The 57,111-nt window shown below is 42.8% G+C and overlaps 1 protein-coding gene across 2 annotated transcripts; it reads right to left on the bottom strand.

The window, feature by feature from the left end:
- Window positions 1-471: 471 nt before the first annotated feature.
- On the bottom strand, window positions 472-50,466 carry LOC115150536 (sodium-coupled neutral amino acid transporter 3). Of its 2 annotated transcripts, XM_029693943.1 has the most exons (16): window positions 50,183-50,466; window positions 49,394-49,426; window positions 49,075-49,159; window positions 48,818-48,933; window positions 38,799-38,872; window positions 36,529-36,621; window positions 35,501-35,582; window positions 25,256-25,338; window positions 24,166-24,224; window positions 17,652-17,789; window positions 14,586-14,665; window positions 14,012-14,112; window positions 10,480-10,604; window positions 8,675-8,819; window positions 7,655-7,758; window positions 472-3,487 (listed from the first exon to the last, which is right to left on the bottom strand). In XM_029693943.1, the coding sequence occupies exons 1-16, from the start codon at window positions 50,338-50,340 to the stop codon at window positions 3,383-3,385; spliced, it is 1,581 nt and encodes a 526-aa protein (XP_029549803.1). In that variant the 5' UTR covers window positions 50,341-50,466; the 3' UTR covers window positions 472-3,382. The 2 variants fall into 2 exon arrangements, with proteins under 2 accessions (XP_029549803.1, XP_029549804.1); XM_029693944.1 differs by lacking the exon at window positions 49,394-49,426.
- Window positions 50,467-57,111: the final 6,645 nt, after the last annotated feature.

The following is a 57,111-nucleotide window of genomic DNA, read 5'->3' as shown; positions in this document are numbered from 1 at the left end:
GAGAGCCTTTTTACCACAGAGAGCCTTTCATTCTATCTGTTATTCTCTACCTTTCCTGGCTGGCAAAGTACCAGAGAACTGAATTTGGAAACATAATCTGAATGGGGCTCCCGAGTGGCACAGCGGTCTAAGGCACTGCATCTCAGTGCTAGAGGCGTCACTACGGACCCTAGCTCGATTCCAGGCTGTATCACAACCGCCCGTGATTGGCAGTCCCATAGGGTGGCTCACAATTGGCCCAGCGTCATTAGGGTTAGCAATCAGCCTGACAGTGGTAAATTGCACTGCTTAAAATAGAGATGATGGGATAGAATGTGTGTGTCTGTTTGATGAACAACTAGGAAATGATTGGCATGCACAGTATGAAACAATATGTGTATTATACCTTTTTTTGTACATAGTGCCATAGTCAGGGACAGATTTGGTGTAATAGGACGGATTTAGAAGTTCCAAAATCATGATGATGAAAAATCAAAAAATAATGTTATTTTATTGTTTTTATTGCAACATTGTTTACAGTACAATAAATGCCAGCAATGTATTCAAATATATTGAGAATCAATAAAATAAAGACATCAATTGAAGGGCAAATAGTTTAAAAGCACTTTAAAAATGATTACATTTCTCTTTTTAATGATCAGACTAAAACTACAGTACTTGCTTTTTACATTATACAAACTAGATATGCATATTGAATATAAAGGGTTTACATTTATATACATTATTTAGAAATGCTGGTTGAAGTCGATATTTCATGAACTATACCAATTTCATTAAATCACACAAGGAAATGAGAGAAGTGTATAAGGAGCATTACCAGACAGTCAGATATCATGTCAGACACTTTCACAATGTCTCCCCCTGGTGGTACACATGGTATGTGTAAGGGCTGATCTGTCAGAGAATAACATACCAGGTGTATATGAAATCAGAATAACACAAACATGTTGTTAAAATATAACTTTAAACATTGATCTTTATTTAAATAAAAACAAATGAATCCATTAAACTATTAAATAAATGAGTAATAGATAGAGAGAGCAGAGCTGGCTGATCCTGATGTACTGTATACTGGCTCATGCAGACTGGGTATTCTCTAAGGAAACATGTATTAATGATTGATTGAGAGAGGAGTTTGTTGCGCTTTACAACCAAGTTTGACAGAACAATGATACAATACTCATATACAAAATTACAGCACTCACTGTAGTGTGGAATCTGTAACTTCATCACAAGGAAAACAACAGAGAGAGACAGGGGACATTCCATCTGACTACTGTATCAAACCTGCTTAATACCTGCAAGAGTTGGCAGACAGTCCCCAAAAGCAGCTACAGGGATGTTTAGAAACTGACCAGAAATACTATTCCACTCATACCTGACAGCAGAGTAGTCTGAGATTATGAAAGGTTCATAGTCAGGCTTTTAAATCGTATTTGACTAATTTGGTAAGAGTCAATGGGATTCATAAGCCTACGATTTACACATTACACTTATGGTTCATGTATCCATTGATCGTTTCACAATACAATAGTGTATAAGTAAGTACCACAATTAAAATACAGTAGAGCCATGTTTCATTTCAACAACACAGACACACTAACAATCCTTACAGTACAGCCACTGTACATAATTGTGTTCGCTCCATACTGGAGCAGACAAACAGACTCACAGCATGATCACACACCATGTACACACCATGTTCACACACCATGTACACACCATGTTCACACACCATGTTCACACTTAAATCACTGCAGGGCTGCTAAACACTATGCAGACACAGAACAGGAGAGAAAGAGCTTCAAGTAGTTGGAGGAAACGTCTTTGTACCATGTTAGACCTTAAATACATATTGTTTTGTAATGTGACATACATAGGATTATACAATTTACTTAGGATTTAGACTTTCAGATTTTTCAGAGATTGTAATTTGTATTATAAAGGGTTGTCCCTTAAAATCATATCTATAAAACGTATGAGTATCTTACAAATAAATTGTTTGCATATCAATTGATTAATGGCTATAGGAAGAAGTTGTACATATCAGCTGAAAGTGCAATAACTAACCACCTACTTTGCAGGGATGTTAGAGAGGCATTGATTCCACATGGTGTGCTTATCATGGCACCATGTCACTAGACTGAACTTTAGTTAGGGAAAAAACAAGCTTGTCCTGGAAATAACCATATTTACACACATCATCCTTGATTCTCCACGTAATGAATTGACACCGTGAGCTTTCTTTATATTTTTGGGTTATCTCTGATTACGTTCAGTAAATGTTCAGAAACAACACAACAACAAGCCCAGGTAGAGAGCATCCTCTGCCACTAAGGACACTGGTCCTGTGAGTGCTCAAATGATCAAAACATGACAATGCAGAGATATACACCCCCACCGATCCAGGACCAAGTTAATGATCACCTCCACCTCTAAAATAGACCCTCATACTGAGTGGACAGATTATAGCCAGGCATTCCTTCAATTTTAGACATCAGAGTTGCTCCTCGAACCATGAAAAAGCTATTCTGATATGGTTCAGAGCACGTATCAAAGAGACACACCAATGTGATATGATAGCCTTGATACTGTTGCTGAGGATAGACTCAAAAGGTCCATATTATACCCTTTATCAAATAAAAATGATAAAAAAATAAATCTCTCTGTATATATATATCATACTGTATTGTAATGGTAGAGTCAACCTACTCTATACACACTGTATACACTGTACAGTTGCATATCAGTTGTATGGTTCCACCCTCTGATATCTGTGAGGACTGAAGCCGAGCGTCTAGAAGGACGACACCTGGCCACCAGGGTGACAACAGCAGCACGGGTCACTGGATGATGCCACTGTCCAATAGCTTTTAATGCCACATTTCCTCAGCTGTTGCACAGAATCTTGCCATTACCTAATTTCATGAATAACTTAATACAGTAGACTTTGGCTACAAATATAAAATAACTGTCCAGCCCCCAACAATCTGTTGTGCCTTCTTCTCCCCTACTGTTGAAGAAAGCTACGTGGTTATCTAGACTAAAGTGTGGCAGTTAGATTCTTGCTGTGATTCACAGAGTACAGGTTTATAGGGTAATGGGTTATGGGTCTGGTCTGGTCTGGGGGCAGGGCTGGAATGGGAGGTGGTGGCAGATTCAGTGAGCCAGCTTGACTTTACATTTGTTTCGAATGCACTATCTTCTTCCAGCGGGGAGCAGAAACCTCCAGAAGACTGAACTCCCCATCTCTAGACATAGGCCCACTCTTTCTGGAGGAAGAGATAGTACATCCTCTACAAAATATGATCCATGAAAACACAGAGAAAATACCATACAGGTCTAGATTTACAATATAAAAACTGAAGACGGTAGAAGCAGTCTAGTGACCGCTGCTGGCTTTGCTACTCCCCGACGTCCAATCAATGAGGATAAAGCTCAGGCTCATTATCATAAACAGGAAGCCTATTCCAGCGAAGCAGGCAGCCTGCGAGAGAGAGGTAGATGAGAGGGAGAGAGAGAGAGGGAGAAAGAGGGAGGGAGAGAAAGAGAGAAAGAGAGAGAGGGGGGAGAGAGGGAGAGAGAGAGAGTAGAGGAGAGAGAGTGAGGAAGGATGTGAGAGGTAATGCACACAGTTGATGATTCTGACACTGAGTTTCAGCCTTAATGCACTCAAAGCTATTAAATCATTATTATTGTAGTCTAGGGCTTGTGTATACATTTCTGAATTGTAATTATGATATTAGAGTGGCATGACATTAAAACTGCATTTCTCACTCAGCAAATATATCGAAAGGATTGTGAATGGATGAGTGAATAAAATGAATCTGCTCTGCATCGTCTACATTTAGCAATTCAAACATTGTTTCAGCAGATAATCTCCAGGCACACTCTCTGTAGTTATTCTAATCTAATTGAAAGCTCAAAGTCAAATTCCGATTATGTTATATTCTATTATGTTATATTATGTTATATTCCAGTATGTTATATTTTAGTATGTTATAATCTATTATGTTATATTCTATTCTATTATGTTATATTCTATTATGTTATATTCTAGTATATTATAATCTATTATGTTATATTCTATTATATTCTATTATCTTATGTTATATTCTATTATGTTATATTCCATTATGTTATATTATGTTATATTCTAGTATGTTATATTATGTTATATTTTATTCTATTATGTTATATTCTATTCTATTATGTTATATTCTATTGTTATATTCTATTATGTTGTATTATGTTATATTCTATTATGTTATATTCTAGTATGTTATAATCTATTCTATTATATTATATTCTATTATATTATGTTATATTCTATTATGTTATATTCTATTATATTCTATTATATTATATTATGGTATATTCTCTTAAGTTATATTCTATTATATTCTATTATGTTATATTCCAGTATGTTATATTCTAGTATGTTATAATCTATTATGTTATATTCTAGTATGTTATAATCTATTCTATTATATTCTATTCTATTATATTATGTTATATTCTATTATGTTATATTATGTTATATTCTATTATGTTATATTATGGTATATTCTATTAAGTTATATTCTATTATATTCTATTATGTTATATTCCAGTATGTTATATTCTAGTATGTTATAATCTATTATGTTATATTCTATAATATTATATTCTATTATGTTATATTATATTATGTTATGTATTATTCTATTATGTTATATTATGTTATATTCTATTATGTTATATTCTAGTATGTTATAATCTATTCTATTATATTCTATTCTATTATATTATGTTATATTCTATTATGTTATATTATGTTATATTCTATTATGTTATATTATGGTATATTCTATTAAGTTATATTCTATTATATTCTATTATGTTATATTCCAGTATGTTATATTCTAGTATGTTATAATCTATTATGTTATATTCTATAATATTATATTCTATTATGTTATATTATATTATGTTATGTATTATTCTATTATGTTATATTATGTTATATTCTATTATGTTATATTCTAGTATGTTATAATCTATGATGTTATATTCTATTATGTTATATTCTATTATATTCTATTATGTTATATTATATTATGTTATCCTGTTTAGGATAGGGGGCAGTATTTTCACGGCTGGATAAAAAACGTACCCGATTTAATCTGGTTATTACTCCTGCCCAGAAACTAGAATATGCATATAATTGTTTGATTTGGATACAAAACACCCTAAAGTTTCTAAAACTGTTTGAATGGTGTCTGTGAGTATAACACAACTCATATGGCAGGCCAAAACCTGAGAAGATTCTAAACTGGAAGTGCCCTCTCTGACCATTTCTTGGCCTTCTATAGCCTCTTTATCGAAAACAGAGGATCTCTGCTGTAACGTGACATTTTCTAAGACTCCCATAGGCTCTCAGAAGGCGCCAGAACATTGAATGATGACTCTGCAGTCCCTGGCTGAAAAACAGTAGCGCATTTGGATAGTGGTCGATCTGAGAACAATGAGACGGGGTGCGCGCGTGCACGTGAAGAGTCCATTTTACATTTTCAGTCTTTGAACGAAAACAATGTCACCCGGTCGGAATATTATCGCTATTTTACGAGAAAAATCGCACAAAAATTGATTTTAAACAGCGTTTGACATGCTTCGAAGTACGGTAATGGAATATTTTGACATTTTTTGTCACGATACACGCCGGAGCGTCACCCTTCAGATAGTGTCTTGAACGCAAGAACAAACGCAGCTATTTGGATATAACTATGGATTATTTGGAACCAAACCAACATTTGTTGTTGAAGTAGAAGTCCTGGGAGTGCATTCTGACGAAGAACAGCAAAGGTAATCCAATTTTTCTTATAGTAAATCTGAGTTTGGTGAGTGCCAAACTTGGTGGGTGTCAAAATAGCTAGCCATGATGGCCGGGCTATCTACTCAGAATATTGCAAAATGTGCTTTCACCGAAAAGCTATTTTAAAATCGGACATAGCGATTGCATAAAGGAGTTCTGTATCTCTAATTCTTAAAATAATTGTTGTGTTTTTTGTGAACGTTTATCGTGAGTAATTTAGTAAATTCACCGGAAGTTTCGGTGGGTATGCTAGTTCTGAACGTCACATGCTAATGTAAAAAGCTGGTTTTTGATATAAATATGAACAAAACATGCATGTATTGTATAACATAATGTCCTAGGAGTGTCATCTGATGAAGATCATCAAAGGTTAGTGCTGCATTTAGCTGTGGTTTTGGTTTTTGTGACATTATATGCTAGCTTGAAAAATGGGTGTGTGATTATTTCTGGCTGGGTACTCTCCTGACATAATCTAATGTTTTGCTTTCGTTGTAAAGCCTTTTTGAAATCGGACAGTGTGGTTAGATAAAGGAGAGTCTTGTCTTTAAAATGGTGTAAAATAGTCATATGTTTGAAAAATTGAAGTTTTTGGATTTTTGAGGAGTTTGTAATTCGCGCCACGCCCTATCATTGGATATTGGAGCGATGTTCTGCTAGCGGAACATCTAGATGTAAGAGGTTATATTATATTATGTTATATTATGTCATATTCTATTATGTTATATTCTATTATGTTATATTCTATTGTTATATTCTATTATGTTATATTGTATTGTTATATTGTATTATGTTATATTCTATTATGTTATATTGTATTGTTATATTCTATTCTATTATGTTAAATTCTATTATGTTATATTCTATTATGTTATATTCTATTGTTATATTCTATTATGTTATATTCTATTATGTTATATTATGTTATATTACATTATGTTATATTCTATTACGTTATATTCTATTATGTTATATTCTATTGTTATATTCTATTGTTATATTCTATTATGTTATATTCTATTATGTTATATTCTGTTGTTATATTCTATTATGTTATATTATATTGTTATATTCTATTATGTTATATTCTATTATGTTATATTCCATTATATTATATTATATTATGTTATATTCTATTATGTTATATTATGTTATATTATATTATGTTATATTATGTTATATTCTATTACGTTATATTCTATTATGTTATATTCTATTGTTATATTCTATTGTTATATTCTATTATGTTATATTCTATTATGTTATATTCTATTATGTTATATTCTATTATGTTATATTCTATTGTTATATTCTATTATGTTATATTCCATTATATTATATTCTATTGTTATATTCTATTATTCTATTCTATTATGTTATGTTATATTCCCATGTGTTATATTCTATTATGTGCACTTATGCTTAATTGTTTACATGCCCATACTAAACAGACCCGGAGAAATATATGTCATGTAGGTTCCGGAGTGATGCAGCAGTCTGAGGCACTGCATCTCAGTGCTAAAGGCATCACTACAGACCCTGGTTCGATTCCAGGCTGTATCACAACAGGCCGTGATTGGGAGTCCCATAGGGCGGCACACAATTGGCCCAGCATCGTTAGGGATTGGCCGGGGTAGGCTGTCATTGTAAATAAGAATTTGTTCTTAACTGACTTGCCTAGTTAAATAAAATGTGTGTAAAAAATACATTATCTTTAAAAACCAACAGTTAACAGTAATGAGTTCCAGTAAGACATGACAGTAGTCTTTAGCACTGTAGGGGGCGCTAGGGGACATCGCTCACCAGGATTTTGGGGGTGGAGCGCATGGGCTCCTCCTCTTCGGGTACGATGCGGATGTAGAAAACAGCAGGGAAGATGAAGATGAGGCAGGGGGCAGATGTGGCACCTGAGCGAGGAGAGGACAAAGACACTCTTTAGCCATCGTGTCAAACAATGAGCTCCACAGAACTGTCGAATAACAAGAGCGCAATTTAACAGCGAGGAGGTAGCCTAGCGATGTCACGAAAGTCCCCAAAAAGTGTCCTTTGTCTCCCTGACTGTCAGAATGACACCAGCAGAAACTAAATAAATACAATTCAAAAGGCTTTATTGGCATGGAAAGTCTTAAACTTAGTGTTAAACACAACTGATTACTGTTCACTCAAAAATACGAATGAAAGTACTCAGAGTGGGGATAATAAGATGCTAAAACTAAGGCATTATAATCCTTGAGGAAATGATTGAACGTTTCAGTTGCATAACGATCACAATACTTTGATTAAGGTTTATAGTATGCATTCCTGAGGTGATTTAAGAGCTTTCCCCTTAAATGTCTCCAAATCCGTCATTGAGGATTTAATGCATAGGGGATCAAAGGGTCTGAAATGAAAGATGCTATGATCATTAAACTGTGAGGGCACTTGGTTTACTGTAAAGTAGCTGAGAGCAACTAGATCTCTGTCTGTCTGTACAATTACATTTCCTCTTAGTAAAGTCATGACGACAGTGCAGAAGATTAGACTGCTTTATTCCAAAAGGGTCTGAATTAAAAAGTATATTCCTGAAGTACTACTAATTGTTTTACATTTTGGCACAAATTTAAATTATGCATACTACTGTATATTATATAAATCAATGTCTTACCTCGACAAATCACAAATCCTTAGTACCAAACGTTTACATTTTTTACAAATCATCTTCATTCATTCCTAAGCTTTCGCTCATAGGCAGTTGTGCCCTTTTCTATCCAACGAGGTCCAATTTCAGGTAGCCTTGCGTCGAAAGAAATAGTTTCTAGAGATGTGCATTTTTTAAATTCCTACCAATGATGCCGAAGATGCCCAGGATGTTAGGTGCGAAGATGACCAGCATGTTGATGAGAGTGAGCAGGGTGAAAGCAATGGCAATGTGGCGGGGCCAGTAGAATGTCTTGTTGGGGAAAAACAACTGCTGGATGGCTCTCCTTACCTGACGAGAACATGAGAAAAGCACAGTCACAACACTATTCTTATTCACAGACACACCCTTTCATCAAAGAGGAGCAGAAAGCCACTGCTTTAATATAATAATATGCCCTTTTAACAGATGTGTTTACCAAAAGTGACAGTCAGTGCATACATTTTAAGTAAACATAATATACAGTGCATTCGGAAGGTATCCAGGCCCCATCCCCTTTTACACATTTTGTTAAGTTACAGCCTTATTCTAAAATTGATTAAATTAATTTGTTTCCTCATCAAAGTACACACAGTATCCCATAATGACAAAGTGAAAACAGGTTTTTAGACATTTAGCAAATATGTTACAAATAAAAACAGAAATACCTTATTTACATAAGTATTCAGACCTATGAGACTCGAAATTGAGCTCAGTTGCATCCTGTTTCCAATGATCCTCCTTGAGATGTTTCTACAACTTGATTGGCTTCCACCTGTGGTAAATTCAATTGGTTGGACATGATTAGGAAAGGCACACACCTGTCTATATGAGGTCCGACAGTTGATAGTGCATTTCAGAACAAAAACCAAGTCATGAGGTCGAAGGAATTGTCCGTAGAGCTCTGAGACAGGATTGTGTCGAGGCACAGATCTGGGGAAGGGTACCAAAACATTTCTGCAGAATTGAAAGTCCCCAAGAACACAGTGGCCTCCATCATTCTTAAATTGACGAAGTTTGGAACCACCAAGACTCTTCTTAGAGCTGGCCGCCCGACCAAACTGAGCAATCGGGGGAGAAGGGCCTTGGTCAGGGAGGCGACCAAGAACCCAATGGTCACTCTGATAGAGCTCCAGATTTCCTCTGTAGAGATGGGAGAACCTTCCAGAAGGACAACCATCTCTGCAGCACTCCACCAATCAGGCCTTTATGGTAGAGTGGCCAGACAGAAGCTACCCCTCAGTAAAAAGTACATGATTTTTTTTCAGTGGCAGGGACTGGGAGACAAGTCATGATCAAGAGAAAGATTAACGGAGCAAAGTACAAGCGATCCTTGATGAAAACCTGCTCCAGAGTGTTCAGGACCTCAGACTGGGACGAAGGTTCTCCGTCCAACAGGACAACGACCCTAAGCACACAGCCGAGACAACGCAGGAGTGGCTTTGAGACAAGTCTCTGAATGTCCTTGAGTGGCCCAGCCAGAGCCTGGACTTGAACCCGATCGAACATCTCTGGAGAGATCTGAAAATAGCTGTGCAGCGACGCTCCCCATCCACCCTGATAGAGATTGAGAGGATCTGCAGAGAAGAATGGGAAAAACTCCCCAAATACAGGTGTGCCAATTGTCCATCATACCTAAGAAGACTCAAGGCTGTAAATGCTGCCAAAGGTGCTTCAACAAAGTAATGAGTAAAGAGTCTGAATACTTATGTAAATGTGATATATATGTTCGTTTTTTTATAAATTTGCAACAATTTCTAAAAAACTGTTTTTGCTTTGTCATTATAGGGTATTGTGAGTAGATTGATGAGGAAATATATCTTTTTTCAATCCATTTTAGAATAAGGCTGTGATGTAAAAAATGTGGAAAAAGACAAGGGGTCTGGATACTTTCTGAATTCACTGTACATCTTTACTTACACAGTTTCATTGAGCCAGACACCATTAGTGCTGAGGTAACTAGGCTACTCACAGGGAAGAGCACTATGGGGACGGTGAGTGTGACAGCGGTGAGCACGGCCAGACGGACACACAGGATCAGGGTGTCGTACGGGTCCAGACGGCTGTAGGTGTGCAGCAGCTCGGACTCCACCTCACCTATAGGGGGCAGACACACAGGAGGAGGGCTTAGAGAAGCATCAATAACCACCAACTCCAGTAAGAGCAGAAAATGAAGTACAAATTATATGCAAACATATCATTCACAACAATGTTTTTTCCATCAGAAGGCATACAGAATCTGTCTTACATGTTAGATGCTGCTCATCATTTTGCTCAGAGCCTTATACTGAGATACAGGTATCTGCCAAAATAAAGGAAACACCAGCATAAAGTGTCTTTATAGGGCGCTGGACCACCGTCAGCCAGAACGGCTTCAATGCACCTCGGCATAGATTCTACAAGTGTCTGGAACTCTATTGGAGGGATGCGACACCATTCTTCCACAAGAAATTCCATAATTTGGTGTTTTGTTGATGGTGGTGGAAGACATTGAGATCTGGAGATCATTTTCATGCTCATCAAACCATTCAGTGACCACTCGTGCCCTTTGGATGGGGGCATTGTCATACTATGGCAGCATAGCCATGGTAGCCAAAATAATGACCTGCCCAGCATTTTACACATGACCCTAAGCATGAAAGGATGTTAATTGTTTAATTAACTCAGGAACCACACCTGTGTGGAAGCACCTGCTGTCAGTATACTTTGTATCCCTCATTTACTCAAGTGTTCCATTATTTTGGCAGTTATCTGTATATACTACAGTAATATACTGCTCTGACTGTGCTTATAACAATGTCATAGAGTAGAATCACTGGGCTATTACAAACCGGTCAGACATGAACAATGGCCACTAGGAGGAGTAGTTACTTCATTATGTTTCTCTACCACTATTTAATCTTCTGAAGCCACATGACATGACCCATCTTCTCATCTGAGACTAACTAACTGATTTTATAACAGCCTCTGAAGCCTAAAAGTGTGTGTCCATGCAGATTAATGGCAAACATGAGAAGCGGCTTTGCTGTTAGCGAACTGAACCAGCCTGAAACTCATGTAAAATGGGCCTGAGAAAAAGTATGAGATTCAGCAGCAGGATGAGCAGCAGTGAAAAGAGAGAGAGAGAGAGAGAGAGAGAGAGAGAGAGGGAGAGAAAGAGAGAGAAAAGGAAGGGGGAGAGAGAAAACAGGGGGAGAGAGAGAGAGAGAACAGGGGAGAGGGAGAACAGGGGAGTGGGAGCGAGAGAGAGATAGAGATAGAGAACACGGGAGAGAGAGAGCGCAAGAGAACAGGGGAGAGAGAGAGTGTGAGAGACAGGGGAGAGAGAGCAAGAGAACAGGGGAGAGAGAGAGTGTGAGAGACAGGGGAGAGAGAGAGAGAGAGAGAACAGGGGAGAGAGAGAGAGCAAGAGAACAGGGGAGAGAGAGAGTGAGAGACAGGGGAGAGAGAGAGAGAGAACAGGGGGGAGAGAGAGTGTGAGAGACAGGGGAGAGAGAGAGAGAGAACAGGGAGAGAGAGTGTGAGAGACAGGGAGAGAGAGAGAGCGAGAGAACAGGGGAGAGAGAGAGAGCGAGAGAACCGGGGAGAGAGAGAGTGTGAGAGAACAGGGGAGAGAGAGAGAGAGAACAGGGGAGAGAGAGAGTGTGAGAGACAGGGGAGAGAGAGAGAGAACAGGGGAGAGAGAGAGAGAGAGAACAGGGGGGAGAGAGAGTGTGAGAGAACAGGGGAGAGAGAGAGAACAGGGGAGAGAGAGAGAGCAAGAGAACAGGGGAGAGAGAGAGTGAGAGACAGGGGAGAGAGAGAGAGAGAGAACAGGGGGGAGAGAGAGTGTGAGAGACAGGGGAGAGAGAGAGAGAGAACAGGGGAGAGAGAGTGTGAGAGACAGGGGAGAGAGAGAGAGAGAGCGAGAGAACAGGGGAGAGAGAGAGAGCGAGAGAACCGGGGAGAGAGAGAGTGTGAGAGAACAGGGGAGAGAGAGAGAGAGAGAACAGGGGAGAGAGAGAGTGCGAGAGACAGGGGAGAGAGAGAGAGAACAGGGGAGAGAGAGAGAGAGAACAGGGGGGAGAGAGAGTGTGAGAGACAGGGGAGAGAGAGAGAACAGGGGAGAGAGAGAGAGCAAGAGAACAGGGGAGAGAGAGAGTGTGAGAGACAGGGGAGAGAGAGAGAGAGAGAGAGAGAACAGGGGGGAGAGAGAGTGTGAGAGACAGGGGAGAGAGAGTGTGTGAGAGACGGGAGAGAGAGTGTGTGAGAGACAGGGGAGAGAGAGAGTGTGAGAGACAGGGGAGAGAGAGAGAGAGAGCGAGAGAACAGGGGAGAGAGAGAGAGCGAGAGAACCGGGGAGAGAGAGAGTGTGAGAGAACAGGGGAGAGAGAGAGAGAACAGGGGAGAGAGAGAGTGTGAGAGACAGGGGAGAGAGAGAGTGTGAGAGACAGGGGAGAGAGAGAGTGTGAGAGACAGGGGAGAGAGAGAGCAAGAGAACAGGGGAGAGAGAGAGAGCGAGAGACAGGGGAGAGAGCAAGAGAACAGGGAGAGAGAGAGTGTGAGAGACAGGGGAGAGAGAGAGTGTGAGAGACAGGGGAGAGAGAGAGTGTGAGAGACAGGGGAGAGAGAGAGTGTGAGAGACAGGGGAGAGAGAGAGCAAGAGAACAGGGGAGAGAGAGAGTGTGAGAGACAGGGGAGAGAGAGAGCGAGAGAACAGGGGAGAGAGAGAGTGTGAGAGACAGGGGAGAGAGCAAACAGGGGAGAGAAAGAGTGTGAGAGACAGGGGAGAGAGAGAGTATGAGAGACAGGGGAGAGGGAGAGAGAGAGAGATAACAGGAGAGAGAGAGAACAGGGGAGAGAGAGAGAGAACAGGGGAGAGAGAGAGTGTGAGAGACAGGGGAGAGAGAGAGAGCGAGAGACAGGGGAGAGAGCAAGAGAACAGGGGAGAGAGAGAGTGAGAGAACAGGGGAGAGAGAGAGTGTGAGAGACAGGGGAGAGAGAGAGCGAGAGAACAGGGGAGAGAGAGAGTGTGAGAGACAGAGGAGAGAGAGAGTGTGAGAGACAGGGGAGAGAGAGAGCGAGAGAACAGGGGAGAGAGAGAGTGTGAGAGACAGGGGAGAGAGAGAGCGAGAGAACAGGGGAGAGAGAGAGTGTGAGAGACAGGGGAGAGAGTGAATAGGGGAGAGAAAGAGTGTGAGAGACAGGGGAGAGAGAGAGTATGAGAGACAGGGGAGAGGGAGAGAGAGAGAGATAACAGGAGAGAGAGAGAGAGAACAGGGGAGAGAGAGAGAGAACAGGGGAGAGAGAGAGAGAACAGGGGAGAATGAGAGTGTGAGAGACAGGGGAGAAAGAGAGAGCGAGAACAGGGGAGAGAAAGAGGTCAGGGGAGACAGAGCGAGAGAGAGAGAACGAGGGAGAGGGAGAACAGGAGAGAGAGAGTGAGAGAGAGAGAGAGAGAGAGAGAGAACAGGGGAGCGGGAGAGAAAGAGCATCGTAATGACATGGAGGTGAGCGTGCCTCACCATAGAAGGTCAGGTATCCAAACAGAGCAGCCAGGAAGTACATGGTGTACATGACTACAATGGAGATGTTGGACACATGCTGCATCCTTTGCTTGGTGGGGCTGAAATCAGAGAATATTGCATGATGTGATGTCACACACACTTACACACACCATACACACAGACACACACACACACACACACCAACACACCCACAAAGACACAAACAAAAAAGGCCAGTTTTAGCTTTTGTAATCATACTGTACTTTGACTAGGATTGTTTCAGAAGTTACATAAGATCCAATACTCAAAGGAATGTGATATTGTGGCTGAACACATCAGATGAATCTAAAGAGACCAATGTTATAGTGGGTTCAACAAGGCAGCAGGATGATTATTATGACCAGGCTAGCCATGCGTATTTACACATGACATTACTGAGAATGCAAGGCAGTGTGCTAGATGGCACAGGCATATGAGTAGCCAAGCACAAAGCTGACATAATGATTTCCTATCTGCAGGGTGACTGAACTGAATTCAGGGTCCAATAGTAAACAGCAACAGCGCTTCATCCTGTTGCAAGTGGGGCACCTACTTTTTGAGCTCGGTGTAGATGGGCAGGACCTCAGGGTGGCACACAAAGGCAAATGCCAGGATCGGGATGGTGTAGGCCGTCTGGAAAAAATAGAACACTGTGAGGTATTTTTTGGCATTTTATTAGGATCCCCATTAGCTGTTGCAAAAGCAGCAGCTACTCTTCCTGGGGTCCACACAGAACATGAAACATAATACAGAATGACATAATACAGAACATCATTAGACAAGAACAGCTCAAGGACAGAACTACATACATTTTTGAAAAGGCACACATAGCCTACATATCAATGTATGCACACAAACTATCTACGTCAAATAGGGGAGAGGCGTTGTGCCGTGAGGTGTTGCTGCATCTGTTTTTTGAAACCATGCATGCAATAAGGGCTCTATATAATACTGTACACTTTCTTGAATTTGTTCTGGATTTGGGGACTGTGAAAAGACCCCTGGTGGCATGTATGGTGGGGTATGTGTGTCTGTCAGAGCTGTGTGTCAGTTGACTATGCAAACAATTTTGGGATTTTCAACACTTTAATGTTTCTTATAAAAAGAAGAAGTGATGCAGTCAGTCTCTCCTCAACTCTTAGCCAAGAGAGACTGGCATGCATAGTATTTATATCAGCCCTCTGATTACAATAAAGAGCAAAACGTGCCACTCTATTCTGGGCCAGTTGCAGCTTAACTAGGTCTTTCCTTGCAGCACTGGACCACACGACTGGACAATAATCAAGATTAGATAAAACTAGAGCCTGCAGGACTTGCTTTGTGGAGTGTGGTGTCAAAACAGCAGAGCATCTCTTTATTACAGACAGAACTCTCCCCAACTTTACAACCATTGAATCTATATGTTGTGACCATGACAGTTTACAATCTAAGGTAACACCAAGTAATTTAGTCTCCTCAACTTGTTCAACAGCCACATTATTCATTACCAGATACAGCTGAGGTCTAGAGCTTAAGAAATGATTTGTACCAAATACAATGCTCTTAGTTTTAGAGATGTTCAGGTCCAGTTTATTACTGGCCACCCACACAGTCACCATGGATAAGGCTGCACCAGCCCCAGCCGTCTTACCACCAACCCATCGTTTTACTAGCCATTAGGGCCTTGACGCACACATCACACAGAGCTAATTGTTTCCCTGTGATTAACTTGGACCTGGCTACTGACCAGCTTTAGCCGGCTTACCGATGCCTGGGCGGTAAGCTGATCAGCAGGAGGGATTGGTCTAACTAGCCTGGGTGACTAAGGAAGTCTCACACATCTTTAAGGGATGCTAATAATAGGATTATATATATATATACTAGTCAATACTCTACCGCTAATTCTTCAGTGTATGACTGACTACAAAGGACTACAACTATACTGTTACTATTAGTACTGCATAATATGTATATCATATATATTGGCAATTGATGTATTTAACCACTTCAATAGCCCTAGAGTAGACTAGGTGTAGACATTGCCATAGTCAGACAACATGAGTCCCAGAAATGCCAGGCCTTTCCCATCAGGGCCATTTGCCTAGAGTTAACCCACAGAGAGAGGACTGTTACTGTGTCTGATAACCCTAACCCAGAGTTAACCCACAGAGAGAGGACTGTTACTGTGTCTGATAACCCTAACCCAGAGTTAACCCACAGAGAGAGGACTGTTACTGTGTCTGATAACCCTAACCCAGAGTTAACCCACAGAGAGAGGACTGTTACTGTGTCTGATAACCCTAACCCAGAGTTAACCCACAGAGAGAGGACTGTTATGTGTCTGATAACCCTAACCCAGAGTTAACCCACAGAGAGAGGACTGTTACTGTGTCTGATAACCCTAACCCAGAGTTGGCCCACAGAGAGTGGACTGTTACTGTGTCTGATATCCCTAACCCAAAGTTGGCCCACAGAGAGTGGACTGTTACTGTGTCTGATAACCCTAACCCAGAGTTAACCCACAGAGAGAGGACTATTACTTTGTCTGATAACCCTAACCGAGAGAGGACTGTTACTGTGTCTGATAACCCTAACCCAGAGTTGGCCCACAGAGAGTGGACTGTTACTGTGTCTGATAACCCTAACCCAGAGTTAACCCACAGAGAGAGGACTGTTACTGTGTCTGATAACCCTAACCCAGAGGTAACCCACAGAGAGAGGACTGTTACTGTGTCTGATAACCCTAACCCAGAGTTAACCCACAGAGAGAGGACTGTTACTGTGTCTGATAACCCTAACCCAGAGTTAACCCACAGAGAGAGGACTGTTACTGTGTCTGATAACCCTAACCCTAACCAAGAGTTGGCCCAAAGAGAGAGGACTGTTACTGGGTCTGATACAGCCCCAGAGAATGACGTGAGTCCCTGTGGTTCTACTCTCTAGTCAGACGGGAGCTGGCATTTCAGTCTGGTAACACAGAGAATAAATCAATGAAATGTATTTATAAATCAATTTTTACATCAGTAGATGTCACAAAGTGCTGATACAGAAAAGCAGAAGCACGGTGGCCAAGAAAAACTCCCTAGAAAGGCAGGAACCTAGGAAGAAACATAGAGAGGAACCAGGCTCTTAGGGGTTAGTCCTCTTCTGGCCTTGCACATTGGAGATTATAAGAGTACATGGCCATTAAGGCCAGATTGTTCTTCAAGATGTTCAAACTTTCATAGTTTAATAATAATCAGAGTGGTTATTGGGAGTGCAACACGTCAGCACCTCAGGAGTAACTGTCAGCTGGCTTTTCATAGCCAAGCATTCAGAGGTCGAGACAGCAGGTGCGAGAGAGAGAGAGAGAGAGAGAGAGAGAGAGAGAGAGAGAGAGAGAGAGCATTGAGAGGCTGAACCCTAACCTTCACATGATGGGTGATCCTATTGCATCCTATTCAGACCTGCATTACTCTTTCTGGAGCACAAGGGTCTGATGAATGCAGTGTGATTCAACACAGTGGGATTGTTCTTAGTGCAAACAGGTTAGTGTAAATTATAGATTTTTTCCCACTGTCATTAGCCACATGCTACATTTTTACTTGAATAACAGAGCTGGAATAGATGGACTGATGGAGCTGACTATACAGAAACCCACCTGTGAGTTGAGGTTGACCATTTTCGGAATGCAGGCTGGGTTGTAACCAGTGTCATTGGTAACAGCAGTCACACTGGCTGTGCGGTTAAAGGTAAAGTCCAAAAAGGGACAGGGGGTGTGGAACTTCTTATAAATGACCTGTGGAGAGGAAAGAGGAGTTGGCTGGATGAGAGGAGGAGCCTGGAGGAAATGGGCCTGCAGACATAATACTAGTCTACACAGAAAGGCTGGAAATATGTTAGGGCCCAGCCAGAGACAGAGAGCAGTGGGCATGTATTACAGCACAGCACACAGAACTAAAACTAGGTCAGAGAAACACACACTCACACACACACATATGAACACACTCACACACACACATATGGACACACACACACACACACACACACACACACTAATGCCGTTTGAAACTGCAGGTTACACAACTTGTCCACAAAAATCTGAGAGGAGAGCGGAATATTAAAGAGGTTGAACCTCTGATCAAATCAAATCAAATGTTATTTGTCACATACACGTGTTTAGCAGATGTTATTGCGGGAGTAGCAAAATGCTTGTGTTTCTAGCACAAACAGTGATGTAATATCTAACAGTAATATCTAACAATTTCACAACAATACACACAAATATAAATTAAAGGAAGGGAATTAAGAATATATAAATATATGGACGAGCAATGTCAGAGCAGCATAGACTAAGATACAATAGAATAGTATAGAATACAGTATATACATATGAGATGAGTAATGAAACATATGTAAACATTATTAAAGTGACTAGTGTTCCATTATTAAAGATCACTGACTGATAGTGAGACTACAGAAAGCCCAGCACAGTGAATTTATTTGCTTTTCCTGCAAGTATCCCAAAACATGACGATTACTGCAGATATGAAAAATATATTTTAGTTGACACCTGTTGGGACCCATCATTCAGGGCTGTTTTGAGCCCCACATTTGTAGCATTTTTTGGGCTTGCCTGTTTTGCATGTTATTTTTGCATTAATACGTGTCACATATCAGTTTGCAAACGATAGGAAAAAATATATATATAATTGAGTTAATAAAGCCGCATACAAACATGGTCTCTTTTTTGCTTTCTTGAGTAAGGCAGCTCCAAAATGCAGGTGTTTCAGCCTAGATCAGTGCTTTCTGTGGTGGTGGGGCAAGCCAGCAGGAAATACGGAGCGTTGCACCGTGATTGGTTCAGTGTTCTGCCACTCATGGGGACACCACGTCACCGCCAAGTCTAAGTGTAGAGCTCTAAAATTCTAGCCCCTTGGGTTCTGTCATAGAGTTACATTAGAAGTTCCCATCCAAGAAGGCTCAAGGTCATTGGTCACAGTTAAAATGACGTCAAACCACTTTATATCTACAGTAGCATCGATTGGACTGATCATGTCAACATCATACTTTCAAAATCTTAGCTAGCAGTCATCATCATGAATCAAGTCGACAATCTACTGGCAAATCCTTTTTAATCCTTGTCATATGAAGTTAAATAATGAAGAGAAATTATAGATAAAAAGCATCAGTGCCCATCGGTTTAATGGTCTCTTTTCCTAGTTTAAAATTAATGAAGCATGAAGCATGATTTGTGCCGCGCTCAAAACAACTGTTAACTCGGAACTGCAAAATCTGACTTCAATGAGTTCAAGACAACTGTGATCTCTGGAAATACGACTGGGAAAATACGTTTTGAACTTTCAACCAACTCGGAATTGTAAATCGGGAACTCTGGCCTCTTTCTAGAGCTACGACCTGAAGATCACTGATGTCATCATGATTCAACTTTTTTTTCCCGAGTTCCCAGTTGTCTTGAAAGCACCATAAATCGAGAGAATTCCAGACTTTGATGAAAAAGTTTCATGACAAATTTGCCCATGAAGGACTGCTGTGCCACCTTCCTGTGCTAGTCAAATAAAATCAAATGTTATTGGTCACATACACATGGTTAGCAGATGTTATTGCGAGTGTATCAAAATGCTTATGCTTCTAGATCCGACGGTGCAGCAGTATCTAACAGGTAATATCTGACAATTCCACAACAAAACCTAATATCTAACAAATTCCATAACAAAACCTAATACACACAATCTAGTAAAGGAATGGGATAAGAATATATAAGTATAAAATATATGGATGAGCCGTGACAGAGCGGCTAAGATGCAATAGATAATAAAGAATAGATAGTAAAGGATACAGTATACAGTATATACATATGAGATGAGTAATGCGAGATATGTAAACATCCTTAAAGTGGCATTATTAAAGTGACTAGTGTTCCATTTATTAAAGTGGCCAATGATGTCAAGTCTGTATGTAGGCAGCCACCTCTCTGTGCTAGTGATGGCTGTCGAACAATCTGATGGCCTTGAGATAGAAGTTGTTTTTCAATCTCTCTGTCCCAGCTTTGATGCACCTGTACTGACCTCGCCTTCTGGATGGAAGCGGGGTGAACAGGCAGTGGCTCGGGTGGTTGTTGTCCTTGATGATCTTTTTGGCCTTCCTGTGACATCGGGTGCTGTAGGTCTCATGGAAGGCAGGTAGCTTGCCCAGAGGGTGGTGCAGACCCTCTGGAGAGCCTTGCAGTTGTGGGCGGTGCAGTTGCTGTATCAGGTGATGATACAGCCCAACAGGATGCTCTCAATTTTGCACCTGTAAAAGTTAATGAGGGTTTTTGGTGAGCCTCCTGAGGTTGAAGAGGCGCTGTTGTGCCTTCTTCACCACATAGTCTATGTGCATGGACCATTTCAATTTGTCGGTGATATGAACATCGAGGAACTTAAAACTTTCCACCTTCTCCACTGCTGTCCTGTTGATGTGGATAGGGGGGTGCTCCCTTTGCTGTTTCCTGAAGTCCACAATCATATATTTTGTTTTGCTGACATTGAGTGAGAGGTTATTCTCCTGACACCACACTCTGAGGCTGTCTCGTCATTGTTGGTAATCAAGCCTACCACTGTTGTGTCATCTGCAAACTTCATGATTGAGTTTGAGGCGTGCATGGCCACAGTCGTGGGTGAACAGGGGGTACAGGAGGGGGCTGAGAACGGGGGCTGAGAACGCACCCTTGTGGGGCCCCAGTGTTGAGGATCAGCGGAGTGTAGATGTTGTTTCCTACCTTCACCACCTGGGCCGGCCCGTCGGGAAGTTCAGGACCCATTTGCACAGGGCAGGGTCGAGACCCAGGGTCTCAAGCTTAATGATGAGCTTAGAGGGTACTATTGTGTTGAATGCTGAGCTATAGTCAATGAATAGCATTCTTACATTGGTATTACTCTTGTCCAGATGGGATAGGGCAGTGTGCAGTGTGATGGCGTTTGCATTATCTGTGGACCTGTTGGGGCGGTAAGCAAATTGAAGTGGGTCTAGGGTGACAGGTAGGGTGGAGGTGATATGATCCTTGACTAGTCTCTCATGATGACAGAAGTGAGTGCTACGTGGCGATAGTCATTTACTTCAGTTACCTTAGCTTTCTTGGGAACAGGAACAATGGTGGCCATCTTGAAGTATGTGGTGACAGCAGACTGGGATAGGGATTGATTGAATATGTCCGTAAACACTCCAGCCAGCTGGTCTGCGCATGCTCTGAGGACGCAGCTAGGGATGCCATCTGGGCCAGCAGCCTTGTGAGGGTTAACATGTTTAAAATGTTTTACTCACGTCGGCCACGGAGAAGGAGAGCCCACAGTCTTTGGCAGCGGGCTGTGTCGGTGGCACTGTATTGTCCACAAAGCATGCAAAGAATTTGTTTAATTTGTCTGGAAGCAAGACGTCGATGTCCACGACAGGGCTGGTTTTCTTTTTGTAGTCCGTGATTGTCTGTAGACCCTGCCACATACGTCTTGTGTTTGAGCTGTTGAATTGCGACTCCACTTTGTCTCTACACTGACACTTTACCTGTTTGATTGCCTTTCGGAGGGAATAACTATACTGTTTGTATTTGGTCATATTTCCAGTCGCCTTGCCATGATTAAATGTGGTGGTATGGACTTTCAGCTTTGTGCGAATGCTGCCATCAATCCACGGTTTCTGGTTAGGGAAGGGTTTAATAGTCACAGTGAGTACAACATCTCTGATACACTTCCTTATAAACTCGCTCACCTAGTCAGAGTATACGTCAATGTTATTATCTGAGGCTACACGGAACATATCCCAGTCCACGTAATCAAAGCAATCTTGAAGCGTGGCATCCGATTGGTCTGACCAGCGTTGGATAGACCTAAGTACGGGCGCTTCCTGTTTTAGTTTATGCCTATAGGAGGGGAGCACCAAGATGGAGTCATGGTCAGATTGGTAAAAAAGGAGGGCGGGGGAGGGCCTTGTATGCATCGCAGAAGTTAGGGTATTAATGGTCGAGCGTGTTAATCGCTGGTGTACAGCAGTCGATATGCTGATAGAATTTAGGTAGCCTTGTTCTCAAATTAGCTTTGTTAAAATCCCCAGCTACAATAAATGCATTCTCAGGATACATGGTTTCCAGTTTGCATAAAGTCCAGTGAAGTTCCTTGATGGCCGTCTTGGTATCCGCTTGGATGTACACGGCTTTGACGATAACCGAGGAGAGTTCTCTTGGGAGATAATACGTTCGGCATTTGATTGTGAGGAATTCTAGATCAGGTGAACAAAAGGATTTGAGTTCCTGTATGTTGTTACAATTACACCATGAGTCGTTAATCATGAAACATACACCTCCTTCTTCTTCTTACCGGAGAGATGTTTATTCCTGTCGGCGCGATGCACTGAAAATCCCGTTGGCTGTATGGACTCCTACAGCATATCCCCAGCTAGCCATGTTTCCGTGAAACAGAGTATGTTACAATTCCAGATATCTCTTTGGAAAGCAACTCTTGCCCAGATTTCGTCAACTTTGTTAACTAGGGACTGGACATTAGCGAGTAATATACTCTCCTCCGGTGGCGTTGTTTTGGGTCGACCTCTGGAATCAGTTTGGGTCGGCCTCTGGAATCACTTTGTCTGCCCTGGGAGGTGCAGACAAAGGATCCACTTTGGGAAAGTTGTATTCCTGGTCGTAGTGCTGGTTGTGCTGGTAAGTTGGCATCTCTCTGATATTCAATAGTTCTTCCCGGTTGTATGTAATAACACTTAAGGTTTTCTGGGCTAACAATGTAATAAATAATACATTAAAAAAATACTACACAGTTTCCTAAGGACTAGAAGCGAAGCTGCCATCTCTATCGGCACAGCACAACAAGGTGTGTCCAAGCATGTCTTGTATGCTGCTGCATAAATGATGTAATATGCCAGGGAGATATGTATACTGTAGCTAAGAAAGTAATACTAAGTGTATGTTGTATAGTAAGCTGTTAGTAGCCCATGTGCCTCACCTTAATAATTTGATCTATTTTCCCCCTCATCATTTTGTCTACTGTTCTGACTTGGTGTTGCACAAGTAGCCTATAACCTGTTTTTGAGCAATGTAATCATTGAATATTGTAAGAGCTTTCATTGTCTGCTTATATGCCCCCTTTATTTATCCTACGGTTCTGACTTGGTGTACAGGGAGAATACTGTAAGAACGGCTCATGTTCTGAATTCTGTCGCTGTACATTTTCAAAAGTGATGAACAAATAGTTATATTGACTACGTCCATCCTAGCTCGCTCATAAATGTCTCAATCGAAATTACGGATTGCCTCTTATCCGCTTGTTGCCTCCTTATGCCATAGTTTGTACATCTCAATTGTCAGTAGAAACCACATTTGTTTAAGCAAGTCAGCCATATCAGCTGTTTTTTAAAAGGAATTAACTGTTTCGATGCCAGACAAGGCCCCGCTGATAGCCAGGTGTAGATGTGACATATTGCAATTCATGTGTTGTTTAGTGTTTTTGTCACGGCTGTCGAAAGGATCGGACCAAAGTGCAGCGTGTGTTTCGTTCCAGATATTTATTTAATCCGTGAAAACTATGCAATACATCAAATAACTGAAATCTACAAAATAACAAATTGTGTCGCAGAGGAGAAACAAACACTACTCACAAATAATCGCCCACAAAAACAGGTGGGACAAACATCAACTTAAATATGACCTCCAATTAGAGACAACGACGACCAGCTGCCTCTAATTGGAGATCATACCAAACAAAACCAACATAGTAATACAAAACTAGAAACTGAACATAGAAATACAAAACATAGACAAACACCCCCTGTCACACCCTGACCTACTCTACCATAGAAAATAACCACTTACTATGGTCAGGATGTGACAGTTTTATTGTGTAGTGGCTTTGCTGGCATGCATCCCACAAACCCCCCCCCCACTAAGATTTGCAAAAAACATGCTAAAATCGCCACTGGTTGACACACATGCATATTGTGCCGACTTGAGATCCGTGCATGTAACTCGGACTTGTGTGTAACTCATGCATTGATGTCACTGGGAGATTTGCATACAAATGATGTTACACACAGCGTTCCAGTTAGGGTTGTGTCCATTATAAGCGCACTGCAACAGGTGGAGGTCTACAGCTGTATAATATGACAGTACATACCGAGATGAGGAAGAAGACCATGCAGGTGAGAGAGAAGCCACTGGTGTAGCCCAGGTACCCTGAAACAACACAATGACGACATCAGAAGTACTCACATCAGACATCACCCTGCTATATCCTCTGAGAAAAGTGATGTGGGAGGAAGGACTCTCAATATTTCCTCAATCCCAATGCTAATTATAGGGAATATATACAAACATTCCCAGTTTCATGACAATGTATTTGGGTGTGAGATCATAAGCGTGTATGTTCTTAGAGGGCCCAGTGGACTAAACTAAACAGGACTGCATCTCATTACTTTGCCCTGGCAGCATGGACTCTCTTTCTACTCTGCTCGCTCTCTCTCTCTTTCTCTCGCTCTGTCTTCTCTATCTTTCTCTCCTCTCTCTCTCTCGGCTCAATTCCTTGAAGGAGAGAACCGCTTAACAAGAGGTCAGGACTTCTCTCCCAGCCTCCCACCCCTATCTCTGCATCTCTCACCCTTTCTCTACCTCTCCATCTCTCTCCCTCTCTCTCTTCTCTCTCTCTTGTGTAATTGTATAATGAGCCGTATTTGCCACTGCAATCCCAGTGACATGGGCATACATAAACAGACAGAGCAACACGTACGGGAGAAAAACACAGAGACTCTTACTCTGTCACTTGATGAAAGCTTTGTAGACATTTGACTTTGTTAAAGGAGAGAGCTCATTAAATGGACATGAAGCCAGGGAATTCTGAGCTGGGTAGTTTTACATTTTCATAAGACTGCTGAGAGTAACAGTATCTCACATGACACAGTTTAGCACAGATATCTACTTTGCGTCCATCCTAAAACAGTGGGGGAGTGTTTGCCATGTAACACAAGAATAAAGAGAAAAATGAGAGGGGGCAAGAGAGGGGGATTGGGAAAGAGAAGGTGGAAGAGAAGGAGGGGGGAGAAATGAGACAGAATGTTCAAGATTCATTTAAAAAAATCATTTCATCAAGATTCATTTTTCATGTGTAAGCCGAAAAATAAATTCGGAGAACCTTCATTTACAAAACATAACACAAAATGTCACTTATGATTATAAAATTGTTAATTAAACAATTATTAAGGTTTTCTCACCTAGCTGCTTCATCAAAGCCAGAGGCAGGATGACACTGATGGACACCATGATGACCAGGTAGTTCCCATTCAGGTACCACTCACTGGAGGGAGAAAGAGAAAGGGGGAGGAGCAGGGGTGAAGAGATAGAGAGAGAAAGAGAGATATGTTATATACATAACTCTGCTAAAATAATTTATTACATCTTTAGTCCTTATTTGTAAGGGAAACGTTCAATGTCTCTGCGATGTTAAATGACAGGAGGAAAACTCCTTGCCAGTTAAGCCATCAGGGATACGGATAATATTCCCAATGGGCTCACCCCCTGAGGAACTCACCCACTGTTCCCTCAATGACACAGTTTGTAGAGCATGGTGCTTGAAACACCAGGGTAGCGGGTTCAATTCCCGCGACCACCCATATGTACAATGTATGTACGCATGACTGTAAGTCGCTTTGGATAAAACCATCTGCTAAATGGCATATATTATAGGGATGTAACAATTCACGATATGCATCGGTCCCTGATTTAAATGTTTAAAATATGACAGCATTGGTCTGCTGACCCCAAACCAATCCAAATATAGCATCATGCATCCATCATAAAATCGATTCAAACGTTACGAATGGCTGATTCCATTTGTTTCTCATATTACTTTCTACTTTCTGAAAATACCTGATATTTTGTGACAACTGGTGTGTCCTTGTCACGTCCTGACCAGTATAGGGGTTATTTGTTATTGTAGTTTGGTCAGGACGTGGCAGGGGGGTGTTTGTTTTATGTGGTTCAGGGTGTGTTTTGGTTATGTGTTTAGGTAGAGGGGTATTTGATTTATTAATCCGGGGTTTGTTAGTCATTGTTCTATGTTAGTATATTTCTATGTTCTATCTAGTCTTTTGTAGTTCTATGTTTAGTTAATTGGGGTTGGACCTTCAATTGGAGGCAGCTGGTTATTGTTGCCTCTGATTGAGGGTCCTATAATTAGGAGTTTGTTTTTCATGGGATTTTGTGGGAGATTGTTCTTGTTTAGCTGTTTTGCCTGACGAGACTGTCAAGTTCGTTTTTGGTTTGTATACGTTGTATGTGTTTCCCTTCTTCACCATAATAAAAGAAGATGAGTATACATTTTCCCGCTGCATCTTGGTCTCTACCCTACGACACTCGTGACAGTCCTCTCCAACAGTGTCGAACTAAAGGCATGTAACTGTTGACAGTCATTGATCTACAAGTAATTTTGCATTCCGGAATTTGCTTGGTTATTGTTATCAATGCACTGCTGAAAACGATGTTACATGACCTAGAGCATGGTCAAGCATGTTAATGTTTCCAACATTTTCGGACCGCTAAACAAATATTGATTTAGAACCACAGAGAGTTAGTTACCTTAAGTCGCAAAGATAAAAGGAGCTGCCTCCACTATTCCAGCACCATTTCAACATTATCAAATCATCTCTGCTTAGTCTAATACATTGATAACTTAAAAATACCAAAAACAATTTAGTCCAATCAACGTAAGCTAAATATGATGTGGCTGGCCATGGTTCTGATTTCTGTGTGCGTGCCTTCGTGCTTGTAGAAAAACGGCAATGTCATCCTCCTCTCTTTCATGTTGACTGTCACACCCTGATCTGTTTCACCTGTCTTGTGCTTGTCTCCACCCCCCTCCAGGTGTCGCCCATTTTCCCCATTATCCCCTGTGCATTTATACCTGTGTTTTCTGTTTGTCTGTTGCTAGTTCATCTTGTCAAGCCTACCAGCGTTTTTTCCCATACTCCTGTTTCTCATTATTTCCTGTTTTCTAGTTCTCCCGGTTTTTGACCATTCTGCCTGCCCTGACCCTGAGTCTGCCTGCCGTTCTGTACCTTATGGACTCTGCCCTGGATTACCAACCTCTGCCTGCCCTTGACCTGTCGTTTGCCTGCCCCCTGTTTTGTAAATAAACATTTGTTATTTCGAACTATCAGATCCCAGGATAAGACCCAGATGCAGACAGTTCAAAATAACAAATGTTTATTTACAAAACAGGGGGCAGGCAAATGACAGGTTTCGTGGAAAAAGATCCGGGTGCCTTGTGAGGATCAGGTGACGAGTGGCTAATCTGACCTTGCCATCCGTCCTGCTAGCTAATGTTCAATCGCTGGAAAATAAATGGGACGAACTGAAAGCCCGTATATCCTACCAGCGGGACATTAAAAAACTGTAATATCTTATGTTTCTCCGAGTCGTGGCTGAACGACGACATTAATAACATACAGCTGGCGGGTTATACACTGTATCGGCAGGATAGAACAGCAGCCTCTGGTAAGACACGGGGCGGGGGTCTATGCATATATGTGAACAGCAGCTGGTGTACGATATCTAAGGAAGTCTCGAGGTTTTGCTCACTTGAGGTAAAGTATCTCATGATAAGCTGTAGACCACAATATCTACCTAGAGAGTTTTAATCTGTATTTTTTTAGCTGTCTACATACCACCACAGACCGATGCTGGCACTAAAACCGCGCTCAATTAGCTGTATACCGTCATAAGCAAACAGGAAAACGCTCATCCAGAGGCGGCGCTCCTAGTGGCCGGGGACTTTAATGCAGGGAAACTTAAATCAGTTTTACCTAATTTCTATCAGCATGTTAAATGTGCAACCAGAGTGGAAAAAAATCGAGACCACCTTTACTCCACACACAGAGAGGCGTACAAAGCTCTCCCTCGCCCACCATTTGGCAAATCTTACCATAACTCTATACTCCTGATTCCTGCTTACAAGCAAAAATTAAAGCAGGAAGCACCAGTGACTCAGTCTTTAAAAGAGTGGTCAGATGAAGGAGATGCTAAACTACAGAACTGCTTTGCTAGCACAGACTGGAATATGTTCCGGGATTCTTCCGATGGCATTGAGGAGTACACCACATCAGTCATTGGCTTTATCAATAAGTGCATCGAGGACGTCATCCCCACAGTGACTGTACATACATACCCCAACCAGAAGCCATGTATTACAGGCAACATTCACACTGAGCTAAAGAGTAGTGCTGCTGCTTCAAGGAGCAGGACTCTAACCCGGAAGCTTATACGAAAACCCGCTAAGCCCTCCGACGCACCATCCCGACGGTGAAGCATGGTGGTGGCAGCATCATGCTGTGGGGATTTTTTTTCAGCAGCAGGGACTGGGAGACTAGTCAGAGTTTAGGGAAAGATTAATGGAGCAAAGTACAGAGAGATCCTTGATGAAAACCTGCTCCAGAGTGCCCAGTACCTTTTGCTTCGTTCATTTTGCTCCATTAATCTACACACAATACTCCATAATGACAAAGCAAAAACATGTTTTTCAGAGACTTGTCCCGAAGCCACTCTTGCGATGTCTTGGCTGTGTGCTCAGGGTAGTTGTCCTGTTGGAAGGTGAACCTTCACCCCAGTCTGAGATCCTGGGCACGCTGGGGCAGGTTTTCATCAAGGATCTCTCGTTACTTTTCTCCGTTAATCTTTACCTCAATTTTGAATGGTCTCCCAGTCCATGCTGCTGAAAAGAAAATCCCCACAGCATGATGCTGCCACCACCATGCTTCACCGTCGGGATGGTGCTAGGTTTCCTCCAGACGTGATGCTTGGCATTCAGTCCAAAGAGTTCAATCTTAGTTTCATCAGACCACAGAATCTTGTTTCTCATGGTCTGAAAGTCCTTAGGTGCCTTTTGGCAAACTCCAAGCAGGCTGTCATGTGCCTTTTACTGAGGAGTGGCTGCCGTCTGGCCACTCTACTATAAAGCCCTGATTGGTGGAGTGCTGCAGAAATGGTTGTCCTTCTGAAAGGTTCTCCCATCTTCACAGAGGAACTCTGGAGCTCTGTCAGAGTGACCATTGGGTTCTCGGTCACCTCCCTGACCAAGGCCCTTCTCCCCTGATTGTTCAGTTTGGCCGGGCGGCCTTCCCCATATCTGTGCCTCGGCACAATCCTGTCTCGGAGCTCCAAGGACAATTCCTTCCACCTCATGGCTTGGATTTTGCTCTGAAATACACTGTCAACTGTGGGACCTTATATAGACAGGTGTGTGCCTTTCCAAATCATGTCCAATCACTTGAATTTACCACAGGTGGACTCCAATCAAGTTGGAAAAACATCTCAAGGATGATCAATGGAAACAGGATGCACCTGAGCTCAATTTCGATTATCATAGCAAAGGGTATTTTATTTTTATTTATTTTTATAAATTTGCAAAAAAATTTAATATAACTGTTTTTGTTTTGTCCTGATGTAGATTGATGATGAAACATTTTTATTTACTAAATTTTAGAATAACAAAAATGTGGAAAAAGTCAAGGGGTCGGAATACTTTCTGAATGCACTGTATATCTAATAACCTGAAAATGATCCACATCATATGGGTAGACAAATAATGTCTACTCAGCTATCCATTTTTTAGGATGCAAACCAGCAATATTAATCCAGCACTGTTAATCCATCCTGTTCTGATCTAATGAAATGGATGTAGGATTTTCTACGGCCTAGAATCGATGCCTTTGCCAGTCATGATGGATGAAGGGAACCTAGTCATGTGTCTTTTGCATTTAACCCAACCCCTCTGAATCAGAAAGGTGCAAGGGGCTGCCTTAATCGACATCCACGGCACCTGGGAAACAGTGGGTTAACTGCCTTGTTCAGGGGCAGAATGATAGATTTTTACCTGGCCCAATGCTCTAACCACTAGACTACCTGCTGCCCCAGAAGCTAGGCCCCTCTTGATTCTCATTGGCGAAGACTCAACTCAAGTTAGGGGTTATATATCAGACTCTCCTATACCACTTTGCCCAACATGTTATATCCCAGAGGTTGTAAATAAACCCTTTCTAAGCTGATATAACTTGTATCATTACTATAGGGCTGTGAAACCCATAGCCGAATGGCTTCAGACTGAGCATTTCTCACAATTTATTAACAGAGAGAGATTTCAGTTTTATAACTGGTGGTGTGCATTTATTTACAGTAGTGAGTTGATTAATTATTGCTTTCTTCAGTGGAAATACAGAATATGTATAAAAATGCCAAATATACCAAAAGCTGAATCAAGCAGAGATTTACGACTATTTAACCATGCTAATTTTTACTGAAACATGCAAACTACAAACATTTAACCAGTTAAGATAATGAATACATGACAAGATACAAATATTTTATAAAAGATTATTCATACAAAAGTCAAGAGTTGTCTATAACATGATTGCAAACAAAGTGAGTGTGTGCATATCCGTGTAAGAGTTTTTGTGTGTGTATTATGGTGTGTATTATAATTTCCCATCATAAAAATGTATCCCCATTCCCCAATCAAATCATCGATACCACAAAAAAAAATCTGTATTTTTTCGTCAATCTGGCAACCCTCATAAAATTCGACATAGCCTTGTATAAAATGCATTATGAAAGAAATGGTGTAATGTACATGAAAAAGAGAAGCCTTGTATCAAATGCATTATGAAGAAAATTGTACAATGTAGGCTCCACAAAATATGAAATGCCTTATGAAGAAAATCGTGTAGGTCTACTGTTGCCTTCACGAAAAAAGGGCCTTTCTGACTACAAGTGCACCAGTATCCCAAAGTATTAAGCGAAAACAAGCATAAAAAACTGTATTGGAATTAATAAATAAAAACGACGTAAGACTACTATTATATTATAATTATTTCAGTGATAACCTGGTTGATTTACAATTTTGGGTTGTTAACATGTTTTTTAAATATATATAAATAAATGTGGTACACAAAAAAAGTCAGTGTAGAACACCATAGCCCATCATGCATTGCTCTAATAACTTTCAAAAGATTGTTTGTCCCCCAAAAATGTATTTTCCTATGAATGAAGTCGCACAAAAATGTGTCTTTTCACACGAATTAAGCTACACAAAAATGCACAAAAACACACGAAATCTGCTGAAATATTTTTTGTACATCTTTGCATGAATTGAGTGTGAGATTGTGTTGTTTATACGATCACATATACCTCTCTATTATGCTTGGGAACAGATTTCCAAAATTAAAATCCCTTTGGGGGCCAAATAAAATCACCTGTGGGCCAAATTCAGCCTGTGGCCCATCAGTTGGGGAACCCTGCATTAGACATTTAACCCAGGTGCTGCTGGTATCAATTTGTTTTGCATAAATTAATGATAATTACCCATTGATTCTTGAAGACTATAGCTTATAAATGCCTCATGATTAAGTGTGTGTGTGTACCCCATCAGAACCTAAAATATTAGCTTGTTTAAACAAAGTAAATCTAAACAAACACTATATAGCCTCAAAACATGGTTAAGAGTATAATTTTGATATCATGGATGGTCAGTCCTTGCATTGAATTAGAGATTAGTTACATTTCTCCAGCCACATCCTTCAGCTTTTTACTCAAAGAGGGGTAGGGATTACACTTTGTTATTGTTATAACTGCAGACTGCAGCTTTAAGCATGCATGCAACTCCTCTTTCTAAAAAGACCCAAAGCAAAATGAGATATCCAATCAGTTTGAAAAGAACCCAGACAGTACACTCATCAGAAGGCTCTGTCAAATCTGTCACACTTACACATTATCATGCTCTACATTAACAAGAGAGCTTATGAGAGAGAGAGAGAAACAGAGAGAATGAGAGTGAGGGAGTGTGCTTGCGTGCATACGTGAGTGTGTTTGAGACCAAGAAAGAGAGAGCATAATAAGAGAGCTTGGCCAAGTGGGCCACAGTGATATCCTTCCTCACCAGTCTCCCCCAGGCCTCTAGTGACCACTGACTGGACTGGAGGGTGAGAACGTGGGGTCTCTAGTGACCACTGACTGGACTGGAGGGTGAGAACGTGGGGTCTCTAGTGACCACCGACTGGACTGGATGGAGGGTGAGAACGTGGGGTCTCTAGTGACCACCGACTGGACTGGAGGGTGAGAAAGTGGGGTCTCTAGTGACCACCGACTGGACTGGAGGGTGAGAACGTGGGGTCTCTAGTGACCACCGACTGGACTGGATGGAGGGTGAGAACGTGGGGTCTCTAGTGACCACCGACTGGACTGGAGGGTGAGAACGTGGGGTCTCTAGTGACCACCGACTGGACTGGAGGGTGAGAACGTGGGGTCTCTAGTACCACTGACTGGACTGGAGGGTGAGAACTTGAGGTCTCTAGTGACCACCGACTGGACTGGAGGGTGAGAACGTGAGGTCTCTAGTGACCACCGACTGGACTGGAGGGTGAGAACGTGGGGTCTCTAGTGACCACCGACTGGACTGGAGGGTGAGAACTTGAGGTCTCTAGTGACCACCGACTGGACTGGAGGGTGAGAACGTGAGGTCTCTAGTGACCACCGACTGGACTGGTTGGAGGGTGAGAACGTGGGGTCTCTAATGACCACCGACTGGACTGGAGGGTGAGAACGTGAGGTCTCTAGTGACCACCGACTGGACTGGATGGAGGGTGAGAACGTGGGGTCTCTAGTGACCACCGACTGGACTGGAGGGTGAGAACGTGGGGTCTCTAGTGACCACCGACTGGACTGGATGGAGGGTGAGAACGTGGGGTCTCTAGTGACCACTGACTGGACTGGAGGGTGAGAACGTGGGGTCTCTAGTGACCACCAACTGGTCTGGATGGAGGGTGAGAACGTGGGGTCTCTAGTGACCACCGACTGGACTGGAGGGTGAGAACGTGGGGTCTCTAGTGACCACCGACTGGACTGGTTGGAGGGTGAGAACGTGGGGTCTCTAGTGACCACTGACTGGACTGGATGGAGGGTGAGAACGTGGGGTCTTTAGTGACCACCGACTGGACTGGAGGGTGAGAACGTGAGGTCTCTAGTGACCACCGACTGGACTGGAGGGTGAGAACGTGGGGTCTCTAGTGACCACCGACTGGACTGGAGGGTGAGAACGTGGGGTCTCTAGTGACCACAGACTAGACTGGAGGGTGAGAACGTGGGGTCTCTAGTGACCACCGACTGGACTGGAGGGTGAGAACGTGGGGTCTCTAGTGACCACCGACTGGACTGGAGGGTGAGAACGTGAGGTCTCTATTGACCACCGACTGGACTGGAGGGTGAGAACGTGGGGTCTCTAGTGACCACCGACTGGACTGGAGGGTGAGAACGTGGGGTCTCTAGTGACCACAGACTAGACTGGAGGGTGAGAACGTGGGGTCTCTAGTGACCACTGACTGGACTGGAGGGTGAGAACGTGGGGTCTCTAGTGACCACCGACTGGACTGGATGGAGGGTGAGAACGTGGGGTCTCTAGTGACCACTGACTGGACTGGAGGGTGAGAACGTGGGGTCTCTAGTGACCACCGACTGGACTGGATGGAGGGTGAGAACGTGAGGTCTCTAGTGACCACCGACTGGACTGGAGGGTGAGAACGTGGGGTCTCTAGTGACCACCGACTGGACTGGAGGGTGAGAACGTGGGGTCTCTAGTTACCACCGACTGGACTGGATGGAGGGTGAGAACGTGGGGTCTCTAGTGACCACTGACTGGACTGGAGGGTGAGAACGTGGGGTCTCTAGTGACCACCGACTGGACTGGATGGAGGGTGAGAACGTGGGGTCTCTAGTGACCACCGACTGGACTGGAGGGTGAGAACATGGGGTCTCTAGTGACAACCGACTGGACTGGATGGAGGGTGAGAACGTGGGGTCTCTTGTGACCACTGACTGGACTGGATGGAGGGTGAGAACGTGGGGTCTTTTGTGACCACTGACTGGACTGGATGGAGGGTGAGAACGTGGGGTCTCTAGTGACCACCGACTGGACTGGAGGGTGAGAACATGGGGTCTCTAGTGACCACCGACTGGATGGAGGGTGAGAACGTGGGGTCTCTAGTGACCACCGACTGGACTGGAGGGTGAGAACGTGGGGTCTCTAGTGACCACCGACTGGACTGGAGGGTGAGAACGTGGGGTCTCTAGTGACCACCGACTGGACTGGAGGGTGAGAACGTGGGTAGCACAGACCCGTCTGAGGCTGCAGGGACAGGACTGGACAGTCACTGGGGTGGGGGGACACCATGCTCTTAGCATACTGGGACAGACCAATCATAGTCTACTACACCCAAGGTGTACTACACCCAAGTGAAATAGGCCAATACATGACACATAGAATCCACTGGATTACTAATACTAACCAAATCCACCACATCTGAGACAGTGGGGGAGGTTCATCTCATATTTTCTCTATGACAGCAAATTCCAGCATCTGTATTCTAGAGTTGTAACCTGTGAGAGTGGTCCATTTATTGTGCTGTCAGTGTCAAGCTGCCCCACCTACACCCCAGCCAACCATCTTACCATGTGACACAGTCACACATCATCACAGACACGGGCAGAGGGGAATGACCTTCTGAACCACACAGAACACACAAACACACACGCATGCATACACACACCACAGCAATTCCAGACACAAACATCAACCACAACATACTCACACAAACAAACTCTCAATCCATATACAGTATCAACACTCCAGGCAAAGAGCAGATATCTGACAGCCTGGTTGGTAAAACACACACACAGCCTTGGGCGCTGATTGATCTATGGCTCGTTCTGTGGAAAGCTCACACACACACACAATGTCATTCAGACTGAGAATATGAGGCGTTCTGTATAGCTGTAAAACACTTCCTGGACATCATTCAGTTCAGTCAGCATCATAAACACACTGACAGCTGGCCATAACACACCAACACAAGCCAGGCAGGCACCATATACCAGAGTATAGACAGTGCATAGAGGCTGCTACAGTATACTCAGTCTGTTTCAGGGTAAAGGCCATTGTCTTTGTGCTATCAGGCAACCTGCTCTAGTCTACATGGTGTTATCCTCTGGTTTACGTTTCAGCCGTGGAGCCTGGCTGTGTAATGATGTGTGTCTGTATCAGCGTGGCCAGGCTGCCCTCTTCTCCCAGGGTTGTTCTCACACACAGCTGTTCTCAGGCCAGCTGCTTGGCGTGGGGCATGGTGACACAAAGGGCTGCGGACCTGTCAGTGCCAGTTGGCACCTTAAAATGAGATTGGCTCAACCTGAGAGGAGGTTTCTCCTGTGGTGGTTTAACACTGGCTCAGGATCACTGGAGGAATTCCCATACCGTTGGATCATATCTCCTTCTGCTGAACTTTAATGCCCATCCATCCAACTGGATGAAAACACAGGCAGCCACCTCCCCCTCCCTGCCTGATACATTAAGAACTGTTTCAGAACAGTGGCCATCTATGTTACTGTTGTAATATGTAAAGAACATGCTGTATGTTACTCACCCTGATGGCTTGTCGATCCCCAGGAAGGCCTGGATGACCAGAGGGAACTCATACTTCACGATGTACAGGTAACTGGACATGGCTGTAGGAGGGACACACAGAGAGAGACACAGCTATTAGTAATAGTATCACACACATGTATACTGTATACAGACATACACACACATGCACACAATCACACGTATACACATGCAGTATACACACGCAGTATACACACACAGTATATACACACACACACAATGTATACACACACACTTAATCCTTGTGCAGGCTGTGCATATTATCCTGGACAGCAAACATCACAAAATACAAGAGAGACAATCCTATTCCCGCAAATCTAAATATATCTTAAAACACACACTGACACACACGCTAATCCCTTTTATCCCTTTCGTATCGAATACTTTGATGTTGTGCTGATATATCCCCTTGAGAAAACAATAGATAACATAACTAAAACAGTGAATTCAGTATCTCTGATAATGTCTGTGTAGCACAGGTTAACATGGTGACAAGAATGCAAAATGAAGTTATTGCTATGAGATGTCACAGGCATAGAAAGTAGATTTTTCCTCAATGAAGTAGCTATCAGAAGAGTCAGAGCTAGAAAGTTGAGTATCTGCCAGGCATGCAGAGATGCGTGTCACCACCTGGGTGTCAGAAGGGAGGGAAGGAGAAAAGTAGTTGACTGTCATCCGCATAGCAATGATGGAAGAGACCATGTGAGGACATGACGGAGCCGAGTGACTTGGTGTATAAGAGGAGAGGGCCTAGATTACTGCCCGGTCTTTCCTGCATCCCCTCACACAGACTCAGAATCTCCTCACCTTCCCTATACACACATCAGGGAGAGAGAACAGAAGAACAGCAGGAATGGAGAGATGCAGAAATAGAAAGGGGCATTACTAATAGAGCCAGGCTGCTCTCAGGGGTACCCACTGACAAGGTCTTATGATGATGATTATGATGACACATCCCCAGAGAGACGCTGTGTGTGTGCTTGTGTGTGTGTGTGACAGAGCCGTCACCTCCAATGTTCTGCAGCGTGATGGCGATGCCGGCAGCCATCTTGCCTGGCGTTCCAAATGCCCTTTGGCCCAGCTGCTCATAAGCCCGGATACCTGAGGCACAGTCATCAAACACATTCACATACAGAGCTGTACTGTACTGTGGCGTAGAGCATGCAGGGAACTGGGGAGGGGGATGTGAATTCCTAGTGATCAGTCTAATTAAACATATGTTGAATTTTTTTGCAGAAATACCTTCTTGAACATGTAAACTTTCACGTGTATTCGTAACAAACTTGTATGTCATCTGTAAACACAAATACAATTGTTAAATTACGAGCCTAGTTGGTTTAACCACGGGAAAAAGACAGGAACCTTCCCGATAGCCATGATTGGCTGAGATAATGGATGGGCTGGACATGCTGAGAGATGTGCTCTGATTGGTCTGCCATGTCGTATGCTGCTCAGTATGTGTAGATAATCTTTGCTACCGTTTTATTTATTTTTTAAATTGTATTATTATAGCCATGGAGAATTGCAAAAGTATTGCTATTGCTCTCAACAACATTTCTGCCCTGAATTTAGCAGGTGCAATCGACCAAGATATGTGGGAAAAAGTTGTAATGGATTACTTTCTGGAGGACTATTTCTGACCCTGAAACTGATTCCGACGATGAGGAAATCCCTGATTTAGGTAAAAACATTTTCATTGAACCAGACATTGTAGAGTCTTCTGATGACAGTGATGGGGAAGAAACTGAGATCAACAGTGTTGTTGTCACGGAAGAAGTTGACTGAGTTTGGAAATCAGTGGAATGCCTGGTGGAAGCAGAGTATGAGAACGAGGTGAAGAAAATTCTCACGTTTGATTGCAAATGCGGAGGAGTTGAAAAGAGAACGCAGAAGGCTGTTGTATAAAACAACTGTCTTCCAGATTACATCTTCAAACTAAGGGCAACCATGGCATCCATGACAGAGAGAGAGAAAGATCTGATGATTCTTATGGCATTGCACACAGTCAGTGTGAACTGGAGTGACTTGACTCAATGGCCCCAGCAAGCTGTACAAACAAAACGCAAATGACAGAGAACTTCTTACTTAGTGAAAGTGGTTCCAGTCTGCCGTGAAGCATTCCATGTATACGGGAAAGAGTCTAGCTACATTTTCACATATGATACATTTCAAATGTTGTCAAAGTTGTTTTCATTGCAAGTTAATGCATGATGTTGGCTAGCTAGATAACGTTAGCTGGCTGGCTAACTAGCAAGCTACGTGTATGATCTATGTAGTAATATTATTCATATCTCAGAAATCTGTTTGCATTGCTAGTTATAGCCTACTATTAGCTAGCTAGCTAACATTGAACCTACAGTAGTTGGTTAGCTTTAGCTACCTGCAGATTCATACTACATCCTTTCATGCATGGTTATGACAATCTATTTGTATTGTTATACTGTATGGGTTGGGATTATTGTTTATTGTTTAGCTAGCTTGCTAGCTACATGTCTAAACAAAAGACTCCACTTCGCCAAAAGATTACATGACCCATCAATGTAGCCAGATGTGTCTCGTGGTGATATGGCCTATTTCTTGAACATGTGAACAGGTCTAGCAATAGAGACCCATCGACTTAGCTACAGTAGATGTGGCTGGGGGTGGTTATAGCCTCTGTTTACTATAAACAGTAATGTGAAGAACAACATCACCTGCACCAAGGTCAGATTAGAATATAGGCCAAGGACTAGATAAAGTATATTTCTACCTGCCGTTTTTCCTTATTGTAGGCTACTACTTTTAGTCTTGAAATCTTTGGTTATTTACTACATTACCTTACTCACTCTGTTTAGCACATAGCCTCACATGTGAATCCTTAAAGAGATGGGTGGGCCTAAGGCTTAAGAGGTTGTGAACAATGCGAAACGGGTGTAAACAAAGAAGAGCTCTCTTGTAGGTGTACCAAAACATTTACGGACCATTTTCTCAAAAGTGGGGTTACAGGTTTATCAGCTTTCAAAGCAGCATTACTTTTCCCATTCTTCCTTAACTGCAATGTATGAAATAACATTTTGAAGCTCTAAGTCTGTACTTTTATCCAATGTAAAAACCACAATTTAAAATGTGTGGGAAATAAGGCCAAAAAGAGATGGTGCTTCACATATGCTAAAGAGAAGAGGCAGGCTGTGAGGCTATGGGATGTTATCATGACATTAGTCTTCCTGACAGGGGCTGTAGGGGTTGACTGGTGTATGGTCTCCAACAAAAGTCCTGCTCATGGTCTGAAGACTACATACCCACAATGCCAGATGACTTGAGTAGCAAGTGGATGGAGTAAGATGAGAGGACAGCCACTACTGTCAGGAGCACCCTGCAGAGGAGAGAGGAGAGAGCTTCATCATCATCCTCCTCATCATCATCAACACCATCATTGTCATAATCACAGGGACTTTTCTGTCATAGAAATCCTTGGGTGGGCCGCAATTTTTCAGGTCGCCTAAATACATTTTTGGGATGGAAAAACGCTTTTAGTGTTAACTTAAATGACTAAAACAAGATATAAAATATGTAGAAAAGATAATGGACCTATATATTTTTTTAGAATATAATCTTTGAGAACTAACAATCTGCAAAATAAAAGCTAGACAGTCAGTGAGAATTGAAAATTCCAAAAACAATTAATTTAGCAGTATATATTTTTGTTAATATGTTTTAGCAAAATAACACAGTATTAGCCATGGCAAAATACATAGAATTGCAGGAAATTTGCTTTAAAACTGCAAAATGTTCTCTAACTGTGGCAGAATATGTAAAATTGCATGAAAATGAAAACTGCAACAACAAAAAAATCCAAAATGTGTAGAATTGCAGGAAATTCGCTTAAACTTCACTAATTTCTCACAGCTCCATGGAGAAATTTGAGAAAATGTTCTCTAAAATTCAGCTACGCTGACGGGGAGAATACGCCCCCTGCCATGCCCCCCTGCCACGCCACCCACCTAAGCCCCTTTTTTATCCAGAAAAAACCCTGTTATCATCATCATTATCATATTCACCATCATCCTCCTCATCAACACCATCATCATTCTCCTCCTCATCATCAACACCATCATCATCACCACCACCACCACCATCACCATCCTTAACACCATCATTGTCATAATGATCATCATCATCAAAATCATCATTGTAATAATCATCATTATTATCATCATCATCAACCTCATCCTCAACACCATCATTGTCATAATGATCATTATCACCATCATCCTCATCCTTATTGAACTTGATGACCCAGCACATTCTGGTGCAGTATGACTGTAACAGCTGTCCTAATCCATGGCTCTACAGATAACATTCCTCCATGTAAACCATTGATTCAGCTGGATGTACAGCTGGGTGTTGGGTTATAGGGTCTTGAGTCTTGGGTTATGGGGTGCATTCATAAACAGCAACCCACTGACTCAGGTTCACCCAGGGTTAGCCTCATACAGAGCCTCAGCCTTACAGAGCATCAGTCTCACTGGCTGCATTAGCTACAAATATCTCCCCCATTCCCCCACCACGAGAAACAACCACAAGGACATTAGGGGCGTTATTTAGAGGTGGAAATATTTACAAAGCAAAGCTGACATTGACATTAAGCTGAGGAAAAACCACAGAGTTAACGAAGAGGAAAAGTAAAAGACTCTCTGGTCCAAGATCTCCCAAAATACTGCTGCAGGCCCCAGCAGCCAACATCTGGCCGAACAGACCAATCTGATCTCCTACCCCTCCTCTCTCCAACTTTAACTTTTTTTTCTTTCACATTTCTTTCAAATTGTTACTCTTGGCAACTGGAACTGGGCTTGCGTCGGAGAGGCAAAGTACGTCTTTCACCTCAAATTCAACTATGTTCCGTTTCACATTGTTCTGTGTCTCGGGCAGTGTGGTGGAAGAATGCTGCAGGGCTGATTTGTAGTGGAGGAGAAGTTAGCCGGTACAGTGGGGGGAACAGTGGGACAGTTAGAAAGACAGGCAGACTGGCAAACAGAGTCAGAGAGTCAGACAGACAGATAAACTGCATTCCCGCCAGGGCCAATGCCAGTGCCAGGGCCCGGCTGAGACCTCTGTGTGTGCCAACTTAAGTCTCCACTATAATCTGAAATGTTAGACCACTACAACGGGGCAAAAAAGATACATGGGATTAATGGGGCTTCAAATGTGAATGCAATGTGAATGGGTTGCAAATAAGGGCCAGTGCACAGCTACCTCCCTCCATACAGCCTCTGAAAACCCTCTTTGTTCAGCTAAAGCCCACATGACACAACAGTCAGGCCCAGAGGTGTTATACAGAGTCAGTAGACCTCTGCCGGCCTCCGCTCCGGCCCCTTTCCTTCCAGGAAACACAGAAATCTCCTTACAGCAATCCCACCAGTCATTTGGGGTTTTAGGCTGGGTTTCTGTACAGCACTTTGTGATATCAGCTGATGTAAGAAGAGCTATATAAATACATTTGATTTGATTTGATTTGCTGGGCCCCAGCAGAGGCTATAGGCTACTGGTCCCATGGTCCCCCTGGCCCTACACTCATACATAGGCATGAATGTTGTCAGATGTGAGTCTGATGCACCATGCCTTAGAGCAGACTACAGGGCCAAACCAATAGTGGGTGATTGGAATGCTTGTTAGTGCTGTAATGCTCCAATGGACAAAGTAGGTGTTACAGTAGGTGAGGTCAAAGGAAAGGGTAGGATAAAGTACTGGAGGGATTGGATGCTAGTCTGGGTACCAGTCTGTTTAGCTCATTCCACTCCTTGCCACTCCTGTCATGATAAGCTGATCTTTGGCATATGACATGGAATACAAGGAGTAGGATGTTAGCTAAACCAACTGGTACCCGGGCTAATGGGATGCCACAGTATTAATATGACGTTAGTTTGGTGTGTTGTTGAGTTTCCCTTTGTTTTTCTGTGTTCAGAGAAGCATGTGCTGCTGCTATGTAGGTCTGTTGTCCCCCTTGGGAATGAGCAGCTAAGATTCAGACTGACAACGTACGCTGGCAGAAAAAATTGAGAGGAGAGGGAGTTGCACCCTTGAGGCTGGAGCACAGCACACAGTGGTCCACTGAAAAGTTGCTTGACTGGCTGTCCCCCTCCCAAGTCCCTCTACATCAGGATTGGGAAACTTTAATGAGGGTGGAAGTCATCATGAGGGGCAGCAGTTGCTCGCGGGTCGGCGACCATGATTACAAATGTAGATAGCTGGCAGCTAGATTAACTTACGAATCAAAAACAAATTGCTGACAAGGGCTAATTAAGTGATTATCAGTGACTGATATAACAAGAGAAAAACTGCTGATGCAAATCCACATTTAGAAATTGCACCTTGTGTATTCTACTACTCTAGCTTGCAACAGTAAGTTAAGACCCTGACTGAGTTTCCTGTGCAACATAAAACTAAACCCGCTTCACACACTGTTCATGTGAAATATACAGATGTAGGATCTTAAAATTGATCCGAGGGCCTTCAAAAGAAGGGCCGCCGGCCTCCCATCCCTGCTCTACAGTACATGTTTCTCTCCCTCTCTTTCTCTATCCCTCTCGCTACATCTGTGATAGCAGTCAACATGGCTGCTTGAGAGCATAATGGTTTGAGGCACGTGGATCTAAGTCATTTGAAGTAGATACATACATTCATACTGTAAATGCACACTGGTAATTGCTACACTGTGTGTCACTGTGGTTCTATTAAAGGTGTAGGATCTTAATTTGATCACTCTTTTGTTTCAAACTTGTAGTGTATTTGAGTTTTAAAAAGGTTCTAAAGTTTGTCATTTCCACTTTGACACGTCAGACTTGATTTGCCCTAACGGAAAAATGTATCAACCCTAAAGAAATCTCCATGAATTATAATCCACATAATAATTCAGATTTCCTGTTGCAGCAAGACTATTTTCCTGCTGTAGCAAACTGTCTCAAATGAAGATCCTACATCTGTACATTTCACATGAACAGTGAGTGAAGCATGTTTAATTTTAGGTTGCACAGGAGCAGTTAAGGTTGTACATACTGTAAGCCAGGTGACACAGACAGACAAACAGACAGTGTAGTAACCCAGGGTTCAGCTGGTCCAAATCAGTCCAGACCAGACAGAAGACAGGTTGAGAAACCACAGTCACACCAACCAGCTCAAAATAAATAGCTGTTTTCAGTGTGGAAAAAACTCCTCTACACGTGTCTCTAGCCAGAAAGCTTGGATACAGTCTTTTGGATAATATTTATGTCGGTCATGGTTGTCTTAAATAGTATCAAGGCTTCATTTTAGTCACATTTGGTAAGAAATGTGGTCATGCTGCCAATAAGACAAACACATACTACCTCTAGTTAGGAAATAAAATATTGTGTGTCACCCTACCTACAATTCCACTGACTCTAAAACCTGTGCTACTGCTAGTATACAGTCAATGGATTTGGCATTACTACACACATCCAAAACATTACTTTACCTCTAGCAGTGGTGGAAAAAGAACCCAATTGTCATACTTGAGTAAAAGTAAAGATCCAACACATTTTTGTAATTTAGCAGACTGTCTTATCCAGAGCAACGTAAAGTAGGTATTGAATACATTTTCACACTGGTCCCCGATGGGAATCAAACCCACAACCCTGGCATTGCAAGTGCCATGCTCTACCAACTGAGCCGCATACATTACCAGAAGTATGTGGACACCTGCTCGTCGAACAGCTGCTATAACAGCCTCCACTCTTAAGGGAAGGCTTTCCACTAGATGTTGGAACATTGCTGAGGAGACTTGCTTCCATTCAGCCACTAGAGCTTTGATGTCAGGCACTGATGTTGGGTGAGTGGCCTGGCTCGCAGTTGGCGTTCCAATTCAACCCAAAGGTGTTCGATAGGGTTGAGGTCAGGGCTCTGTGCAGGGCAGTCAAGTTCTTCCACACCGATCTTGGCAAACCATTTCTGTATGGACCTCGCTTTGTGCACGGGGGCATTGTCATGCTGAAACAGGAAAGGGCCTTCCCCAAACTACTGCCATTTTTTACATTTACATTTTTAGTCATTTAGCAGACACTCTTATCCAGAGCGACTTACAGTAGTGAATGCATACATTTCATACAATTTCATACATATCATACATTTTTTTTCTGTGCTGGTCCCCCGTGGGAATCGAACCCACAACCCTGGTGTTGCAAACACCATGCTCTACCAACTGAGCTACAGGGAAGGCCACAAAGTTGTAGTGTTAAACATTTCCTTCACTGGAACGAAGGGTCCTAACACGAAACATGAAAAACAGCTCCAGACCATTATTCCTCCTACACCAAACTTTAGAGTTACCACAATTTGTTTTACCTTTATTTATTTAACGAGGCAAGTCAGTTAAGAACAAATTCTTATTTTCAATGAAAGCCTAGGAACAGTGGGTTAACTGCCTTGTTCAGGGGCAGAACAACAGATTTGTACCTTGTCAGCTCGGGGATTCAAACTTGCAACCTTTCGGTTACTAGTCCAACGCTGTAACCACTAGGCTACGCTGCTGCCCCAGGTATGCAGGTAGCGTTCTCCTTGTTGGTCTGTCGGACTGCCAGAGGGTGAAGAGCGATTCATTAATCCAGAGAACGCGTTTCCACTGCTCCAGAGTTCAATGGCGGTGAGCCTTACACCACACCAGCCGATGCTTGGCATTATGCATGGTGATCTTAGGCTTGTATGCAGCTGCTCGGCCATGGAAACCCATTTCATGAAGCTCCCGACGAACAGTTCCTGTGATGACGTTGCTTCCAGAGGCAGTTTGAACCTCCGTAGTGAGTGTTGCAACCAAGGCCAGATGATTTTTACGGGCTACATGCTTCAGCAGGCTGTGGTCCTGATCTGTGAGCTTGTGTGGCCTATCACTTCACGGCTGAGCCATTGTTGCCCCTAGATATATCCATTTCACAATAACAGCACTTACAGTTGACTGAGGCAGCTCTAGCAGGGCAGAAATTTGACGAACTGACTTGTTGGAAAGGTGGCATCCTATGACTGTGCCACGTTGAAAGTCACTGAGCTCTTCAGTAAGGCCATTCTACTGCCAATGTTTGTCTATCGAGATTGAATGGCTGTTTGCTCGATTTTATACACCTGTAAGCAACGGGTGTGGCTGAAATAGCCAAATCCACTCATTTGAAAGGCTGTCCACATACTTTGTATATTTAATGTACCTTCATAGAAAATGGCTCAAGTATGTAAAGGTGAAAGTCACCCAGTAAAATACTTGAGTAAAAGTCTAAACGTATTTGGTTTTAGATATACTTAAATATCAAAAGTAAATGTAATTGCAAAAATATACTGTACTTAAGTTTTAAAAGTAAAAGTATAAATAATTTCAAATTGCTTATATTAAGCCAACTAGATGGCACAATTTGTATTTTATTTTTTATTAACGGATAGCCAAGGGGACACTCCAACACTCAGACATAATTGACAAACAAAGCATTTGTGTTTAGTGAGTCCGCCATATCAGAGGCAATTTTATTTATTTTATTTCACCTTTATTTAACCAGGTAGGCAATTTGAGAACAAGTTCTCATTTACAATTGCGACCTGGCCAAGATAAAGCAAAGCAGTTTGACACATACAACAACACAGAGTTACACATGGAGTAAAACAAACATACAGTCAATAATATAGTAGAAAAATAAGTCTATATACAAAGTGAGCAAATGAGGTGAGATAAGGGAGGTAAAGACAAAAAGGCCATGGTGGCAAAGTAAATACAATATCGCAAGTAAAACACTGGAATAGTAGATTTGCAGTGGAAGAAAGTGCAAAGTAGAAATAGAAATAATGGGGTGCAAAGGAGCAAAATAAATAAATAAATACAGTAGGGGAAGAGGTAGTTGTTTGGGCTAAATTATAGATGGGCTATGAACAGGTGCAGTAATCTGTGAGCTGCTCTGACAGCTGGTGCTTAAAGCTAGTGAAGGGGATAAGTGTTTCCAGTTTCAGATATTTTTGTAGTTCGTTCCAGTCATTGGCAGAAAAGAACTGGAAGGAGAGGCGGCCGAAGGAGGAATTGGCTTTGGGGGTGACCAGAGAGATATACCAGCTGGATTGCGTGCTACAGGTGGGTGCTGCTATGCTGACCAGTGAGCTGAGATAAGGGGGAACTTTACCTAGCAGGGTCTTGTAGATGACCTGGAGCCAGTGGGTTTGGCGACGAGTATGAAGCAAGGGCCAGCCAACGAGAGCGTACAGGTCGCAGTGGTGGGTAGTATATGGGGCTTTGGTGACAAAACGGATGGCACTGTGATAGACTGCATCCAATTTATTGAGTAGGGTATTGGAGGCTATTTTGTAAATGACATCGCCGAAGTCAAGGATCGGTAGGATGGTCAGTTTTACGAGGGTATGTTTGGCAGCATGAGTGAAAGATGCTTTGTTGCGAAATAGGAAGCCAATTCTAGATTTAACTTTGGATTGGAGATGTTTGATGTGAGTCTGGAAGGAGAGTTTACAGTCTAACCAGACACCTAGGTATTTGTAGTTGTCAACATATTCTAAGTCAGAACCGTCCAGAGTAGTGATGCTGGATGGGCGGGCAGGTGCAGGCAGCGATCAGTTGAAGAGCATGCATTTAGTTTTACTTGTATTTAAGAGCAGTTGGAGGCCATGGAAGGAGAGTTGTATGGCATTGAAGCTCGTCTGGAGGGTAGTTAACACAGTGTCCAAAGAAGGGCCAGAAGTATACAGAATGGTGTCGTCTGCGTAGAGGTGGATCAGAGACTCACCAGCAGCAAGAGCGACATCATTCATGTATACAGAGAAAAGAGTCGGCCCAAGAATTGAACCCTGTGGCACCCCCATAGAGACTGCCAGAGGCCCGGACAACAGGCCCTCCGATTTGACATACTGAACTCTATCAGAGAAGTAGTTGGTGAACCAGGCGAGGCAATCATTTGAGAAACCAAGGCTATTGAGTCTGCCAATGAGGATGTGGTGATTGACAGAGTCGAAAGCCTTGGCCAGGTCAATGAATACGGCTGCACAGTATTGTTTCTTATCTATGGCGGTTAAGATATCGTTTAGGACCTTGAGTGTGGCTGAGGTGCACCCATGACCAGCTCTGAAACCAGATTGCATAGTGGAGAAGGCGCAGTGGGATTCGAAATGGTCGGTAATCTGTTTGTTGACTTGGCTTTCGAAGACTTTAGAAAGGCAGGGTAGGATAGATATAGGTCTGTAGCAGTTTGGGTCAAGAGTGTCCCCCCCTTTGAAGAGGGGGATGACCGCAGCTGCTTTCCAATCTTTGGGAATCTCAGACAACACGAAAGAGAGGTTGAACAGGCTAGTAATAGGGGTGGCAACAATTTCGGCAGATAATTTTAGAAAGAAAGGGTCCAGATTGTCTAGCCCGGCTGATTTGTAGGGGTCCAGATTTTGCAGTTCTTTCAGAACATCAGCTGACTGGATTTGGGAGAAGGAGAAATGGGGAAGGCTTGGGCGAGTTGCTGTGGGGGGTGCAGTGCTGTTGACCGGGGTAGGGGTAGCCAGGTGGAAAGCATGGCCAGCCGTAGAAAAATGCTTATTGAAATTCTCAATTATAATGGATTTATCGGTGGTGACAGAGTTTCCTATCCTCAGTGCAGTGGGCAGCTGGGAGGAGGTGCTCTTATTCTCCAAGGAGTTTACAGTGTCCCAGAACTTTTTTGAGTTTTTGTTGCAGGAAGTAAATTTCTGCTTGAAAAAGCTAGCCTTGGCTTTTCTAACTGCCTGTGCATATTGTTTTGATGCTAATGCAGAATGCCACAGGATGTTTTTGTGTTGGTTAAGGGCAGTCAGGTCTGGAGAGAAACCAAGGGCTATATCTGTTCCCGGTTCTACATTTCTTGAATGGGGCATGCTTATTTAAGATGGTGAGGAAGGCATTTAAAAAAATAACCAGGCATCCTCTACTGAAGGGATGAGGTGAGCAATAAAGATGACCAGGGATGTTCTCTTGATATGTGTGTAAAGTGGACCATTTTCCTGTCCTGCTAAGCATTTAAAGCGTAACGAGTACTTTCGGTTGTCAGGTAAAATGTATGGAGTAAAAATTACATTATTTTCTTTAAGAATGTAGTGAACGAAAAGTAAAGTACAGATACCCCAAAAAACAACTTAAGTATTTTTACTTAAGTACTTTACACCACTGACCTCTAGGTAGAGAGCTATTGTATTGTAATCCTATCAAAGGTCGCTTGGTAAACAAATCCCTGGGGCTAGGAGAGTTTTCTAATAAATGCACCATGATAAAGTCTTACAGCACACAGCACACACAGTGTTTCATGGAACAAGACTTAACAATCCAGATCCCATGGCCTCTGCCACCTTGGACCCTAGCTGTTGGGGTTAGGAGGTGTGATGGTAATAGGAGGATGACAAGAGTGGGTGCTAAACCCACAAACACATTACATAACCCCTTCATGACTAATCTGACAGCTGTTAAACTAAACTCTCTGTGACTTGTCCTGACAGCAGATGCCACCACAGCCCAGATTATTCTCCCTAGCTGGCATGGCAGACCCCTGAGAACGCACTCATGCACATTCAGTATTCACACATTCAATCACAGCACAAGATAGGACATGCAGATGCAAGCACATTGAGGTTATTTCCAGCATCCATCATTGTAATTGCATTGGTTTAACACAGCAGCACAACGCTGCTATTAGCATATTAATGAGACTTCTCCACCCAGCCCCATTACATTTCATTATTCCACACAGGGCTTGAAATCCCTATTAATCTCAATGCAGATGTGTATCATGAAACACAAGGTGTTACGCACCACCAGCGTGTCACTGCTGTAGTTATGATAGTTATCACAGTAATGATGCCGTATTTGCCTTTTATCTAGTGACTGTTCAATTAAGACCGTCACATACCGAGTTTACCGCCTGGTTAATTGCCTTTAAATAATTACAGGGCTATTTCTGTCCAGGGAGGAGCTCCATTCAGAGGGACTAAACGGAATGCAATTAAATCAGAGGAACATTTGTGGCTAATGTGCACATGCCTGACTGGGTTTACATCCATGTACATACATTTACAGTACCAATTGATCTTATCATTCATCATATAGAACTGTTGGTCATCTATGTTCATCACAATCATGAATTCATTCATACATCCATTCATTAATCCATCCATCCATTCATCCATTAATTTATTTATTAATTAATTAATTCATTCATTCATTAATTAATTCATTCATTCATCCATCCATCCATCCATCCATCCATCCATCCATCCATCCATCCATCCATCCATCCATCCATCCATGTTGACTCACAGGAATAGAACGACCCCTGTGTTGGCCATGGCATATGACAATCCCAGAATTCCACTTCCCATGATGGCGTTGCCCAAGTTGAACACTGACATTCCAAAAGAGGTTTTCCCCTCAAACTGATTCCATGGAGAAACACATAGAGGTGAACACGGTTGTTAGCACAATGCTTACAACAATCAGAAGAAGAGAATGAACACATGTTACACATTCATCTGAACCATCCACTGGGGCGAGAGCAGCCTTTAGGTTCCACTTACATCTGTGAAGCGTGTGGTCTTTTTGTCCTCCATGTTAGACAGGAACTCCTGACTCTCTGCGAGGTTGGCCTCTGGATCCTCACTTCTGTGGGGATTCATGGGAATAAAGCACAGTCATAAGAACATGAAGCAAGAACAATGTTATAAAACCGCAACTCAAGGACGCTCTCTCTGAGAATCGTGGAATCACATAGGATAACATTCAACTGCTATAGGAGTCTGGGGCTGGTTGATACTGTTCTGTCCTTATCACAACTCATGATTGTAATGGTGAGAAACAGTAAACTGAAACATATCCCTTCCTTGTAATGTCACATACCTGACATTTTGGGCACTATTGGGAACGATTTCCCTACAAAGTACCATAGAGAAAGACGTTCCATCATCCAATGAAAGCACAAAGAGAAAAAACAACAAACACACCCTCAGAAAATGACACAGTCTGGGTAAACGTATGTATTCAACTACTTAAGGGTGCATGGGGAGACACTGTACATGTTAAACAGTTGATGTAATTTCCTGTGACTAAGGGCCAGGTCTGTTCTGTGCTGATAGAGGTGACCACATGATGAGTAGGGCAAAGGAAAGCAGGCTCTGACGCTAGGTAGTACTAGGTTCGCATGACCCACATTTCCACACACATATCCACAGTAGTTAACAAAGAGCAGTGTTGTTGTTGTGGGGTGTGTGAAGGGAGACATGTGACACTCTCAGAGAGTAGTAGGTCACAGCCGTAGCCCGCCCGCAGGACTAGGCAGCCAGTAGCAGAGGTCACCTCACCTCTCTGACACGATAAGGCTCAGTGAGGGAGTACATCATATTCAACACTAATAGTTTCATTCTCGACCAACGTAATATGTTGCCTAATACCTAGTACCTGAGTGTATACTTTTTTAGCTGAAAAGGTTCCTCTTGTCTGCTATTTTGTATCTAATCTTGTCCACCAGCCATCTCTCTCTCTGTCGAACATGAAATGCGAAAGCATTTGAGCCTGGGGATGAGGTTATCTTCTATCTGAAAGAGTGTTTACTGTACTTTTAGAGATGACAAGCCTGTGTATTCTTTAGTATGTTTGCAGTTGCTATCTTGTACCTAAGTGTATACTTACAGCTCTGTGGTGTCTCCTGGTGGTGTTTTGGCTGCTGCTGTGGTTTCCTCCCCAGTCTCATGGCCTTTCCCATTGGGAATAGAGTTCATCTCTGCTGGAGCTGATACTGGCACTGCAGGAGCAGGTTCCACGCTTTCAGCTGCTTTATCTTCACTCATCTTTGCTCCAATGTATGTGTATGTGTGTGTGGGTGGGTGTGTGTGTGTTTGTGTGTAAATGTGTTTGTGTGTAAATGTGTGTGCGTGTGCGTGTGTTTGTGTCTGTGTGCGTGTGTTTGTGTGTGTGCTGTGGCTGACGTCCTCTTTTCTTTTCCTCTTTTCCTTCAGGAGTCTGTGAAAGAATAGACACGTGGCAGTTAGACTACAACTGATGAGTAAATCATGTTCATAATCACTGGAATATTACAAACAGTTCATTAAATGCAGATAAGCTTGCTTATCTTGCACATCTTGCACAACCATCTATCTGGAGACACAAATTGTACAACTTGAGTACAAATCTATTACAATAATACATTCAGCGATGCTTAACGACTAGGTTTCCCCCTAAATACTGGATACAATCAAGAAGGTGGACGTTTATTGGGTTGAGTCTTGTCCTAGAGGCAGAGCTGAGAGATTTCCGATAGATATGAAAATGAAAACTAAGATGTGCTTTTTGGTCTTAATTTAAGGTTTGGGTTAGGCATTTGGGTTAGCAGTGTGGTTAGGGTTAACCTCTCTTGGGTAGGGGGCAGTATTTTCACGGCCGGATGAAAAACGTACCCAAATTAAACGGCCTACTACTCTGGCCCAGGAACTAGAATATGCATATTATTAGTAGATTTGGATAGAAAATACTCTGAGTTTCTAAAACTGTTTGAATGATGTCTGTGAGTATAACAGAACTCATATGGCAGGCAAAAACCTGAGAAAAATCCAACCAAGAAGTGGGAAATCTGGTTCTTGTAGTCTTTTCAAGTCATTGCCTATCTAACACACAGTGACTTAGGGTTCATTTTGCACTTCCTAAGGCTTCCACTAGATGTCAACAGTCTTTAGAAAGTTGTTTGAGGCGTCTATGGTGAACAGAGAGCGAACAAAGGTAGTTGGAAGTTGTTGACTCAGGAAAGCACATGAGTTCAGTGGCGCGCGTTCAAGTGATGAGGTAGCTGTTCCAAAACATTTTTCAAGACATTGGAATCGTACGGTTGGAATATTATTGAAGTTCTAAGTTAAAAAGGCCCTAAAGATTGATGCTATACAATGTTTGACATGTTTGAACGAACGTAAATATAACTTTTTTTGACTTTTCGTCGTGACATTTTGGCCGCGCTTCCTACACTTGGAGTAGCTTACTGAACGCACAAACAACAAGGAGTTATTTGGACATAAATTATGGACTTTATCGAACAAAACAACATTTATTGTGGACCTGGGATTCCTGGAAGTGCCTTCTGATGAAGATCATCAAAGGTAAGTGAATATTTCTAATGCTATTTATGATTTTAGATGACTCCAAAATGGCGGGTGTCTGTATTGCCTGATGTATGTTTCTGAGCGCCGTACTCAGATTATTGCAAATTGTGCTTTCCCCGTGAAGCTTTTTTGAAATCTGTCACAGCGGTTGCATAAAGGAGATGTCATCTATAATTCTTTGAATAACAGTTTAATATTTTATCAACGTTTATGATGAGTATTTTTGTAAATTGTAGTGCTGATTCACCGGCAGTATTGGAGGCAAAATATTTTCTGAACATCACGCGCCAATGTAAAATGTTGTTTTTGGATATAAATATCAACTTGATAGAACAAAAAATGCATGTATTGTGTAACATGATGTCCTAGGAGTGTCATCTGATGAAGATCGTCAAAGGTTAGTGCATAATTTTAGCTGGTTTTCTGGTTTTTGTGACGCCCGTCCTTGCTAGGAAAATGGCTGTGTGGTTTTTCTTGTGTTGGAACTGTCCTAACATAATCTAACTTTATGCTTTCGCTGTAAAGCCTTTTTGAAATCGGACAATGTGGTTACATTAAGGAGACGTGTCTCTTTAAAATGGTGTAAAATAGTCGTATGTTTGAGAACTTTGAATTATTACATTTTGTGGTTTTGAATTTGTCGCTCTGATTTTTCACTGGCTGTTGAATAGTGTGAACCAAGAGAGGTTAAGGTTTAGAGCTATGCTTAAAATGTGATTTCATTACTTTGCGATTGTGCCTGCTAGTGACCACTCTGCAGAGCTCCATCCAGAACAAGATTCATGACGAAAAGCACTAACCTGCTACAATCAAGGTGCCAATGAGGTAGTGTTAACAATGACTTGGACTAAGATTCAATTTTTTTATTTTACTAGGCAAGTCAGTTAAGAACAAATTCTTATTTTCAATGACGGCCTAGGAACAGTGGGTTAATTGCCTTGTTCAGAACAACAGATTTGTAACTTGTCAGCTCGGGGACTCAAACTTGCAACCTTTCGGTTACTAGTCCAACACTACCCTGCCACCCCTGAGACATGTTGAAAGATAAATGAGGCCTGTTCTTGGCAGATATAATGAGACTGTCTGTATCTTCATGGTAGGACCCAGGTGAACGTGCAGACCAGCTGGCTGGATGCTTTTCGGACATATTCAATCTCTCCATATCACAGTCTGTTGTCCCCACTTGCTTCAAGATGTCCATCATTGTTCCTGTACCTAAGAAAGCGAAGTTAACTGAACTAAATGACTATCGCCCCGTAGCACTCACTTCTGTCATCATGAAGTACTTTGAGAGGCTAGTTAAGAACCATATCACCTAGACCAGGGATGGGGAACTGGCGATCCGGCCTGCGTCCCTTATGTAGGCTTGCGGATACATTTCCAAAGACAAAACAAAACTCAATCGGGGTCTCAACTTACTTTTAAGAGTTAGAATAATAGAATACACAAAGTGCAATTTCAACATTTGGTTGTGCATCAGCAGTTTTTCTCTTGTTATGTCAGTCACTGTTATGTCAGTCACTGAACATGTCAGCAAACATTTTTTAGATTGGTATGTTAGTTGGTATTTTAGTCTAGCAACCAGCTATCTAATAATATCGTAATCATGGTTGAATTACCGACTGTGGGGCCCACATTGACTTTGTTAGTCACTCTCACTCAGATATCACGTTAAAAACGGCAAACATTTCTCTCCATCCTATGTCAAAATGTGTAAAATTACAGGAAATTTGCTGTAAAACTGCACATTTTTCTCTCCGCCCCGGGGCAAAACGTGTAGATTTTCAGCAAACTTGCTTTAAAACTGCAACATTTTATCTACAGCCCATGGCAAAATGTGTAAAATTGCAGTAAATTAATTCTAAAGCTTACATGTTTTGCTCACAGGTGGGGTAAACAAAATTTTACTTAGGGCTCCCAAAAGGCTTTGACTACATGTTTGGGTATGGATGTGGGTATGCAGACACACGCAGTGCGGCCCCATGATGAGGGCCCATCAAAGTTGCACATCCCTGCCCTAGACCAACTACAATTCGTGTACCGCCCCAACAGATCCACGGATGATGCAATCACCATCGCACTGCACACTGCCCTATCCCACCTAGACAAAACAAATACCTATGTAAAAATGCTGTTCATCGACTATAGCTCATCAGAGTGCCCTGCAAGCTCATCACTAAGATCAGGGCCCTGGGTCTGAACCTCTCTCTGTGCAATTGGGTCCTGGACTTCCTGACGGGCCGACCCCAAGTGGTAGGTAGACAATAACCCCTCTGCCACGTCAACATGGGGGCCCCACAGGGGTGTGTGCTCAGCCCCCACCTGTACTCCCTGTTCACCCATGGCTGCGTGGCCACGCACGTCTCCAACTCAATCATCAAGTTTGCTGACGACACAACAGTGGCAAGCCTGATTACCTACAATAACGAGACAGCCTACAGGGAGGAGGTGAGAGCCCTGGCGGAGTGGTGCCAGGAAAATAACCTCACACTCAACGTCAACAAAACGAAGGAGCTGATCATGGATTACAGGACACAGCAGAGGGAACATGCCCCCCTCTACATGGAGAGGGTCAAAAGAAGATCATCAAGGAGCTCAGCCACCTGAGCCATGCCCTGTTCAGCCCGCTACCATCTAGAAGGTGGAGACAGTACATGTGCATCAAAGCTAGGACCGAGAGACTGATGAACAGCTTCTATCTCCAGGCCATCAGATTAAAACAGTCACCACTAGCTGGCCTCCGCGCAGTACCCTGCCCTGAACCTTAGTCACTGTTACTAGCTGGCTACCACCTGGTACAGAGACTGCTGCCCTATGTACATAGACATAGAACACTGGTCATTTTAATAATGTTTACATACTGTTTTACCCACTTCATATGTATATACTGTATTGTAGTCATGGTTCATCCTATATAACTACTATACATACAGTAAATAGTATATACACTATATATACAAAGGTATGTGGACACCCCTTCAAATTAATAGATTCTTCTATTTCAGCCACACCCATTGCTGACAAGTATATAAAATCAAGCACACAGTCATGCAATATCCATAGACAAACATTGGCAGAGGAATTGCCTTACTGAAAAGCTCAGTGACTTTCAACGTGGCACCGTCAAAGGATACCACCTTTCAACAAGTCAGTTTGTCAAATTTCTGCCCTGCTAGAGCTGCCCCGGTCAACTGTAAGTGCTGTTATTGTGAAGTGGAAACGTCAAGGAGAAACAACTGCTCAGCCGTGAAGTGATAGGCCTCACAAGCTCACAGATCGGGACCGCCGAGTGCTGAAGCGCGTAGCTCGTAAAAACAGTCTGTACTTGGTTGCAACACTAACTACTGAGTTCCAAACTGCCTCTGGAAGCAACGTCAGCACAGGAACTGTTCGTCGGGAGCTTCATGAAATGGGTTTCCATGGCCAAGCAGCTGCACACAAGCCTAAGATCACCATGGGCAATGCCAAGTGTCGGCTGGAGTGGTGTAAAGCTCACCGCCATTTGACTCTGGCGCAATGGAAACGCATTCTCTGGGGTGATGAATCACGCTTCACTATATGGCAGTCCGACGGACAAATCTAGGTTTGGCGGATGCCAGGAGAACACTACCTGCCCGAATGCATAGTGCTAACTGTAAAGTTTGGTGGAGAAGGATTAATGGTCTGAGGCTGTTTTTCATCACTCGGTCTAGGCCCCTTAGTTCCAGTGAAGGGAACGCTTATCACTACAACATATAGTGACATTCCAGGTGATTCCAACTTTGTGGCAACAGTTTGGGGAAGGCCCTTTCCTGTTTCCGTATGACAATGCCCCCATGCACAAAGCGAGGTCCATACAAAAATGGTTTGTCAAGATCGGTGTGGAAGACATTGACTGGCCTGCACAGAGCCCTGACCTCAACCCCATCGAATACCTTTGGGATGAATTGGAATGTCGACTGCGAGCCAGGCCTAATCGCCCAACATCACTGCCCGATCTCACTAATGCTCTTGTGGCTGAATGGAAGCAAGTCCGCGCAGCAATGTTCCAACATCTAGTGGAAAGTCTTCCCTTAAGAGTGGAGGCTATTATAGCAGCAAACTCCATATTAATGCCCATGATTTTGGAATGAGATGATTCGACGAGCAGGTGTCCACATACCTTTGGTCATGTAGTGTATTTATATTCCGGACTCTGACAATGCTCGTTCTGATATTTTGAATGATGTGTGTATTGTTTTGTATTGCTAGGTATTACTGCACTGTAGGAGCTAGAAACACAAGCATTTCGCTGCACGTGCAATAACAGCTGAAAATCTGTGTAAACGGGCAATAAAATTTTATTTTATTTAGTTATAAAGCACTTTCTAAGAACGCTGGAGGAGTTGACAACACAAACACTTTCTATTGTCCGCTTGTCACGCGTAAGATAAAAGCCCCAGCCATCACCATTGAAGTCAGAAAACTAAGTTGATAAACAACCTTTGTTTCCGGGGAGAATCTCCGGCATTATTTAGTTGTCAGCTGACAGGTATTTTCCTCTCTACTGCTTATGAGAGGAAAGGCCCCAGTTAGCTGTGACACTCCAGGCTTTGTGAGGGATGGTTCGGGCCCCTTTGTGAGGGGCCCCTGTATCCTAGGTCCCCTACAGTGGTGCATAAGAAGAGTTGCTGGTGTACAGGCTCTGAAAGGCTCCTGTGACATGCGTCTCCCTGTTCTTGTCAACCTCGGCTCCCTGGCTGTCCCTGAAAGCCCCCACAACTAATTTCCCCATTAGCTATGCAGAGTAAACAGGGGTAAAGGGCGGATGGAGTATGGGGACAAGGTGGCACACACACAGTGCAACTCACAGAAGGAGGAGATGAAAGGCAGGAGAACCAGTTACAACCAGCTTAGAACCAGTTCCGGCCCTAATATTTTTTGTTATAGCTTGCCATTTCTTTCTTTAATTAAGAAGGTCTTAGCGTAGCAGCAGTGCTCTCGCTCTCTCAGTGCTCCAGCCCTCTTCACTGATCCCTGCTCCCGCCACCCCCACTTCCCCTCCCCTGCCCGCCTTTCAAAAGTAGCTTTTTGTAAAATTATTTTAGCACATCAAACACAGAGGGAGGTGTATAAACCCAGAGTCTACATCGAGCAGCAGCCCCTCATGGCCTGTGTTACTGTGTCACCGGCCTCCACCAACCACATTGGGATGTGAGCCTTACTGCATAGCCAGGCTTCTCTGTCTCTCTGGCTAATGCGGTGCAACGTGGTCAGCTAGCAAAACACGGCACACAATGGCGCATGTTGTGTGGTTTCCTGGGAACGGGCCGGAGAACAGTGGTGCTATTGTGCCAGGCATCATTATACCACCGGCGCCCCCTTGGCTGCAGCTCCCTGGGCCACTCGATGGGCTGAAAAGTTAATTCATTGCGCCCTAATTGAAAAGACGGCACCTTGAATTCGGCAGCTGCCAGGGTCCCGTGCTCACGCACATGTGTGGCAGGGGACGGG

This window comes from Salmo trutta, chromosome 16 (genome assembly GCF_901001165.1).
Source record: "Salmo trutta chromosome 16, fSalTru1.1, whole genome shotgun sequence".
In the NCBI taxonomy this organism is placed as follows: domain Eukaryota; kingdom Metazoa; phylum Chordata; class Actinopteri; order Salmoniformes; family Salmonidae; genus Salmo; species Salmo trutta.
The sequence above is the reverse complement of the archived record's forward strand: the minus strand, read 5'-3'. Positions and strand labels throughout refer to the sequence as shown.

What these genes read in the sequence shown, in the direction of transcription:
- LOC115150536 (XM_029693943.1), bottom strand. Translation starts at nt 50,340, where the DNA reads ATGAGTGAAGATAAAGCAGCTGAAAGCGTGGAACCTGCTCCTGCAGTG. An exon ending in GGCTTTGATGAAGCAGCTAG is followed by an intron (nt 24,225 to 25,255) that starts GTGAGAAAACCT and finishes GTGTTGTTTCAG; the next exon opens with GGTACCTGGGCTACACCAGT. An exon ending in TGGTCAACCTCAACTCACAG is followed by an intron (nt 14,666 to 17,651) that starts GTGGGTTTCTGT and finishes TATTTTTTCCAG; the next exon opens with ACGGCCTACACCATCCCGAT.